The sequence below is a fragment of the Astatotilapia calliptera genome, chromosome 14, assembly GCF_900246225.1.
Source record: "Astatotilapia calliptera chromosome 14, fAstCal1.2, whole genome shotgun sequence".
NCBI classification, from domain to species: domain Eukaryota; kingdom Metazoa; phylum Chordata; class Actinopteri; order Cichliformes; family Cichlidae; genus Astatotilapia; species Astatotilapia calliptera.
In genome coordinates this window covers 37696862-37768950 of record NC_039315.1, presented here as the reverse complement: position 1 = coordinate 37768950, position 72089 = coordinate 37696862, and positions in this window count along the sequence as shown.

Here is a 72089-nt window from a genome sequence, read left to right as displayed (position 1 = left end):
CATCCACAATGCAGGTTATAGGGAACATACAAACTCACTATTTTTGCAGTCTGAAATATTGAAAATTGACGATATAGTGAAATTCCAAACAGCACAAATTCTATTCAAAGCAAAAAATAAAGAACTGCCAGGTAATATTCAGAGTATGTTTTTTTTGAAAGAAGGAAGTTATAATTTAAGGGGTTTTTGTAACTTCAAAACAATGAAGGTACATACTACAAGAAAAGGCTTTTGTGTTTCTGTTCAAGGAGTGAAACTATGGAACAAACTGAATATGGAATTAAAGCAATGTCCAAACATAAAACTGTTCAAAAAGAGTTATAAAAATATGATCTTCTCGATCTATAAAGAAAAGGAAAATATTTAAATTAAGTGAATGTCTCTATTTAAAAACAAACAAACAAAAAATTCATGATGTGATATTATAGTATATAGTATATCAGAAATCTGTTCACTATTTTTATTACAAATTATATCAGTAAGGAAGCTGACTAAATATTCACTGATAATTTATGGGACAGGGGTGGGATTAAATAAGTGTATACTTCTTCCCACTCCCTTTCAACATGTAAATTAATCAGAATGTTTTTTGTATGTAATTTGTATAGTATATTTTTTTTTCTCTCATTTCTTTTCTAAATGTACTTGTATATTGTTCACATGTTGAAATAAATTACCAATCAATCAAAAGCTTGTTCTCGATGGATTGAACATTGGCTAGCAGGATACTGGGCATGGGTGCGCGGTGTGCGCGAGCCCGTAGCCTGTTCCTGATGCCGGCTCTTTTACCTCGAGGCCGTCGTTTAGGGTCGCGTCCTTTGTTCTCTCTCAGGATCTCCTTTGGCCAGGTTGGGTCCGGAGTTAAACATGGTGAAATGTTCGTGTACTGCAGACCAATAGAAACCAAAGTGTCTCTACTGTAGCGGATTTGTGTGTTTTGCATGATGCTCATGCAAGATTATCGCAGATATAGCAAAAAGTGATGAAAAACTGCAAAAAGTGGAAAAGTTAGGGCAGAGCATCCAGCACGGCAGCCGACCTCACCGGCGGCATTTTGTAACAGCATAAGAATTAATTAGGCTGTGTTCCAGCTGAAGTTTAGAATGTTACAGTAATTTATGAGGAGATGAGATTCCTTGGACACATTCTTAGACCTGTGTCAATTTATTATTTTTTATTGATACTCTGGTGTATGCGCGGATACAGTATGTATGACTCGTAGATGGTATTACTCTGTACTGATAGAGCTAAAGCAAGATTCATTTGCAGTACCTGGGTTTTGTGGTGAGGCACACATTTTCACCATTGAGTACAAACAGGATAACAGGCAGGCACAAACTAAAACAGAAAACATTCAGAATAACATTTAACATATATAAACAAACATAAGAGTGCAGAATACATTCTTTTCCAACAACCACACTCATGCATGTCTATAAGGCTACACTAATATGTCCATGAATGTGGGACATCGTATTTAAAGCTCTTTTAATCATAGAACTGAAACATGTTCTTAGCATTTTTACTCTACATTAACTGGATTTTCCCCACAGTGCTGCTTTGATGGGCGAACCTTTATCAGAAAATGGCAAAAGCACAAAAAGTATGAACAAAATAATTTCCAGCTTCCACAGCAAGCTGAAACCACCACTTAATTGAATGCATTTTTACTACTCAAAGTGTGTGTGTGTGTGTGTGTGTGTGTGTGTGTGTGTGTGTGTGTGTGTGTGTGTGTGTGTGTGTGTGTGTGTGTGTGTGTGTGTGTGTGTGTGTGTGTGTTGACTTAATGATACTCAGTCCATTTTCATTCCTGCTGTGTCAAATACTATCTTGTCAAAGTCACTAGTGTCTGAGAAACACACCAAGATGTTAAGATGTGACCAGGACCATGTCTAAAGTCCCAACACAGAAAATTTGGGTATACTTCACTGGCTGAAAACGTTGTGATCCTGCCTCCTCCTGTGGACTTTGTTGCTCTTTAAAACTCTCTCATTGTCTAATATTTCTATAGCTGGCACATCAAAACATCAGCTCCAAGGGGCACCTTGTACAGGTGACATTGTATTATACCTTGAAAGGTGTGGTGTTTTGTTTATTGCATTCATGGTGCAGAAAAAAAAATCACCATAAATTCTGGGTTTAGAAATAAACAGTGATTTGACCTTAGTTTTAAGAACATCATCCACCAAATTCAATTTTTGTTTTTCACTTGATCTTGTGACCTTGCAACAGCTGAGTTTCTCTTATTGTTTCTTCTTAAAAATGATTCTTGATCACTCCTCCAACTCTGAGTTTGCCTGGAAACGTCGTTGTGATGAGGCCCTGAAGCTCTGGTAAAGTTTCTGACTGATAATAGGAAGCTGTCCAAATCCCTCATACTGCCCCTTTGTTTCCCTGGTGCATTTGCAAGGTTGTCCATGCAGGTTCTCTTTTTTGGATTTTAATGCCGTGTAACAGCAAAACGCACACACATATGACTGCTCTAAGAGCTGCAGTAGGAGGCGTTTGGGATCAATTGTGGAAAACTGGGTCTCCACGTGACATAATCTCACATTAGAACAGCCAGCTGTGTAGCAAGCATGCTCACTCCCTGTTTATAGATGGGAAGACTGTATTTTGGGCTTGCCCCTCTCGTACATGTATTGATACCAGTTCACTCGACTGGCTTTAATCTGAAAGTAATGAAAAAACAGTTGGTAATACTTTCTCCTCGTGTTTCTATCACTCACTGTGTGTGAGAGAGAACTGACCTACACCGCAATCTAATGTATCTCTCCTGATGATGAACATGAGGGTTATGTGTATGTGACATCACCAACTCTATCTTTGTCATTATTTTTTCCTGATTACACGGACATCATACAGTCAATCGTAACTTGCTAACACCAATTTTGTAATCAATGTCCACAGAAAATGGGATTCCTCTAGCCACTGGCAATTAATACATTTGTGTCCTTTTTTTAACACTAGAGAGCTGAGTTTGAAATTACCAATGACTGGCTCCCAGTCATTTGCATATTTATTGCAGCTGAGGACGAGGTGGTGGTGGCAGCGGCAATGGTGGTGATGGTGGAGGGGGGGTGGGGAACTGGGGCAAATGATTGATGTGGAGCTCGCCTCCTGCATTACAAACAGCCCATTATTGCGCAGCTAGAGGAAGGGAGAGAGCAAGAAAGAGAGAGAAGAGAAGAAGAAAGAGACAGTGAGCGTGACAGAAAGAGAGAGAGGGAGGATGAAGAGCGGTCTAGCATACAGTTGATTAAAGTTGAAGACACTGGGATCAGTCTGCACTGGAGGTTTTTGTCCACCTGCCGCACCTCTTTCTCTTTCCCTCCCTTTCCTTTTTTGTTTTTTCCCTGCACCTCACGTCCTCTCACTACGTATTTTGCAGTGAAGATAGCTGGGGTGGGAGCATTAAAAGGCTGTTTTAATGGATGTTGACAAGGAGTGGACAAACAAAAGCCAAAGCCTGAGGATTTGCTTGAAAAGATTCAATCAGACATGTTTTCACTACGATTAATTGGTGGACTCAGAGGGGGAGGGATGGCAGGGATGTGGGGATGAAGGGATTGGTGAGGGAGGTGTGAATGAGTGTGATTGTTCTGAATGCCACCCCCCCCCCCCCCCCACCACCCTTTCTCCTTTTCCTCTCACACCCCCATGCTTCCCTCTGTCATTTTGAGCGATAGTTTGGAAATGTCCTTTGAATTATGCTAAAGAGCAAACTCGTCCTGCCCTCCCACTACCTCCTCCTCCTCCCCGTGAATTATGAGTATTATTTCAGGGAGGTGGGATGTGGTGAGCCAGAGAACAGGACTATACCACTTTGATTGAATCGGACCTGCCTCTACTTGTGTCAGATACACACTCACGTGTACGCTGATAAGATTGCTGTTATGTGCATGTTTGGGCGATTAGTATAGACAACCATGCCATGACATGGCTCACGAGGTCAAAGACGTCTTGAAGATCTAACCACGAAGCCCATGATGCCATACACGCTTTATCTATATCACTTTGATATTTTTGGCTTTCTTGTTTCATCATAGGCCACAATGGAATCCCAGTGTTTTGAATTTCCAGTTCCCAGTAAGACTCTTTGTCTAAAAAGATATTGATTCATTAGAACTTGGATATTATTTTAAGAATTCAGTATTAAAAATATGCAATTTCTGTATTTTTAACTTCTGGTTTTATTTTATTATCTCACTATTTCAAAATTGTAACTGTTTTCTTTCAGTTCATTTAAAATTCAGTTCAGTGTTATTTATACAGCACCTCAAGTGCTAACAGTTGCCTTAAGGCATTGTTGTAAGATAAAAAAAAACAAAAAAAACAACCTATATTGATACAGAGAAAACCCCAACAATCAAACAAACCCCATGAGGAAATACTTGAAAAACATCCTTTTAGCAGGGGAAAACCTCAAGCAGAACCAGGCTTAAGGGGTGGGGTGAAGAGAGGGAGACAGGACAAAAGACACACTGTGGAAGAAAGATTATTTATGACGAATGATTAAATGTAAAGAGGTCTATAAATACACAAAATAACATAGTATTGGCTAGCACCACATATAAAACACCGGGACATAATCACAAGCCAATTAGCATGTAAAACATCACCACAAGTGGAAATGACAGCAGCAACATCGGCAACTCTCAGAAGAAGACAAAATCACGCCTAAGACTGCAAGTCTGCTTCCTGGCCGTAGCTATAGATATTAAACACCACAAAATGTGACTAAGTTTATAAATTTTGCTTCCACTGTGGTCATGAGTGTTTATAGCATTACGTTTCTCAGAATAGAGTTCCCAATAACCAGTGTTTTTGTCACGTCTGGGGCAGAAGTTGTGTGGTGTTTGGAGAGGGAGGACCCAAGTTAGCCAAGAACCAAGATAGCACCCCAGGAGATCAAAACAAAATGTCTATCACCCGCACACTGGGGCTTGTGAAACGGAGTCCCAAAACATAGCTCAGGGGCCCGCCCGGGGCCAGGATGAAACAGTTTAGAGGGTTGGCCGCGCGGAAGGCAGCGGCGGCGACACAAATCTGGAGGTCATAAATTCGAAAAGCAGCCATGCGGAAGGCAGCGGCAGAGACACAAATCTGAAAATTGGATGCGCAGAAAGCAGCGGTGGCGACACAAATCCGGAGGCCAGCCGCACGGAAGGCACCGTTCAGGGGGCCGTTCAGGAGGCTGTCCACGACAGCAATGTTGTCCAGCCAGCAGCCTGGAAAGTGAGGTGCCGGAGGTGGCCAAATGGCAGCATTGCGGCTGCAGAACTAGACGAGGCAGGTTGCAGATGAGGCAGGTTGCAGACGAGGCAGGTTGCAGACAACAGCGGTGATGCAAGTGAGCTTTATTGATATTGGGTGACAGTAACACAAAGAGGTGGTGAGAATTACAAAATAAACTGAACTGGGAAAGCTAGTAAGCTGACCTGAAAACATAACATGAAAGGGAGACACGAGGCGAGAAGCAGAGAGACACGGAGAAACACTAAATAACACAGACGAACTGACAACAAGCAGAGGAATATATACTGGCATAAATAATGTTACGAACTTGCGTGTCCATGTGTTTTGGTCTGTTTGGCAGTTTTCTTGGTGTGGGGATAGTAGGTGTGTGGGATTATGGAGTTTTCTTTGGATGATTTTGTTACTTCGCCTTCATGGGATAAAATAGTGAAGTGCAGGAAAGCGGATTTGCTTATTATTGCTAGTTGTTATGATATTCAAGTGTCCTATGGTGCCCACAAAGTGGAGGTTAAGGGCGCCTTGTGTGCAGGGCTGGTGGAGCGAGGCATCCTTCCTGCCCCGAAGGCAGCTGTAGAGCAGCCTGGCGGCGGGGGTGTGAAGGTGGCTCCGGAGGCTGAGCCGGAGCCGGATGCCAAAGGGCCTGTTGACGTGCTACCGGCTGAGGTGGAGTCTGATGCAGCTGAGGTGGAGTCTGATGCAGCTGAGGTGGACTCTGATGCTGCTGAGGCAGAGTCTTAAGCAGCTGGGTCTGGTACGGCCGGGGAACCCCTGGCGGGGCGGTCTACGGAGGATCTCCGTTTGACCCTCCGTATAAGGGAGGTGGAAACCCGTGCTAAAGAGCTTGAGGTACAAGCAATGCACCTCCGTGTCAGAGCTTGCAGAGCTTTGGAGCTGGAGCGAAAGCCCTCCACATCTGCCTCTAGTCATCCTAGTACGTCCACCGCTGTCCCAACAGGTTTTGACATCACTAAGCACGTTAAACTGGTTCCCCCGTTTCGTGAGGCCGAAGTGGACTCCTATTTTAACGCTTTTGAGCGTATAGCGGCCGCGTTAAGCTGGCCGAAGGAATTTTGGCCACTGCTGTTGCAATGCAAACTGGTTGGCAAAGCCCAGGAGGTGTGTACCAGTTTATCAATTGAAGATAGCCTGGACTATGACATCATGAAGAAGACTGTGTTGCAGGCATATGAGCTTGTCCCAGAAGCCTACCGTCAAAAATTTAGGAAGTGTGAAAAAACTGCCAATCAGACATTTGTGGAGTTTGCTCGTGAAAAGAGTCGCCTGTTTGTCAGACTGCTTTCGAGTCTGCGAAAGCATTACTGTGCAGTTCCCCTGTTCTTACGGCACCAAATTTCATGTCCCCTTTCAAGCTCGAGGTTGACGCTAGTGCGGCTGGTGCAGGAGCTGTCCTTATGCAGGAAGTATATTGGATCCAGCTCTATCCCTGTTCAAGTGTTCACTGACCACAATCCATTGGTGTTTCTGTCCCAGATGCAAAACTCAAATCAGAAACTTATGCGTTGGTCCCTTTATTTGCAAGATTTCAACCTGCAAATCAAACATAAGAAAGGGATGGAAAATGACATCGCTGCCGCCCTGTCGAGAGCAATTTCATAGTTTGGGAATTAAACAATAGGAGGGTTGTTTAATTCTTATGGAAGGGGGTGTTACGAACTTGCATGTCCATGTGTTTGTTTGTGCTTGTGTTGTGTCTTTTTATGTTAATTTAGCTGTGCCAGGGCCCTACTCCGATTGGTGCGTGGATACACTGCCCCGACGTGACTGGTTCCAGCTGGAGGACCCGCCCATTAAAAGGAGGCTGGAATGCTACAGCGGGAGAGATCCTCGCGTTTCTCCTCATGACCCAGCAGTATTCCTGTGGCAGCCGCTGGCTGCAGTGCGCTTAAAAGTTGTGGAAGTGGAGTGGGAAGGGGTGAGCTGCCGTTTCTTTTGATCACCCGTTTTCTCCTGTTTTGAGTTAGTTAAGGAGGTCAGACTCTGTCTTTATTTTTGACTTTGTTTTGGTAAGGTCAGGGGTGCGGGATTTGTGTAGATTTGTTTTGTTTATTGTTTTGGCCTTGGCTCACCCTGAAGTGTTGACACTCCCGTTTTGGTTCCTTTATTTCACATTGTAAACAAATCACCTTGTATCTAACGGATTTGTTTCTTGTGGCTGCTTGGGTCTTGGGGGGGAAGCGAGTGCCTCACTCATGTTATGGCCTGGCCCTAGACGGGTCGTAACAATAAATACACACAAAGAAATTACAAAAAATGACACACAGCTGAACCTAATAGGCATGAAGAGACACAGACCTTCAAAGTAAAACAGGAAATGCACAACTGTTTTACAACACAAACAGACACAAACAGAGCACAGGGGGAGAACACAGGTAGGAATAATAAAGCACTAAACACAAGAACCAAAACCCTAAGAACTAACAAAGACACATCAAGAAATTAAAGATTATTGATACCAAACAGAAAACACTGGGTCACCAACCCAGGACCTTGACAATTTTTCCCTCAGTAGGTGTATCGGCTCCCAGGGAAAATCAATTTGAAATGTGCAGAGGTTGTTGGTGTATCTGGGTTACTGTTTGGGGCTATGTTTCCTCCTCAAAGACACAAGGCTGGCCTTATTTCCCAATTGCTCTGGACAATCTGCTGTTGAACAGCCAATGGTGGGTAACCTAACTTCACGTGCACCAACTACAGGGGTCTGGCTAGCTATAGGATTTTCAAAGCTGGTTAGGCAAATAGGATATATTTATCATTATTACTAAAGTATATGAAGTGTCATTGTTATTAAAGAAGGCCAAGGAATAGCTAAATATTTGACACACTAAGTATAAAAGTGCACGATGGACAGATGAAGAAGCCATGTTGCCAAGCAATTCAACTAAGAGCTAAGCTAATAGCAACGCAAGCTAGCAAGTTTCTAAAGATACAATAAGTGAATAAAATTTGCAGGTGATTCAACGGAAAGTGTACTTGATTCAGATAAAGCACATAAAGGTTACACTTTGAAATATGTGATTATATAAAGTTTTGTGATTAAACAACATTCACAGTACCTGCCGTACTGTAGTAATCCAAAAGCAAGTCATCACCAGAGGAGTTTCTGTTTTAGAATTAATTTTTTCTTTCTAAGAAATAAAATTTAGAATGAAAATTTATACGGGATAAAATTATTTTATAGTTGATAATACAAAAGTTGTGTATGCTACAAATAGGAGTATTACATTAAACAAATGCAGAATAAAAAATGAGTTTTTAATTGTTTGTTTTTCAATGTATCTAAAACAAAAACATCGTTATCTGGCGGTATCCACCTGAATGTCAGTATGTGACAAGTTAGAAGTGACAGTGTTTTGACCACAGACATTGTCCCTGTGAGGATAAATTCTGACTAAATGGAATGAACTGCAATCTAAAACCTTAGCTGACAGTGATGACCATGGTGATGCTCCATGAAATATCAAATTCAAACTTTAAATCCAAAGCTGACAAAATTCAGATAATGCCCAGTAGAAACATTTTTGTATTTTTTATTAATATTTTAGCATGCATGGGTAACCTAATCACATACTAAGTTTCACTTTCTGTATATACACCTGTAGTGCACTGATTCAGTATATTATGCAAATCCAGAGGTAACGAAGACTGCAGCAACATTAGCTTTGTGATGTTAAGCTTGGGGAGGTACGGCTCCCAGGCAACATCTGTGACTGCTCATCCCTCCTTCCAGTCTGTATCTCCGCCTCTCCAAACTTCAGATGATCCTCAGAAGTGTGGTGAGAAAGTCGGCTTTGCTTGGGTGGGGTGGGGGGGATAAGAAGTGGGACAGTGAGAGTGCGTATACAGCAAATTGGGAGCGCCATCAAATTATACTGGCATTAAGGGGGTTTCACAGGGTGTAATCCACACACCAAAGCCTGCCCGCCACTCCCTCTGTACAACACTAAACTTTTGTCAATGTAAACGCAGCATTTCATGCTCTGCCATTAATCTGTCGGATTAAAGGATGCAAGCCATTTGAGTAGGGTTTGGGTGGGGGTATAGGAAATAGGGTGAAGGGTGGATAAGTAATGAATTCTCCTGATATTAGCTTAATACTTGGTGTCAGGTGGCAGAAATAGGTGGTAGAAGGAGGTACCTGGTTATAGTCATGCATCTTTGTCACTGTCCTCTTTCTACAAACCCACAACTACTTAGACTTCAGTGAAAAAAGTCTGAAATGTTGCTCTATCTCTTTCTCTGTTCCCTGTGATGGAATGGAGGGGGAAGGGTGATGTGCAGTTTATTTCAAGAGGGTACCCCACCTGGGGACAGCACTGGAGAACAAGCTTGTCACACTGAGGGAGATTTGCCCTCTCTCATCTGGACATGGAGGAGCTCACAGTGGGAGCTGAGGAGAATCCAGGCATGGTTTCCAATAGTTGGAGTGTTCTAGGAATACGTTGACACACACAGTGGTGTATCTTTCATTCTGGGCATAAGAATAAATGTTGGGGAGGCAGGTAAGAGGCCTTTGTGTTTTTAAGAATTAAGAGATGCTTTGCTTGTTATTTTGGCCACGTTCACATTAAGTTTAATTACCTGAAAATATTATATAAAACTGTTTGGACTCTAATTACTGCTGTGGAACTGACCATGCCAAAAGTGGGGGGGGTCACTAGACTGGGGCATAACACCAAATGTCATATTTTACACCAATACTAACTAGGGTTCAAAAAGTAAAAGACACTAGAAAAAACATATTAATGAAAGTAATAAAGATTTGTTTTATCTTTTATAGTGTTTTTCTGTAATGAGCTGTGGTCATTGTCACAATGCTGTAGAATCATTCAACCCTGGAAAAAGAACACTTCAAAGAAATAAGAGATGTATGTAATTTTTTTCATAATTGTAACTGTAACTTCTTGTTACAATTACTTGTAGTAACTTGTAGTTCAGAAAAAAACATACATAAAAGAAAAAATAAAATCTTTCCTCCTGATGAGCTGTTGAACTACAAAAAATGAAACTTAGAAATAAAAAACAACTGTAGAGAAGAAAATGTTAAGAGAAATAACAACATACTACACGTGTCTCATCATGTACAGTCTTATATAAAAATATTTCCCCCTTCCTAATTTCTTATTTTCTGCACATTTGCCACAAAGTATGTTGCTGAAATACCTGACTGTGTAATTGAAATAAAAATTTTAAAAGGTGCTCAGGGGATCACAAGGCAGTCCCACTTCCAAATCAACAGCAGTAAAAAGAAAAACATAATTTAGCAACTGTAAATGCAATAACCGAACGATTAGTCTCTAATCAAAGCATCATTTGCAGCCTCAGGTTTAGGAGTCAAGTCACCACTGCCTCTTGTTGGGCTCGAGCTGAGAGCCCTCTCATTCTTCAGATTCTGTAGTTACCAATCAGGTCAAGTGGAGTAACCAACCTATGACAGGTGTATAATCAGGTAAGTGGTAATTGCCATGTTTAATTTTATGAAACTCTTTTGGTCATTGTATGTAGAGATGAAAAATATTGTGTGTGTGTGTGTGTGTGTGTGTGTGTGTGTGTGTGTGTGTGTGTGTGTGTGTGTGTGTGTGTGTGTGTGTGTGTGTGTGTGTGTGTGTGTGTGTGTGTGTGTGTGTGCAGAAGGGCACTCATGCTCATACACCACCACATGCGCTGCTCTACCTTCTGGAATAAATTGAATGTCTGTCCTCACACTACACTATACATCAAGACAAATAATGATTTACCTACTGCCTTCTTCCCTCTTCCAGCCGGGTGCTGGCTCTGTGGATATGCATTGTGCTGGCTCCCCCTCTAAACATTCTGATGTCTCTATCAGCCTTTTCACTTGTCTCTGTTGTTCACTATCTGTGTTTCTGTTGGAGGCTCAGCCATCACGCTCTCCGTTGTCCTGCCAACTTGTACTGTAGAGCCTTGTGTTCAAGGAGAGGCAGTAAAGATATGTAGTCTTCTGCCAGCTCTTGTTTCTATTGCAGACATCTTAGACATTGTTTGTATACTTGCAGATAAGCAATTATCAGTTTGAACAGTTCTGACTGCCTTATTAAATGGACAAGGAAACTAGAATATCATAATAAGAAAAAAGGCAGTGTCATCACCATCTGGGGCAAAGCTTGTGTTATGACATGTGGTAGATGTTCAAAAGTGAGTATTTTAGCCAAGACCATTATCTGACACAGGTCCTAAGAGATACATCTGACCCTTCAACTGATCCAGCTTCTGTTTGCCAAAGCTTCATCAGAAAACAGAAAAACAGGGACAAAATTGGCAACATTGGCAAGAAGGAACATGTGAAGCTCATGAAATACCAAAGGCTTAGAGAGGAGCTAGAGAAAATGTGGAGAGTGAAGGCAACAGTGGTCCTCCGTGGTAATCAGAGCACTTGCTGCAGTGACCCACAAACTGGGCGATTCACAGAATGACATCCTCTGTCTAGAAGAGTGGAGTCCAAGAAACAATGAAGATACTGTACAGAATCTTTGAGCTCCCATAGAGGAGCTGAGCTTGTAGGATAAAGACAGCAGGGTGAGTGGGAGAGAGTGAGAGAGTGAGACATTTAACTTGGTAGAGACATTGTTAGACTCAGAAACAGAAATTTTGGCAATCACACAGTCTCTATATTTGCCAGCTCAGTCTAAAGAATAAGAGACATGAATTTCCTTCGTAATTACAGGCTCATCAACAGAAAACACATGCTCAATATTGTCAGGCTTAGGAATGTAAAACTCAGTCCTTTTAAAAACAGAGGTCTTAAGGTTAAAATTTGCTGGCTCAAAGAAAAAGAACAGGAGAGTAGGTCAATGTGACTCATGATAGAAGCTGGCCCATGAAGCCCACCCTTGGCAGACGCATAGTGGACAACAGCGTCCAGCTGAGGTGTGGAGCAACAATGGCAGGAGCCCAGCTTTCTTCTTGAGGGGGAGATTTCAGAGCTATTGGCTTCCAGTATACCAGCCAAGGAAGAGACTGCATCCAAAGTGGGGCTAGTTAATTCCCCTGGCAGCATTACCTCCAGTGGGCAGGACTGTGGTTGCATCAAGGCTAGAGTGCTTGGTGGTGGCCATGTCGAGGGTGGCAGGCTGAGCAGCAGTGCCTGTGAGCCCCAGAGCCCAGTCCAAAGGGGCAGATTACAGCTCCTCAGAGGTTATCTCCAGCTGGTGACCCCATGACAATAAAAACATAGGAAATAATGGTTAAAGCCTTCAACACAGTTTATAGTGGCTAGTTAGACACATTTGACAGAAATGGTGCCAAATCTCAGCAACAGTCACCTCAAGGTGCTTTATATTGCAAGGTAAAGATTCTACAATATTATAGGTACGATCTTCACAACAGTGGGAAGGAAAAACTCCCTTTTAACAGGAGAAAACTCCTGGCAGAACCAGGCTCAGGGAGGAGCAGCTGTATATGTATAAATATCGAGACAAACAAGGTGAGTGAAGAAGAAAAATTCAGTGGATCATAGGACGCCTAGCAATCTAGGCCTATTGTAGTATCACAAAGGGACAATTCAGGGTGCCCTGATCCAGCCCTGACTATAAGCTTTATCAAAAAGTAAAGTTTTATGACTAATCTTTAAAGCAGAGAGAGTGTCTGTCTCTCAAATCCAAACTGGAAGCTTGTTCCATTCCTCTCCTCTGTGGGTTTGAAAGCCAAAAACGTTGCATCCCATTCTACAGGGTGGGCCATTTATATGGATACACCGTAATAAAATGGGAATGGTTGGGATATTAAAGTCCTGTTTGTGGCACACTAGTATATGTGAGGGGGCAAACTCCTCAAGATGGGTGGCCATGAATGACCATGGTGGCCATTTAGAAGTCGGCCATCTTGGATACAACTTTTGTTTTTTCAATAGGAAGAGGGTCATGTGACACATCAAACTTATTGGTAATGTCACAAGAACAACAATGGTGTGCTTGGTTTCAATGTAACTTTATTCTTTCATGAGTTATTTACAAGTTTCTCTTTGTTCACAGCCATTGACATGTCGAAGAGGTTAACACGTGAGGAGCGGATTGAAATTGTGTTGATATCTGGTGAACGCAGTAACCGGGTCATTGCAGCAGATTTCAATGCAAGACACCCTACGAGACCACCCATCTCCCATGCTACAGTTAGCAAACTGCTTGCTAAGTTTCATGAAACTGGTTCAGTGTTGGATTTGCCAAAATGTGGACGCAAGAAAACTGTCACTAATGAAGAAACATCAGTGGCTGTCCTAGCTTCATTCAGCAAGAGCCCACAGCGTAGCACTCGCCGCACGTCACTGGAGAGTGGCATTAGTCGAACATCCCTTCGGCGGATATTAGCTACTCACAAATGGCACCCTTGCAAACTCCAGCTACTGCAGCATCTCAACGAGGATGACCCAGATCGGCGCACAGAATTTGCAGAATGGGCAAAACAAAAATTGGAACAGGACCCTCAGCTCACGCAGAATATTTTGTTCAGTGATGAGGCAAACTTTTATGTGAATGGTGAAGTTAACGAACAAAACCACCTCTATTGGTCTGACACTAACCCACACTGGATGGATCCCTCCAAGACTGTTGGACCAACAAAAGTGATGGTTTGGTGTGGTATATGGGGCACAATGATAGTGGGTCCATTCTTCATCAATGGAAACCTCAAGGCCACTGGATATTTGAAATTGCTACATGATGATGTGTTTCCCTCTTTATGCACTGAAGCTGGCACGTTCCCTGAGTTTTTCCAGCAAGATGGTGCACCACCACATTATGGGTGCCAGGTCCGAGCATTCCTAGATGAACAGTTTCCTGGAAAGTGGATTGGTCGTCGTGGGCCAGTTGAATGGCCCCCAAGGTCTCCCGATCTGACCCCCTTAGACTTTTATCTTTGGGGTCATCTGAAGGCAATTGTCTATTGTGTGAAGATACGAGATGTGCAGCACCTGAAACTACAGATACTGGATGCCTGTGCTGGCATTTCTCCTGCGGTGTTGCTATCGGTGTGTGAAGAGTGGGAGAAGAGGGTTGCATTGACAATCCAACACAATGGGCAGCACATTGAACACATTTTATAAGTGGTCAGAAACTTGTAAATAACTCATGAAAGAATAAAGTTACGTTGAAACCAAGCACACCATTGTTGTTCTTGTGACATTACCAATAAGTTTGATGTGTCACATGGCCCTCTTCCTATTGAAAAAACAAAAGTTGTATCCAAGATGGCCGACTTCTAAATGGCCCACCATGGTCATTCACCACCCATCTTGAGGAGTTTGCCCCCTCACATATACTAATGTGCCACAAACAGGACTTTAATATCACCAACCATTCCCATTTCATCACGGTGTATCCATATAAATGGCCCACCCTGTACTTTTAAATACTTTAGGAACAGCAAGTAAGCCAGCAGTCTGGGAGTGACGTGCTTTACTGCAGTGATATTGGAGTGAACTCTTTAGAAACAAATATTCAAGGATATTGAAATTTCAGTAGATGAGGTTTTGCACATAAGACAGTTCTTTGTATTTATTGAGCATAACTAAAAGTGAAGAAACTTTTGAGTATGTTTAAAAGCTTCCATTCAACAACCTTTTTTTTTTCCAAATTATCCATGCTTCATGTGTGATAACAGGTTAGCTTAGTCTGTGTGGTCAGCAAGTAACAGATTTAGTGCCTTAAGACAAGCCATGATTAAGATGTGGCCACAATTTAGGGTGCATTACTATCTTGTGACCTTGATTTCCCTCATTGCTGCCCAACTATTACAAATGAATTGCCACAGTATAATACCTTGGGAGAAGCAGTGTTGAAGTTGCATGTCTTATGAAACAAAACGTAAAAAAGAACAAATCTTAGAAGGGAAATGAGTGTATAGTTCCTATAAAAACATATCTGGTAAAAACGAAACAATCTTAAAACGCAGACCACTATTCATCAACTAATCCTTTCAGTTGTACACACAAACAAACCCATTTAAATGTATTTCCCCACACTGTGACAAGCAACCTCCACAAAATTCCCAGTGTTGGAGAGCATTGCTGCTCCTTAGGAACACCGGGGTTTCTGTCAAATTCTCCCGTGACTCAATTCCAGAGCTTCGTCACACCTCCAAACTGATCTTAACACAGAGAGGAAAGTATAGCTACGGGGTCGAAACTGCTGGTTGGAATTGCACGGAAGAAGTCTTGACTACTTAAATCCGCTTTGATCTGAGTTTCCTGGAGAGGGGATTGCCTGCTTGGTCTTGTGGTAACACTTTTGTACCACCACTGCTTTTTGCATCATCTCATCCTGTGTGAAGAAGTCATACTTTGCCTTTCTCTCCCCCCTTTCTCTGTCTCATGCAGACAACTGCACACAAATGCATGCAAACACACATCCACAAATCCACAGGCACATTTTCTGTCAAACATATTCTATTCCTGTCTTTCTCTCACCCTTACTCTTTTTTCTCTCTCTCCATTTTTTCTTTGACTTCCACAGACACTAATTCCCTTTCTTCAAGGGCAAGCATCTCACGGCACATCATCTGAATAAGACTTTGAGTCGCCGTGCCCTCCCAGGGCTTAAGTCCGCAGAGCCCTTCTTCCCGATCCCCTTTTTAATGTTCTAACACCAGCCTAGTGCCATCAATAAATATTAACATCCAGAGGGATGAGATATGCTGCGGTTAGGCCGTCTGTTCACTGCATGGGTCTCAGGGTGCCTGTCTCTCAGCTGATACTGAGGAAGAATTGTTGAGCCAGTGACCCAGACAAAAAAAAAAAAAAAAGCACTGGGACTGTGCAGCTCTTGTAGCTGCTATTCAGGAAATGTCTCAACCAATCATGCCATTAAATCATCTGTCAAAACTGTTGTTTCACCAAAGCAGGGTGGGGGATTTTTCATTTTTAATAGGTCTTCCAAGACAAAGACATTCTTTGGTCCTCATATCTGACATCCATGTGATTAGCTTTGCACAGTGTTACTCACAGTTATAGTAGACTTAAATCAAAAGTCTTGAAATGATGTGAAATGTTGCTGTCTTTATTTTTTATTTTAACAAAAATATTAATTTGCTCCCAGATATCTAGCTAGATAGATGTTCTTCCTTTTAAATGGTTATGCTCTTAGTCTGGCATTGATAGGGACAGTGAGGTCTGTGATGGGAGACAGCAAAGCCAATTTCTTTAATATTTTGGCTTTACTACAGCGAAGTTGTCACAATGTGTACATATACCCTGATTCTAAATCCCCAAGTTTCACATCCTCAATTCCTCTCCTCATTTTATTCCCCAGCCCTTGTTTCCCACCACCATTTTAAAGCGATATCAGATATGATGTTTGATGCAACTGCATTATAAATAGTTTTCTTGTCACCCAATTACAGCTGTAATTTCTGACCTCAGGTGCAACAATGACAATATACCAGCTGTCCAGCTGCGTATCCCGCCTCTTTTATACATCAAAGGTAAAGATACCTACGTAGATGTAGCTCCCTTAGTGAGCTTCAACTCTCCTTGGTCCTCTAGTGCAGCAGTCCCCAACCTTTTTTGCGCCACGGACCAGTTTATGTCTGACAATATTTTCATGGACTGGCCTTTAAGGTGTCACGGATTAATACAACAAAATAAAAACAGTACCGGTACCAAAAAAAAGAAGATTTATTCATAACACACGGGAAAAGACCAAGGGAAACCGAGTCAAAAAAATAACGATAAAAATCGATAAAAAACCCTGAAAAACATAAATTTCACACCCGAGCCTCAACTCTCACGGTCTGTGGCCCACGGGTTGGGGACCACTGCTCTGTTACAACTGTGTAAATTTTGTATGATTTGACATGCAGATCGCTCAGGGATAAGGAATGTTGTCTCATAACAACATCTAACACATGCTGGGTTAAATTTCTTGTCAGTATGTGTTAAAAAAATAGTTATTGTGTGTTTTGTTCATTAAATTTAGTAGTACAGTGGGGCAAAAAAGTATTTAGTCAGCCACCGATTGTGCAAGTTCCCCCACTTAAAATGATGACAGAGGTCAGTAATTTGCACCAGAGGTACACTTCAACTGTGAGAGACAGAATGTGAAAAAAAAATCCATGAATTCACATGGTAGGATTTGTAAAGAATTTATTCGTAAATCAGGGTGGAAAATAAGTATTTGGTCACCTCAAACGAGGAAAATCTCTGGCTCTCACAGATCTGTAACGTCTTCTGTAAGAAGCTTTTCTGTCCCCCACTCGTTACCTGTATGAATGGCACCTGTGTGAGCTCATCATCTGTATAAAAGACACCTGTCCACAGCCTCAAACAGTCAGACTCCAAACTCCGCCATGGCCAAGACCAAAGAGCTTTCGAAGGACACCAGGAAAAGTATTGTAGACCTGCACCAGACTGGGAAGAGTGAATCTACAATAGGCAAGCAGCTTGGTGTGAAAAAATCAACTGTGGGAGCAATCATCAGAAAATGGAAGACATACAAGACCACTGATAATCTCCCTCGATCTGGGGCTCCACGCAAGATCTCATCCCGTGGGGTCAAAATGATCATGAGAACGGTGAGCAAAGATCCCAGAACCACACGGGGGACCTGGTGAATGACCTGCAGAGAGCTGGGACCAAAGTAACAAAGGTCACCATCAGTAACACACTACAACGGCAGGGAATCAAATCCCGCAGTGCCAGACGTGTTCCGCTGCTGAAGCCAGTGCATGTCCAGGCCCGTCTGAAGTTTGCCAGAGAGCACATGGATGATACAGCAGAGGATTGGGAGAATGTCATGTGGTCAGATGAAACCAAAGTAGAACTTTTTGCTATAAACTCAACTCGTCGTGTTTGGAGGAAGAAGAATACTGAGTTGCATCCCAAGAACACCATACCTACTGTGAAGCATGGGGGTGGAAACATCATGCTATGGGGCTGTTTTTCTGCCAAGGGGACAGGACGACTGATCCGTGTTAAGGACAGAATGAATGGGGCCATGTATCGTGAGATTTTGAGCCAAAACCTCCTTCCATCAGTGAGAACTTTGAAGATGAAACGAGGCTGGGTCTTCCAACATGACAATGATCCAAAACACACCGCCCGGGCAACAAAGGAGTGGCTCCGTAAGAAGCATTTGAAAGTCCTGGAGTGGCCTAGCCAGTCTCCAGACCTCAACCCCATAGAAAATCTGTGGCGGGAGTTGAAAGTCCGTGTTGCTCGGCGACAACCCCAAAACATCACTGCTCTCGAGAAGATCTGCATGGAGGAATGGGCCAAAATACCAGCTACTGTGTGTGCAAACCTGGTAAAGACCTATAGTAAACGTTTGACCTCTGTTATTGCCAACAAAGGTTATGTTACAAAGTACTGAGTTGTATTTTTGTTATTGACCAAATACTTATTTTCCACCCTGATTTACGAATAAACTCTTTACAAATCCTACCATGTGGATTCATGGATTTTTTTTTCACATTCTGTCTCTCACAGTTGAAGTGTACCTCTGGTGCAAGTTACTGACCTCTGTCATCATTTTAGGTGGGGGAACTTGCACAATCGGTGGCTGACTAAATACTTTTTTGCCCCACTGTATTTCTATTTCTCACTTTTTTTTTTATCTGTGCCCAAAGAGCAATGTAAAAGATCTGTGTGGAAGTGAGATGTTGGGTTATTCCCCTGAGAACTATCACAGCTGGTTCTGGAACACCAAGCTGGAGCTGGCCGACCACTTATTTTCCTATTCCCAGTAGTTGAAAGACAGTGCCACAAGATAGCTGGCGCCAGAGAATCAGAAGGGTAACAACATCTGCTGGAACTACTGGTGAAGAAGCAGTTTGCTGGAGTGGGAGTCTCAGCGGAACAGAAGATGAGGGCTGGGAACGTAGGGCTGGTGGGCTACACAACATGTTATACAGAAACAGTATGCTTTTGCAACATCTCTGCAAAAGTGCAAAAGGTGTGACATCGGCACTGTTTTAGGTATTTCCCACATGAGAATACTGTAAGAGATTTTGACAGAATAGGACATGTCATTGATGTCATCCATAAGAGAACTGTATAAATTACTACATACTAAGTCTATCACCCCTAGACTGATGGTCTGGTGGAGCCCCTGAATAAGACTATAAAAATCTAGGGTCATAAGTTCATTAGTGATGATGAACACAATTAGGACCAGTGATTGGATCCTCTGTTGTTTGCAGTGCAGGTGGTTCCCCAGGCCTCCAAGCAATTTTCTCCCTTTGAACTGCTGTTTAGTAGGAAACCACGTGTGGTTCTTAGAGAAAACTGGAAGGCCCAGTAAAAATGAAAATCATTAGAATTCAGTAAAAATGAAATTCAGCTGATTACGGACCTGAAAGCCAAACTATACACACGTAGTAGATTATCACATGAAACTTTTCTTTAGGCCAAATAATTGCAACAACATTTGTTCAGCAGAGGAACCAGAAATAGACCATTTTCTTCAAAATAAAATTGTAAAAATTATTCATAATCATCTCACAGATATAGCATTATCTACAACTACTTTCAGTACCATTGATATTTATTTAGAGGTTTTTTTTCAACTGATCTTTCTGAGTTAACTGAGACCCCATTCCTACAAAACTGCTCAAAGAAGTCCTGCCATTAATTAATTCTTCGATCTTAAACATGATTAACCTATCTCTAATAATCAGCTATGTACCGCAGGCCCTCAAGCTGGCAGAGGTTAAACCTTTACTTAAAAAGCCATCTCTAGACCCAGCTCCCTTAGCTAATAATAGGCCAATCTCCAACCTTCCTTTCATATCAAAAATCCTTGAAAGAGTAGTTGTCAAACAGCTAACAGATCATCTGCAGAGGAATGGCTTATTTGAAGAGTTTCAGTCAGGTTTCAGAGCTCATCACAGCACAGAAACAGCTTTAGTGAAGGTTACAAATGATCTTCTTATGGCCTCTGACAGTGGACTCATCTCTGTGCTTGTCCTGCTAGACCTCAGTGCTGCGTTCGATACTGTCGACCATAATATCCTATTAGAGCGATTAGAACATGCTGTAGGTATTACAGGTACTGCACTGCAGTGGTTTGTATCATATCTATCTAATAGACTCCAATTTGTGCATGTAAATGGGGAGTCATCTTCACACACTGAGGTTAATTATGGAGTTCCACAGGGTTCAGTGCTAGGACCAATTCTGTTTACATTATACATGCTTCCCTTAGGCAGCATCATTAGAAGACACAGCATACATTTACACTGCTATGCAGATGACACCCAGCTCTATCTGTCCATGAAGCCAGGTAACACACACCAATGAGTTAAACTGCAGGAATGTCTTAAAGACATAAAGACCTGGATGGCCGCTAACTTTCTGCTTCTTAATTCAGATCAAACTGAGGTTATTGTACTCGGCCCTGAAAATCGTAGAAATATGGTATCTAACCAGATTCTTACTCTGGATGACATTACCTTGGCTTTTGCTTGTAACAATATCTCAGGCTTCCTTTCAGATTGTTTGGTCCTCCAGCTACCTTCCAGTGCCTCATGGACAGGGTGTTGTGCCCCCATGCTGCATATCCTGCTGCCTGCCTGGATGATGTTATTATCTATAGTAACACCTGCCTGGAGTATATGCAGTGGGTGGCTGTCATACTGGAGTCTATGAGAACACAAAGAAGTGTGACGTTTGAGGGAGGTATACCATCTAGGGCGGTGGTCCCCAACCTTTTTTGCGCCACAGACCGGTTTAATATCAGAAAATATTTTCACACACCGGCCTTGAAGGTGTCCCAGATAAATACAACAAAATAAAATGACAAAAACTGTGGTATTTTGTAAATACAATAATAAAAGCGCATCCACTGTGTAATTGTGTAACTTTATTAGCAGCGTCCTCCTGAAATGCGCCAACAACATTGAGAGTAACATCCTCCTCTCTGCCCCTTAATGCTCTCTAGTCGCTATGGTAACGCGTAAAATATTTATTTCAAAATAAGACACACAACTACACCACGGGAAAAGACCCAGGGAAACAGAGTTAACGATAAAAACCCTGAAAAGCATAAATTTCACACGCGAGAATTGAAGTAGTTCCAGGTGGTGTGTTAAATGGGGGAAACAGGCCCTCTGTGCTCCTCCGCACTCCTAACTTTTCTCTCCTGTTTGTCCTAGCCCTGTAGAGAAACAATGCTTAGCGATCCAATGGGCAAGTTTCTAGAGCTCCACTGCTGGGCACATTATGTTGAGCATGATTAAGCATGTGTATATATACAGAAAGTGTGTCAAACAAAGAACTGTGTACAAACCACAGGCTGACACTCATCCTTAGTGGGAGAACTTGTAGTTGCTGCAGCTACAATCTGTTTTAATGAGGTTTAGCTATTACTGTGATGCCTTATTTGATGCCAGCAGCCCTGTAAAGAGAAAGAAAACTAAAATCTCTACTATTTAGCTATTGACAATATGGTAGTTTCATCAAAGTAATTCTGAAAAATTAACTTTAGCAAGTAACTGTCACTTCACTATGGAGGGACCAAGGCTAGCTATTTCTTTCTCTTTTGCCTCAGCAATTGTCATCATCTCTGATTCCTGTTCCATAATTCCTAATTTCATTTTACAAATGTCATGGTGAATTTTAACTGAATTAGCTTTTTTACTTGAAATTCATAATCTGTTATTACTTGGTCAAAAACAATTTATAATTTATCGTCAATTTATATACCTTTAAAAAATAGAGTCAGTTCGGCTTGATTTCCTGATTAAGAATATTGAGAATATCTATGGAATATCAAGGAACTGTTAAATTTGCCCTTTTTTAATGAAAACAATTTCTGATGTGCAAAACAAAATGTGAAAACCCTCAACATTTATAAGTTTCCACACCAATATAGTGCAAGACTTGGCTTAATGACTTTAGCTCCAGCAACTACCGCTATAGGACACTGTCACACTCACTCCTCTTCTCTTGTCCCTGACTTCCAGCTCCCACCCCCGAGCCCAGATTCATTACAAGCTGTGGCCAGGGTATTAAGATACGGCTGCATTAACAAAGTTGTCTCTGTATCTTAATTGAATCTACCCCCGCCAGAGCCGAATCTGGATTATGTTTACCTGAAATATAAGCGGCTCGGCAGACAGAACACGGCCCCACTGATAAAACACTGGGTCTCCCCCCCACCCCCTTCCCCAATCCTAATCCCCAACTGTAATTTGTTCCTCAGTGGCTGTAGCTGCAGCGATGGCAACACCTGATTGGAATTCATTCCAAGAACAGGGAAAGCATCTACAGGTAAGTTCATCTATTAAACAGTGAAGGAACATCTGAGTGCACAGGAGGTTCACATGCATGAGTACAGATCTGGCTTTATCAGCCAACTTTAAACAATATTCAATCCTCTGCTTGCCTTTTGCTGTTTTAAATATCTCTGACAGGTTGATTTGGGTGGGATTTTGGATCTGGGGACCCTACTGGCTTAATGACATGGATGAGGTGGGGACATGCCTGGATGCCAAAGTGAATTTCATAATTTTCCAAAGAACAAAGATTAGGAAGAAAGCACAGGTCATGGTCAAAAGAAATCAAAGTTCAAATTTCCATGTGACCTGTAGGTCCAAGGTTACCTGATTACTGTTACAAAGCTGATGGAGGCACTTTGCTTCAGGTTCAATAATAAAACAGGCAGTTCAGTTTAATTGAATGCTTAGCAAATACAGTGTTGGGGAGTAACGGAATACATGTACCGCCGTTACGTATTTAAAATACAAAATATGAGTAACTGTATTCCGTTACAGTTACCGTTTAAAAAGGTGGTATTTAGAATACAGTTACTTTGTTGAAATAAATGGATTACACGGCGGTACTTTCCTGTTTCATATTGTCGCGGGTCAGGACTGTTTGGGTTTTGTTTGACAGCTACGGTCTTTTGTTCCAGGCGGCAGCGTTACGGTTGCCATGGTTACAGGGCGACGCTCGCTCTCTCTCTCTCTCTCTCTCTCTGCGACTGTGTGTTTCCTGGGTGAGAGAGCGCCTTTTCGTTGTTGTTGTTGTGCTAAGCTAACAGGCAGAATGCTACAAGCATAGCTCTAAAGAATGTAGCATCATGGGCAGTGTAGTCCGTGTTGCAGGGAGAATGGACTGCCATTCTCCCTGCCACACATTATGTGTCTGTGAGCACGAGGAGGGAGAAAAAGGGGAGTGGAAAACTACGAGTTGTCATCGAGCAAAAACGGGAGCTGGAAGCATGTAAATATAATAATAACCACTGCAGCCAAGAAGAGTGCCTGACGAGCCCAGTTGTAAGTAAGCTATTAAGACTCGACTGTACACCATGTCCGTGTTTTCCTCCGAAAACAATAAGTTCAGTTGGAGCAGTCTTTCAACGCCTCTCTCTGTGTCTCGCAATAAAAGTTGACCCAGACAACAAAGTAAAGCTATTTTTCGGCTACGAGCTGACACGGACCCCGCCGTATTAGTCAGAGGTCCCTTTACTACAGTTCGGAGTCGCGGACCTTCAGTAATAGTAATAAATCACAGCAATAGTACATCCACGTTGTTGTAAAAAGCATGATAATATATTAAGTAATCCAAAGTATTCAGAATACGTTACTGTCATTGAGTAACGTAACTGAATACGTTACAGAATACATTTTGGGGCATGTATTCTGTAATGGAATACATTTTAAAAGTAACCTTCCCAACACTGAGCAAATATCACTCATTATACTAACTGATATTTGAAAACTCCATAATTATTTAATGAAAATGTAAGTAAGTATATAACTCCTAATGTTTCATAGCAATAACGATGGAAAAAAGATACATTTCATCCTGTAGCTTTCCATATCATTACTATACTTGACCACCAAGTGTTAAGTTTGCATGTTTTTCCCACTGGTTCCCTCCAGGTAGTGCGTCTTCCTCACACAACCAAAAGACATGCCGGGCATTAGGTTAACTGATGTTTCTAAACTGGCCATAGGTGTGAACCTCCGTGTGAATGGTTATCTTTCTCTCTGCATTAGAGAGGGTGATGTCATGCAGTATGAAACATTTCCTGTGTTTGTCCTTGTGGCAGCAGAGGTGAATCAGTTGTCAGAGAAGGTCCTCCACTGCCTGTCCAGTGAAATGTGCAGAGGATGGTTAGGATTATCCATGATGGGTAATGGTTTGTTTAGTGACTTTCTCTTTAATGCAGCTTCAGTAGTGTCTAGTTTGCTGGAACTGTCTTCCTAATCAGTTTATTCAGCCTGTTGATGTCACTCTCACTCTTCAGGAAGACTTAGCATGGGATTAGGCTTCTAAGTGATGTTGCTATCCTCTTTACATGGCCACCTCAAACCATGGCTTCCCCGAGTGTCCAAATTAGGAAAACCTTAAATATTTATTTATTTATTTAAGTATCATCAACTATCTGTTTGTTATTTATTTAATTATGTTTAGGATAAAGTGTTACCAGGTGTTCTTCAAATGATGGAGTAATCAAATCCAGCTTTGTTTATACTGATGGCCAGCCTGTGAGATGATACAGGTATGTCAGGCATGGGAGACAAAAGAGGTTGCTTTAGGAAAATAGAACGCTTATTTAAAATGAAACCTCAGTGTTCTCAGTGTGGGTAAAGTTCACCCTCTGGCATTTTTAGGTATAAATAATATTTTCTTTTTTAAAGTTTGGATTTATCTGGGCAGTTTTTTTTAACAACACTTTTAAGGAATTCTCAAAGACGTGAAACGATGATCAAATTATTATTTTCAATTTTTACCCAATTCATATTTTATATGAAAAAAGACACTTTTGAAATTTTGGAACTCAATAATTATGTTAACAACAAAACTGAGAAATAGCATGTCGAGACCAGACAAGGGTACATTTTATTCTGGGATTGGCACTCCACACCCCAGTTCAACACACACATACATAATCTGGCTGGAGACCAAAAGGCTACAGTGACTAATTTTCTATGTGTGTCTGTGAAGGATAGACAGGCCAACACTAGGGGAGGTCCCACATGAGGGATGGGCCTAGATGGAGTTTGTAGGTAGAAGGGTTAGATCTGTTGCCTTTTTGTCCTTCACATCGCACTCTCTCCACCCGACCCTTTTACTTTTACTTTCCTTAGTTCCTCCCACCATACACTTGATCCTTTCTACCTTAGGTGAAGAGCAGGGCACTGCCAACACTCTAGCCCTCAGCAACCCATGTAACATCACAAACTATGGTAAATGGTAAATGGTGCTCTGCCAGAGTACTCAAAGTGCTCTATAGCGCAGTAGGTGACCTGAGCTACAGCCACCCCTTAACACATCAGTGGGATCGGTATGCATTTTGTTATGCTTGTTCAATACAGTATATTAGTTTTGCTGCGATTCTACTTTTGCATTTGTACTCTGCCTGTTGTCATCTGCAAATACACTTCGGCAGGGAGAAAGGCCAAGAAAATTTACTCCAACATGTGTACACACAATAGTGAGCTGTAGGGGCCACTTCGACAGATGCCTCACTCTAGACCTTCCACGGACAAGAAAACAGGCGCTGGAGGCTACACACACACACACACACAAACAGTACTTTAGCCACACTCTCTTATCTCCTGCAGAAGGGCTTAAGATGGAAAGCTTGCTGTACAGTAATTACCACCTACCCCCACCCCCTGCTTACCGCTTCCAAACTTTCCCATCTTTCCTTTTGGTGACTGTCCCCCGATGGAATATTATCATCCTCTCCCATGTTTGGGTTCATCCCTCTACCTATCTCCTCCCACCTCTTGCTGGCCAGGAAGGAGACAACTGTACTGCTATGTCATAGACTGAGAGCAAGAAGCCCCCCACCCCTCCGGGGTTTTCATGGTGAGTCGGGCTCAGTCGGCATGCACTCGACGGGATGCAGCCTCTCCTTGGGTGACAACACAACATTCTCTGTGAACCCGCCCACCCCTCCACTTTGCTGCTATGGCTCCCATTCCCCCCATCCCAAAACAGATGCTCAGGACGAAGGCGGGCGCCATTCAGGGGGGACATGGGTTAATTGGGGTAGTAGTGGGGGTTAATTTCAATTAAAACTTCAACTAATGGAGGTCAAGGAAGCGTCTGCAAACACCTGATTAAAACAAATGGTCCTGCCAGTCAAAACTTTATCTTGGTCAGCCTCCGGCAGAGTGTCCTAAAGAGAGAAAGAAAGAACAAAAAAGGGGGAGCAGGCAGAAGGAGAGAGAATGACTAATTGGGGGGCACTGCTTATGCAGACACATACACATAGACACACAGCCTCTCTGCAGATATCACGCGTTTTTCTCTATGTCTGGCTAAATGTGTTTATTACAGTTCAAATATAGGAATTTTTGAAATCTGATGATGATATTTTTCTAATAAAGTCTGCTGATATGATACCTGGTAAAACCTCTTTATGCCAATTTATTTAGTGATGAAACCTGTGATAAAAACACGGAACTGTCAACTGCTGCATTAAACAAAGGATTTACACATCTCATAATGATATTGTTAACATTTTGGTTTGTGGAAAAAGTTTACAAATAGCATAATGTCTCATGACACTTGTGGTTGAGAATTGGTAAAGGATCATATAAATCCAGTGGGCTGAGTGAACGTGGTCAAGAAATTTCATGAGTGTAAATCTGACATTCAAAGTTAAGACTAATCCAGACAGTGTCTGAAGTATTGCACATCATTTGAAATTGAAGGAGAGTGTTGATAACATTTAAAAAAAAGTTTCATTTCCATTCCTGGGAATTTTGGGGGATTCAGTATCTTCTACACTTCAACATGGCAGTAATGCTGCAGCTGCTGGAAGTCCAAATAACCAACCTCCTGGAAAGCAGAGTGTGGTCTGCTCTACCACTATAGAAACTGCCACCCTGTATATATCTTAAAAATCACGTATATATCAAGAGTAAATGAGAACTCTAGCTTAGGGAAGTAACAGAAGGAAAACCTGGGTGTCAGCAGATATGTTGAAGTTAATTTTGGCTTCATTTAATTTATAGTCTAGATTGGTCTAGTTGAACTTGGTTGAAGTTAACTCGAAACAGTTTGGACTCTTTGTGTACAACCTGTGAATGTCTTACTTTCTGGTTTTTGTCACAGTATTGTTCTTTTTTCCCCTCTAGTCTCTACATTGATGTAACAGAACGAGTGTTCGAAAATGAGCAACATTTTTGCTCAAACTGAAACAACTGGGATTCATGCAGAGTTTTCTTTGCTTCACATCTCCAGTGCACATGTGTTTCTCACAACTTCACAGCATAGGGACGACCACTGTTTCAACCAATTAATCAAACTTATTATGAGAAGCTCATATCAGAAGTGAACTATATCAATATGTAACTAAATCTAACAGCCCTATCAATGCGTCCATCCAAAATGTGGATTGTATTTCATTCTAAGAGTGAATGAACAGCAATTGGCAGTTTTCAGTGGGGCGGGTTGAGTCGTGGTCCTCACTGTAGCAAGGCTTGCTGTGCCACCCTGCTGCCAACCTGCTCTGCCAGCAGCTTTTGACATCTGGCTCTGGGCCTCAGGGAGAATGCAGGGGATGCGGCCCCCTGCTGCGGTTAAATATGGTGCAGGGTTACACCACACATCCCTTATCACTTAGCCGCTGTCTGGCAGCTAACACCACCACTTTCCCCAGATGATTCATATTAACACTTCTTCATATTTATACAGTAGCCACAAGCTTCTTTTAGTGACAAGTTAGTTTCTTTTTGTGTTATTAGTTTTAGAAATTGGAGACTGTGCTTTATAGCCAGGAAACTGTGAAAAAAAAAACACATATATATATAGATATATGTATGTATATATATGTCCTGCTGGTTGTAAGATACCAACCGGGCATAAGAGGATAATAAGACAGCCAAAGGAGGAGATAGGAGAGAGGAGCCAATGACATCAAATAAAGGAAGCTCTTTACCATGCATGGAGGGTTTTATGGATCAAGCTTAGCAATTGAAAAGCATAGCAATACCATTTTGGTTGGCAAAAGTAAATATATAAGAATGCTCATTCAATTTAAATAATGCAACCAAATTATACAACAAAGGAATTTTAGAGAATGTACAATATAAAGAAGTATCCGAGATGAAAAGATGATAAATGGGACTAACGTGTCTGCAGGGTCACAAGCGTTCTACTGACTATTACACAGCCTTCAGTACTTGTTCAATTTTTTATATCACACTGACATCAGAGCAGTGTTTTGTCACCATCTCTGCCCCTCTATGTTTGTGTTACTGCTTTCCAGTTGTGACTGGGGGTAATGATTGGTGAGCCATAGATCCGGGATCCCATCAGTTAAAACTACTCACAGTGACAGATCTCCTAAGAGAAACAGAGAGAAAGAAGAGCTGCTGTTTCCATCTTTAGCATCCCTCTAATAGTCTCATAGTTACCACACCCCCTATCCCTTTTTTCCTGCTTTCTGTCACTTGCACCTAATTCCTGTCGTTTTCCTGTATTCTGTGATTTTCTACCTTGTTTCTGTCTCCCTGCATTATCCCCAGCTCTGGAGTTTAATACTAGCAAGAGACAACTACAAGTTTATTATCAGGAAAGCACAAGCCAGCCCTCTTTGTAGCTGTGGGTATCTGACACATCACAACGCCCTGCTATTGAATCACAGTCACTTCTGGTGGTAAACACACATAAAAAAAGAACTTTCAAAATATATTTTTTTAGTTTATAAGATTTGGATAAAAAATTTTAAAAAGTCAAATAATACATAAGCTTCTCTTTTAATGTCTAATATGAACTATAGTTTAACTATAGTTTCTCTAAAGACTCAAAGGAGGGGAGCAGAAACTGTGCTGAAAGGGGAAAATAGAGGTAAGCAGACTAAGTTGATGTCTCACCATGACACTTAGAGCCATCCTCTGTCAACGACAGTGGGGAAATAATTATTTGATCTCCTGCTGAATTTGTCAGTTGAGTCACTTACAAAGAAATCAGCAGTCTCTACTTTTCATGGTAGTTACATTTTAATGGAGAGACCAAATATCAATCCAGACAATTATCTCACATAGCATCCCAACTGTTCAGATAACGCCAAACTTTGAAAAAGGAAATAGTATTTATACCTAAAACTGTCATAGCGTAAACTTTTCCCACACTGAGAACATCTGGGCTTCAGGTGCTATCATTTAAATAAACATTCTGTTTTTCTAAAGCAACCACTTTTGTCTACTCCCGTGCCTGACATGCCTATATCACCTCATAGCACTTTATCATAAACATAATTAATTAAACAGATACAATTTTGGGGGATATTACTATCAAGCAAGCATGAAATAATACATTCTAATAAGAACGTGTGTAAAGTAATAATGTGTGCTATTTTAGTTTTTGGTGTAAAATAACTGCTTTAGCATTTACATATTTTTATCATACTGTAATTGTCATGGGTCTTTGACCCATCATTTTGATTTGCGATCTTTTATTCTTAGTTAGTTATAATTGTTTGTTTGCTGTGTCTTCCTTGTCTGTTCCCTAATCATGTCTCTGTTTATTCTCCCTTTGTCTTTGTCAAGTCTGTATTTCTCAGTCTCAGTGTTAGTTTTGCTTCCCCTGCCAGTTGCCTGACTGTGTTCCATCTCCCTAAATAGGTCATGTGTGTATTTAAGTCCTCAGTTCCCTCTCTTCTTTTTCATGTTGTGATCATTGCAGCTCTCTACCTGGTCAATGCCCCATAATTCCCCCTTGTCAACATAGCCCGGCCCACCAGTCACTCAGCCGTCTGGCATTCTGGAGGCATCTGCTGCCTGAGCCTGCCAATGTGGGATTTCCAGAGTCTGCATCACCTGTGACTAGCACTGCCTCATCTCAGTTTGCTTTTTCTGCATCAGCCAGTTCAAAGACTATGACTTCTACTTGTAAGTCAGTGGAGATAGATATTAAGACTGGGAAGTTTATGTAAAGACTGACTTAAAAAAGCCTGAGAGTGGTGTTTCTGAGCTGAAGAATAAAAATGATGGATTTTCTTGTTGTGCATCAGAGTCGGCGGCTGATCGTGCTTCATATTGTGTTTCTGAGTTGTTGGGGACTGGATCTTTGTGTGGTTTTTCTGAACTGGCTGATTTGAGAGCCGTTTTTTGTGGGCCAGCTTTCCCTGAGACAGCTTGTGTTTCTCTGCCAGTTCAGTCACAAGCTATGAACTATGCTTCTGAGCTGGACACTGCAAGAACTGTTTACTTGTCACAGCCAGTGTGTTTAAAAACTACACCCATGCCTGTTCCTCGGGTATGGGTGGCTGGCATCTATAGGTCCCTGCACCTTTCCTGGCTTCCAGGTTGAGGACGGCTGAGGCCAAGTTTATCCCTGCACATGTACTTGTTCCTCGGGTGTGGATGGTGTTCGGTTGAACCCTGCGCCCATCATAGTTCTCAGAGTGAAGGCAGATAGGATCCAACCTGTCCCTGCCTGTGCCAGTTCCAAGGGTGGGGGTGGTTAGGGTCAAGCCTGTTCCTTCACCAGTTCCTGTTCCCAGGGAGAGAGTGGCCGGCGTATCAGTCATTAGTGAAGCCCTCTGTGTGCCGTGCATGGTCCGGTGCAGCTGTTTGGCCTGATCAGCCAGTCTCCAGAAAAAAAAACATTGAAAATATACCATTCATAGCTGATATTAAACCAAAACTCTGAACAAAATCTACTCCAAGCCATGTTATGTGTTCAGTGTAAGTTGCCATGATAGGCTGTATGGCAGGCAGGCAGGAATGGTGGACCCAAAATGCAGGACTCTTGGAGACGGGACTTAAAGTCAAAATGCAGCTTTTATTGCTGGAAAAACTCTTCATGAAAATAAACGCTTACAAAAACCTCAAAGGTGAAACTAACACGAGACAAACACACAGCAAGAAGAGGGTAGCAAACATTAACGACATGACAGAGAGCAAAGGCAAAGACAGGGCTGAAATACACAGTGGAGTAATCAGGGAATAGGAAACAGGAGGGAGACATAGCTGGGAGAAACTAGGGCTAATGAGACAGGGGGAAGTAAAACTAAATACACTGACATAAGACATGGACCTTCAAAGTAAAACAGGAAACAAGAAACAAATCACAGAGACGCAGACTGAAGTAAACCTACACTAAACATGAGGGCACAAAAAACAAACCTAAGAACTAAACTCATAACCAGGACCAAACTGAAACCTAGAATAATAATCAGAACAGCACAACTAAAGAATCAGAACATAAAGCAAAGTACAGAAGAATACCAAAACACAAGAAACTGAACATGTTGGGTCAAAATGACCCAGAACCGTGACAATTATAATGAATTGGAAAGCAAAAGGGAAGGTGTCTTTGTGATACTGAAAACTTTGACGTCAAGCTCAACATACCTCACTAATCCATAAAACTTCATGGTTACACCCATAGGCTTGAACCAAAACAGCATTTTGCGACAGGAAGTTATTTACACTGTTACAGTGAGATATGACACTGACACCAATGTTATCCAAAAGCATTGTAGTGATGATTATGAGTTTTTGTTTTTTTTATGTGTCATGAATTTTATTTTACTACAATTTGTCAATCCCTTTGTAAGACTCCACTGGAAATGAAACTGGCATTAATAAAATCAAGGTATTTATAATACCTAGCCATTTACAGTATCAAGAGCAACAATGTGCCCTCTAATAAGCACAGATAATATATTTTAGCTTTTAGCATTGCATGTATGTTTTGAATGTAATTCGAAGCTCATAATGAGTATTTGTCACTCTATTCTCTGTATCGGTGTTCTTTGTCTACTGCCACATTTTAATCTTTGCCTCACTCCTTGGTTTACAATCTTCAGTCTCCTCTACCCTCGCTCACCTTTACCTTTCCTCCTTGTCAAACCCAACACCCATGCAACACAGCTTAGACTCCTATTCTACACTGATTCCCACCCACGATAGTGTTGCTAATCCTGACTGGGACTGCTCCAGTACACCCACCATCGTTTCACGTCTCCAACCTGACAGAATGGAGACGATGAGCCTGAAATCTGCTCTGTGGTGGAGGTTTTATCTGGTTCTCTCTCTCTCTCTGTGTGTGTGTGTGTGTGTGTGTGTGTGTGTGTGTGTGTGTGTGTGTGTGTGTGTGTGTGTGTGTGTGTGTGTGTGTGTGTGTGTGTGGGTGGGTGGGTGGGTGGGACGGCATGTATTTATAAACCTATCTGCCCATCCAAGTTTAATCTGTTAGATGCCAGCTGATACAGTAGGACAGGGTGGGCTCACCTCCTTTCATGCCTACCTGCCCACACAGTGCCAGACTGTCCTCCCTGCAGAGATTTTGCCCTTCGATCTCTCCATGCCTGAGCACAGGTAACACTCAGTGTGCATTGACACCCCTCTCTCCCTGCATTTCTCAGAGCTCAGACTAAGTGTGGCTACGTATGTCTGAGTGTGTGTGTGTTACCGGCAACTTTGTTTCAAGGAGGAATATCTCCCATTTCTTCTCGCAAGTGGTTATGTTGTCATGTTTGTGTGCTCTGATCAGACAGTGCATCATTTAAATATTATATTAAGAACTTATTTGCCCTATGTCTCATAAGCAGGACTAAAAACAGCTTTCTTGATATCACCCACTTTTGTACATGCCAGATGTGCAGGGGCTTGTGCTTCCATGATGGCTTCTCTTCTTGCTCTTCTTGTTTGTTGGATTTCTGCTGCTTGAAGTATTCACTAAGCACATGGTCAGTTGTGTCCATCTTCCGGACAAACTCATGCATCCTTATTTTTTCATCCTTAATAGTGGTCCTGACACTCACTAGTCCTCAGCCTCCTTCCTTGGGTTTACCATATAGTCTCAGGGTGTTGGCAATTTTAACATGTTTGAATTTGAAAATGTGCACTCCCCCCACCACAGCTTCCATGTATGTATTACTTTCAACAATATGCATCTAAAATCCATTTTTTTCATGAATGATATTTATCGCTGTATTTACAAAATGGTATGAGTCATTTGAACATAAGAACTTTCAGTATTAATTATTCACTATTAATCCGCCCAAGTTGGTCAGTCAGCTATCTGGTCTTTAAGTCTGACGTCACTAGCCGTGTCTGGGCTCAAACTCCGCTGCAGGTCCGTAAATCAAACGATCACTGTGGCATCACTGAGAGTTGAAAAACTATCTAAATTCTTTCATCTGTAATAAAATGATCAGCGTTCTGCTCTACTAGGTGTAACAATTGAGTTTATCATCCAGGCATCCATGAAAACGGAATTTATGACATTTAACGGAGTTAGAAGTTAGCAGCAAGTTAGCTCGCTAGCTCCCATCTAAATACAATATAGCATGTCCTGACTGCGGGGTTTTGGAAACAAATTCAAACGTACAGCTCTGTTATCACTTCCAACATAAATGAAGACAGAAAACTAAACAGCAGTGACGTTTGTAGGGTTACTGAAGTTTGACTAGCTGGTATATAATGATGTGCTACATGACCGCTAGCGACACAGCTATGTGAACACAATATAAACACGCTAACTTTTTTCCACTTGATAAAAGTTAACATGAGGATTCTCGGTGGTCAGGAACAAATTTAATCTCATGTAAAACCAAACTTCGGCCAGGAGAACAATAATTCATCCACAAGGATGAATAGGGTTAGTCATTCATATAGTGCTGCATGGGCTGGGCTGTACCTACATCGTAAGGTTTTAAAAACTGAGCTTTAAAATATTAGTAGTAATAAAAGCAGAGGGAGGTCAACAGTGATCACTGACTGTTTTTAGGAGCTTTTTGAGATTAAATAGAAGAAAATACAAAGCATTTAACATGTTAACAACATAAAACCCATATTAAACGCAGACTACTTTAGGCCCGGAAGCAGGATTCGTCACGTCATCACTTAAAGACCGGATAGGGAAAAAAGAAAAATAAGCAATTCGTTCATATCTGCTTTTCCAGTTTGGCCAAAATGACTTCACAACTTGCAATATCCCAAATGAAAAAAGAAAAATATCCCTCATTACACTTCACTCCATAGTGCTTCAGGCTGATAAAGTTAACTGACCATGACACGTAGCTGCTAAACGATACCACTGATGCATTCACTTATTGGGGCATCTCTTTTTTTCATCATGATTCAAATTCTCTTTTGCATCCCCCTCTCCTCACCTGTTGAATGATTCTCTCCTTATTGATCATCTACTTGATATTTCATGCTCATTTCACTCCAAATTTGAAACCATGTCTCTCAGGTATCCCCCTCTCAGATGAGAAATCAGTCAGCCAGAGGGGATGGAGTTTCTATGCACTACTCATGTATGTATTTTCACTGAAGTCTCATTGCAGTATAGTTTATTACCCAAATCTGTATTTTAGTAAATAATGTTCACTTCCAGGGCATCACGGTGACATGGTGGTTAGCACTGTCGCCTCATAGCAAGAAGATCCTGAGTTTGACTCCAGGGCCTTTTTGTGTGGAGTGTACATCTTCTCCCCGTGTTTCCGTGACTTCTCTCTGGGTACTCTGGCTTCCTCCCACAGTCCAAAGACTTGTAATTAGTGGGGTTAGGTTAATTGGTGATTCTAAATTGCCCACAGGTGTGAATGTGAGTGTGAATGGTTGTCTGCCTCTGTGTTAGAGACAGATTGGCGACCTGTCCAGGGTGTACCCTGCCTCTCCTGTGGTAGCTGGGATAGACTCCAGCCCACCCACAACCATGATAAGGATAAGTGGAAGAGAATGGATGGATGGGTGTTCACTTCCTTTACATGATCTATCCATTTTGAAATGAAACTTAAGACCCATCCAAGTGTAACAGTTGAACTTGTCAGACAAGACATTTTTTCACTCTTCTATTGTCAATTGCAATTGTAACCTCAGTTTCCTGGTATGGTTTTTCTGCTGCTATAGCCCATCTGTTTCAACGTCATATGACTGTTTGATTAAAAAGATCAGCAGCAACCTAATTAAGTGGCGTTACATGATAGTAACCCAAAACATACCTCCAAAGCAGGAAAACAGTGTTTAAAGTTGATACACATTGAGGTCATGGAATGGCCTAGCCGGTCTCCACACTTCAATCCTTTAGGTTGGAGTGACCAAGTGGCAGCCAATCTAAAGGATTCAGAGGGTTTCTGTACACAGGAGAGGGTCAAAATCCCTCATGAGATGTGTGCAAACCTGATGACCAACTACAAGAGATGTCTTACCACTGTGCCTGCAAACAAGGGGTTTTCCCACCAAGTACACCACGTCATGTTTTACTTGGGGATTAAATACTTATTTCACTCACTTATCAGGATTTCAATTCAGTCAAAGTCTATTCCCCGTTTCAATCAAACCACAGCTAAGGATGGTTTCTGAAAAAAATTCATTGTTGACAGTTCCATGCCAAAACCACCATATAATTAAGTGATTGTGGCCTACTGAGTGAGCACTATCACACCTGATAACAACTGATAATTCAATAAGGGGAGATAAGGTACAGGATGAATAACTATTCCCTCTTAACATCTAGATCGAAGTGGTGCACAAATGACATAATCACAGTGATTTAAAGAACAGGGAACAGAGACTGGCTTTGAAAACATGAGGATATGTGTTACTGTGTTACCATTATAATAATAATGGATTGCATTTATATAGCACTTCTCGAGACCCTCAAAGCGCATTACAATTACACTATTCATCTCTCACATTCACACACTAGTGGAGGCAGCTACAGTTGTAGCCACAGCTGCCCTGGGGCAGACTGACAGAAGCGAGGCTGCTATATCGCGCCATCGGCCCCTCTGGCCAAGACCAGTAGGCGGTAGGTGAAGTGTCTTGCCCAAGGACACAACGACCGAGACTGTCCGAGCCAGGGCTCAAACCAGCAACCTTTCAATTACAAGACGAACTGCCAACTCTTGGGCCACGATCGTCCCCATTATGACAACAGAACTGAGCCACAGACATGGAAAATGTAGTTGACAAAAAGAAAAACACAAAAAGATTACCTCCAATACAGGACTGCTGCCAGATATTAGAACACAGACCTACTGTGTTTAATTTACAATAAACCATAATCCATCTATTGGGCCAATATAATTTAAAGCTCATGTACTACTTTTAGCTCTCAAATTAGTGCTCAGGTCTTTCAAAAGTGTTTGTGAGGTGATGATTTTAATAAAAAAATAATATAAATCTATTTTATTTAAATGTTTTTATATTTGTATATCATTCTGCATTTCAGACTATCATTCAACCACCACCTCCCCATCTCTGCCACTACCAGCTATTTTTATTTTATTTGTATTTTATTTTATTTGTATTTTATTGCTGTTTTTGCAGCTCTTATATTGGATTGCAACATGTTGAATTTGACAGACTTTTTCAAACCCAAAGGAATTTGTCTTTTCATGGGATCAAATTGAGGATCTTTTGTTTAATAGGTGAGTATGTACACCACTATCCTATTGAGTCACTAGTATAAGCCGCATGTCACTGGAGAGTGGATTTGTCGAACATCCCTTCGGCGGATATTAGCTACTCACAAATGGCACCCTTGCAAACTCCAGCTACTGCAGCATCTCAGCGAGGATGACCCAGATCGGCGCACAGAATTTGCAGAATGGGCAAATCAAAAATTGGAACAGGGCCCTCAGTTCACGCAGAAGATTTTGTTCAGTGATGAGGCAAACTTTTATGTGAATGGTGAAGTTAACAAACAAAACCACCGCTAATGGTCTGACACTAACCCACATTGGATGGATCCCTCCAAGACTGTTGGAACAACAAAAGTGATGGTTTGGTGTGGTATATGGGGGTACAACGATAGTGGGTCCATTCTTCATCAATGGAAACCTCAAGGCCACTGGATATTTGAAATTGCTAGATGATGATGTGTTTCCCTCTTTATGCACTGAAGCTGGCACGTTCCCTGAGTTTTTCCAGCAAGATGGTGCACCACCGCATTATGGGTGCCAGGTCCAAGCATTCCTAGATGAACAGTTTCCTGGAAAGTGGATTGGTCGTCGTGGGCCAGTTGAATGGCCCCCAAGGTCTCCCGATCTGACCCCCTTAGACTTTTATCTTTGGGGTCATCTGAAGGCAATTGTCTGTGGTGTGAAGATGCAAGATGTGCAGCACCTGAAACTACGGATACTGGATGCCTGTGCTGGCATTTCTCCTGTGGTGTTGCTATCAGTGTGTGAAGAGTGGGAGAAGAGGGTTGCATTGACAATCCAACACAATGGGCAGCACATTGAACACATTTTATAAGTGGTCAGAAACTTGTAAATAACTCATGAAAGAATAAAGTTACGTTGAAACCAAGCACACCATTGTTGTTCTTGTGACATTACCAATAAGTTTGATGTGTCACATGGCCCTCTTCCTATTGAAAAAACACAAGTTGTATCCAAGATGGCCGACTTCTAAATGGCCACCATGGTCACCACCTATCTTGAGAAGTTTGCCCCCTCACATATACTAATGTGCCACAAACAGGACTTTAATATCACCAACCATTCCCATGTTATTACACTGTATCCATATAAATGGCCCACCCTGTAGATAGTTACTCCACTTTGAAAAACATCAGTTCCAGTATTGGGAGTTTTTAGCTGTTGCTTTAAATGCAGAAAATGTCAGACACTTTGGAATTTCAGTCTAACTATGTTGGTGTCACCAGCTTACACGAACACAGGTATCTGCATGTGTGTGTTTTTGTGTGCAGCTCAGCTTCCTATGGAGCTTCTCTCCATTCCCACAGTGCCTTGCTCAGTGTAGTCTGTCCTGGCCATCTGCCACACAGGGCAGCAAGCTGGGTGTTGTTGCACCTATGAAACACTGCTGGTGGGATGGTACACAGAGAACAGCGGGGCTGGATATTGTGCTTCACTGAATGAAGACCACCTTGACGCTGTAGATTCTCAGGTTATTCCCTACAATGTATTTCAGTCACAAATATTTTTAAATGCTAAGCACCTCTTTATTAAGCAATAAGTGTAGATTATAGGCTAGATACTTATATAATAATTTGAATCCTCTAAAACTCTCTTAAGCATTTTAAACATAATAAATGGGTTTAAATGGTTTGTAATGTAGCTGGATGTCTTTATCTCGACATTTTGAGTGATTGTTGATGTAATTTTCAACAACTATAATTTATTATTCGAAAGTGTTAGTAGCATAACTGGCATTTAATTAATGAAAACTATGTGTGTGTGTGTGAAAAATCTAATATTTCATTAGATTCACAATCATTGGTTTAGCAAAATCATTACACAGTGTTTTAAAGCTTGAATTAAATGTGTTTAGAAGATTCAAGGGTAGCTTTAGAACATTTTATGAATGATTTGTCATGTTGGTGATTTAAAAGAACATGAACCAAATACCGAGCACAGCAGGCCATGTGGACTAAACAAAGAAACATCTCTAACCATATTTATTAGTGTGTAAATGGTTGTGGTTATATATAACTTGGCTCTCAGTGCAATATTGGATCACTTCCTGTTCCTGTTACAAGTTGTGTGTTGTGTAGCATAATCTGTGTAACTCAATTAATTACAAACTTTCAAGTATTTACTGTAAGCTACATGTGCTGAGCTGTGTCCACAAAAGGACGTGAGCTTGGTACAAAATCTGAGGTGCTCTCATTTTTAGAAATTTGGTCAAATTTATTAAACACCTCAAAATCTAGAGTTGAGGCAAGGAAGCAGAGTTGCAGTCATGTGCACCTCTCTGCAGTTTCTCTCCTCCTGTCATCTCCTTGAAACCCACTCCCCACAGAGACTGTATCTGCTCCCACACCACCAAAAGACAAACCCAAAACCAGCAAAAACATTTAGGTATAAAAATCCACAGTGAAAAAAATAACATACTCAACTGCACGAATAAGTAAATCAATAAAATGTGGACTATTAGACAAAAAAAAAAAAGCTCTCTTTGAAATGAAATTATTTAACAATTGATTAAGGTATTGATTTATTCTGCTTCACAGAAACCTGGCTACAGCACGATGAATATGTTAGTTTAAATGAATCAACATACAGAGTACCCAACTGCTTCCATCTAAATGTATATGATCCCACAGGTTTAGTCACACTCTGCTCTGACTAATGAAATAAAAACTGGACATTTAACAGTTTTCCTGAAAATCCTCTTGTCAGAACATTTTTACAATAATGGATAAGACAGTAGTACACAATAAATTTAATTAAAGTAATAGTACTATAGTTAGGTTTAGGGAAATGATTCCTCCATCGTCATTTTCTAATACGAGTCATTCCATGTCCAATAAACCAAGTTAACCGCTCCAATTTCAACTTGCATAAAAATGTCATGGCAGAATATTTGAACATTTATAATGCTTGTGAAATTTTATCTATGATAGATGAGTTTCTTAAAATGAAAAAGATCTGACAACCCACTTTCAGAATTTTTTTTTCACAAACTGAAATCTAAGGTAATCTGAGTCAGCTTTGTGGAGAGCTTTCACAAAATGTCTTCAACACTTGTGAGAGAAATAGATAAACAGATAAATCTCTAATGGGATTCAGTGTAATCTGAATACATGATTATACGATTTGCTGTACTGATGGCTGTTGGGAGTTTCTCTAGAGCTAGTAGGGGGTCTACTTGGAGAACCTGAAAAACTTCAGAAAACATTCTCAATCCATTTGAATGATGTTGGCCGATCCAGTTTCAACTCCTCTGAGAAAGCTGTCCACCAACTATCCAGAAGAATGTTAATTAATTTTTCACTGTTTTTTTCAGAAGCAAATTTGTGAGGTCAGACACTGATCCTGCACGAGAAGGCCTGTATCGCTGTCTCTGCTCTAATTCACCACAAAGATGTTCTGTTGGGTTGAGGTCAGGATTATGTGCACACCAGGTAAGTCCTTCCACATCAAACAATTCAGAGATGAGTTACTCCTCTTAACTCGGTAACCCTGGTACGCTGAATCATTAGGAGTTCCCTTCACTGGAACTAATGAAACATCTGAAACTGAACTCCTGAAAACGACCCCACACTATAATCTCCCCTCCACCAAACCCAGACTGGATTTCCAGACAGAGAAGTATAATTCATCGCTCCAGAGAACTTGTCTTCACTGCTCTAGAATCCAGTGGCAGCCTGCTTTACACTACTGCGTTCCAAAACTTTATATTGTGCTTAGTGGTGTACGCCTTGGAACCAGCTGCTCAGGCATGCAAACCCATTCCATGAAGCTCTCCATTTACTGCTGCTGAACTAATCTGGGTAATACTTACCCTAATTTGAAGCCACGTGATGTCTGAAGGTCTGTAGCTACTGACTTTGCAGAAAGTTGGTAACTTCTGTGCACCTCAGCATCCACGGATCTATAGTGGCTTGCAAAAGTATTCGTCACCCTGGAACTTTTCCACATTTTGTCACATTACAGCCACAAACATGAATCAATTTTATTGGAATTCCACATGAAAGACCAACACAAAGTGGTGTACACGTGAGAAGTGGAACGAAAATCATACATGATTCCAAACATTTTTTACAAATAAATAACTGCAAAGTGGGGTGTGCGTAATTATTCAGCCCCCTGAGTCGATACTTTGTAGAACCACTTTTTGCTGCAATTACAGCTGCCAGTCTTTTATGGTCTGTCTCTACCAGTTTTGCACATCTACAGACTGAAATCTTTGCCCATTCTTCTTTGCAAAACAGCTCCAGCTCAGTCAGATTAGATGGGCAGCGTTTGTGAACAGCAGTTTTCAGATCTTGCCACAGATTCTGGATTGGATTTAGATCTGGACTTTGACTGGCCATTCTAACACATGGATATGTTTTGTTTTAAACCGTTCCATTGTTGCCCTGGCTTTATGTTTAGGGTCGTTGTCCTGCTGGAAGGTGAAGCTCCGCCCCAGTCTCAAGTCTTTTGCAGACTCCAAGAGATTTTCTTCCAAGATTGCCCTGTATTTGGCTCCATCCATCTTCCCATCAACTCTGACCAGCTTCCCTGTCCCTGCTGAAGAGAAGCACCCCCAGAGCATGATGCTGCCACCACCATGTTTGACAGTGGGGATGGTGTGTTCAGAGTGATGTGCAGTGTTAGTTTTCCGACACACATAGCGTTTTGCATTTTGGCCAAAAAGTTCCATTTTGGTCTCATCTGACCAGAGCAGCTTCTTCCACATGTTTGCAGTGTTCCCCACATGGCTTGTGGCAAACTGCAAACGGGACTTCTTATGGTTTTCTGTTTGATAGGTTTGTAGCTTGAACCTATTCGCTGGAACGTTGAAGGCAATACAATTACACAGCAAGCAAGACACAAAGTAGGCAAAGTTCTTCATGTTTCTCGTGCACGGGAGAGAACCGGACAAACGCCGTTCCTTCACTTGACCCCAGTTGCTCTCGTCCGTTCTCCCGTAACACTGCTCTTTTATTGAGGTTACATGAATATGCATAGGTTCATTAACATATGACGTCTACATACACACAAAGAGTACCTTGCCTTTGTGTGTGTGTGTGTGTGTGTGTGTGTGTGTGTGTGTGTGTGTGTGTGTGTGTGTGTGTGTGTGTGTGTGTGTGTGTGTGTGTGGGGTCAAGATGTGACCCTGTGAAGACTCCCCAAAGGCTGGTGCCAGGAGTCTAGCAGGTCGTTCTGAACAAAAGGCTCTTATACTTAAACAGATATACGATTGTTTGCTATGCCATATATCAGCAAGAGAAGATACGACCTCTCCAAGGTGGTGTGTGATCTATGCCAGAACACTCTGTAGAGGAGTGAACGCACTCCCCTCTTCATGCTACACAGAGTTGTTACAGACCTCCTAGGATAAGACATTCTTTCAATCTACAAATGATTATATACTTCTAAGCATATATGAGTAAATATTTCTAAGCATAAATGGCAATCAACAATACAAAACCTAACACTGTTAACAATGCTTTCTTCTTGCCACTCTTCCATAAAGGCCAACTTTGTGCAGTGCACGACTAATAGTTGTCCTATGGACAGATTCCCCCACCTGAGCTGTAGATCTCTGCAGCTCGTCCAGAGTCACCACAGGCCTCTTGGCTGCATTTCTGATCAGCGCTCTCCTTGTTCGGCCTGTGAGTTTAGGTGGACGGCCTTGTCTTGGTAGGTTTACAGTTGTGCCACACTCCTTCCATTTCTGAATGATCGCTTGAACAGTGCTCCGTGGGATGTTCAAGGCTGGGGAAATATTTTTGTAGCCTAAGCCTGCTTTAAATTTCTCAGTAACTTTATCCCTGACCTGTCTGGTGTGTTCTTTGGACTTCATGGTGTTGTTGCTCCCAATGTTCTCTGAGACAACCTCTGAGGCCGTCACAGAGCAGCTGTATTTGTACTGACATTAGATTGCACACAGGTGCACTCTATTTAGTCATTAGCACTCATCAGGCAACATCTATGGGCAACTGACTGCACTCAGACCAAAGGGGGCTGAATAATTACGCACACCCCACTTTGCAGTTATTTATTTGTAAAAACTGTTTGGAATCATGTATGATTTTCGTTTCACTTCTCACGTGTGCACCACTTTGTGTTGATCTTTCATGTGGAATTCCAATAAAATGGATTCATGTTTGTGGCTGTAGTGTGACAAAATGTGGAAAAGTTCAAGGGGGCCGAATACTTTTGCAAGCCACTGTAGCTCTGAATTTTGTGTGACCTGACACCGCTGATCAGCTGCTGTCACTCCCAATTACTTCCACTTTTTCTTTATATCACTAACAGGATTCATATACAATTTAAAAAACTAAATACCATTACTTTTTTCTTAGCATAAAATTAAAGCATCTAAGAGGAAATAAAATTCCCATCTTATGAAGAATTGGAAGTAAATCATTTGGGATTAACATATGCAGCGTATCAGAAAACAAGTCAGCTCCAATCAATGTAAATTAATTTATAATAAAAGTCGACAAGAATGCCCATAATATATGTTACAAACTAAAAACATTGTTAAGAGAGGAGTAAAGACTGTTTGTGTAATTAATAGATATGACAGCTAGTTTAGCATTTTATCCCAAGAGTTAAAAATTCCTAATGTGTGGTATGAGTGAGAGTCAGAAGATTTACACCTGTGTCATCCTGGAAGATGGCAAAAGACAAATAATAAACATGAGTGATAACAGAAAGATAAGCAAGTAATTGTTAATATTAATCAACGTCATTTGCATTATTAGAAACTTAAGTATTTTTACTACATGTGCATTTCACCAGGTGGCTTCAATGTACCTCTACCCCTCTGATTTAACTGTCAACAAAACTGTACTTGGTATTGATGGTTCATCAAAAATACATTAGTCTGGCCATGCCCAGTGATGCACACTTAAGAACTGACCAGACTTAAGGCTTCAGTCAATTTTCATCTAGTACAGTAAAGCAAGTAAACCGTGACCTGCCTTCAAACAACCAGCCCTGTAAATGTCATCTATAAGGCCGACTCATTCGTTTCCTACAAAATAAATTCCCACAAAAGACTGACTGTAAGTATATTTAAAAGGCAAATTCAGCCAGAAAGAACCCTCTTATCCACTCCTCTTTTTTTTCCCAAGAGCTGGAGGTGCTCTTTTAATTTCCCTCTCTGAAAGGTCATTCACAATGTTCTCCATCTTCACCTTAATTGATTCTTTAAATGCAGCTCATCCTGCACAGGGAGAGGCAGGGAAAGAAACCAAAGGGGTGTTTACCTTTAGTTATGGTTAAAGGCTTTAAAATTGTTACCTATCTAGTCCTAATTGCATTGTTCATGTATAGCTTAAAGACTTGATATGTACACCTCTGGCATGACAAAATCTTGGACATAATAAATAAGTAAGTGGAAAGAAAATGGCCTTGTTATTCAGAAAGGCCTGGTAAGCCTGTCTTTTGACAAATGCATTGAAAGTGAACTGGACCTTGGTTGTACTAAATGCCAACATTTTTACAATAACTGTTCTCTTTCAATTGGAGGCATTAATAGTTACAAAGTTGTGGTCTGCTCTTCATCTAAGTCACAATTATAGATTAAACAACACAATCAAACCAAACTAATAAAAGACAAGCATGTCCTTAGAGGAGAAATCAAATAATCATTTAAAGTCCAAGCATGGAAACTTCTGTGCTTGTGACAAAATCTACAGTAGATGCTGCTAGGCGGAGGAGATAAGATTGGAAATGTGTGCCCTAAAGGTGCCTGACCTTTTAAATTCAGGCATTTAAAGTTTAGTTACTGACAAAGCTTGCTCCTCCCAAGGAAGACTGGTCAGTGTGAATCAAGCCTCAATCACAGCAACTTTCATAGGACCTTAGAAGAAGTATTGAGGAGATGAAAAAACTGAAAAACCACTGTGACCCTTGAGACAACTGCCACACATGTATTCACCAACTCACAGTTTCTGTGGGTCCACCACCAAAAACCATCATGTGTTTGAGCAAACCTCATGTGATCTCAATGAGCTCATGGTGCCCATGGTGTCCTCATCACTGTCCATTGCCCTGAGACTATAACGGTTCATTTGAGTGCAATAAATCTTTAAGAAAAAAATGTGTTTTAAAGTTTATTAACGTAAATCAGAACAAAAACATACAAAGCCTTCAAACTATTAAACCAATTCACAGCATCAAAATGAAAAAATACTTTCTTCCCACCAAAACCCAGTCTGTTTATCGTGGCTAAACACTAACAGAGAAAGATGAACATTTTTCACCACTTGGCAATGTGAAAAAATAATCCAACCTTTACCATGAAATAAACCAATATTTATATTAAACAATTAAACAATGAACATCGTGAGTAAAAAAAAAATGTGACCATGAAATATAGTAACAAAGTCATAAATGATCAACTAAGTAGAGAGTAAGTATTACACCTTTTATTAAAAAGCAATACACAAAACACACTAAATGTAAACTAACTTAATAAGAAAACTGTAAATTATATTATTTGGATTAGAATGAATTAAATTGTATTTACTAAACATTTGACGTGAACTGAGTCACATGCAATTCATTACTGGAAGAAACTGGCTTATATTTTCTCAACATCTTTACAACAATTATTCAGATTTGCTGAACAGATCAAACACTATCAACAAAGAAAAAATGGGGATCAATAGCTTTACATGCTTAAAAAGAATACCAGGTAAACACTGATTTATGTAACTCTTCAATTTTTATCTACAGTTTTTCAAGTTTTCAGAGTAAAAAATGGACATTTTCAAAATAATGAGTGTCTTCTCTTTCAGGGACAGTCTTCAACAGTCCGCTCCATTACAGTAGGAATTTACAAGACTTGCTACAGGTATCTGAGATCCCGCTTAAAGACTTCCACACTCTTGGAAAGTCAGCCACACAAGTCAGAAGTTTCATGGCCTTTGCCGTGGCTCCATGATTATTTATCTGTCTTGATTTTAATCATTTATGAAGTCAATTATTTGTGAAGCAAGATCATCACACATCATCCTGAAAAAGTAACAATTGCAAAAAAGTAAATAATATAAATGTTGATTTGTTCGTCATCACATTTGCAAGAAAGTTTTGATCAAAAACTATCACAACACAAATACCAAATCCAATACCAATACCAAGGCATAATCCAGTAAAACACTACTACACAAAGTGAGTAATGAGTCACAGTGTATACTGGGAGGCAATTTAATTAGGTTCTTCTATAATTCTGTAATGTTCAGTTTTTTCTTGATGCTGTCATAGGAATTCAAATGAAGTGGCACTTATACACTATATTCCATTTCTAGTCTAATTGACCTCTCAAAGGATGTTAGACTACAAGCCACATTAACTATGCATTCACTTTAAGCACTTTATCCATCTCACATAAATGACCAATTTAGAATCGCTAAAACCTTACATGCACTTGTTTGGAATGTGGGAGGAAGTCAGAGAGAGCCCAGGCAGGCCCAGGTTTGAACCATATAGTGACAGTATTTTACTTAACAAAAACACATAATTAGTGGAGGTGTTGCACTGCACTACTGCATTAGCTGCTCTAAAGGTCAGCTGGTTAGTAGGAAACAGAAAACATACAAAAAAAAATATGAGAAAAAAAATTCATCCGCTAACCTGATAGTTCTGCCCTTGAAATGGAAGAGAGCAAGAAGCCAGGAAACTATTCCCCCTGAAACTTATTCAGGTCACTGCAGTTTCAAAATGCACATTAACATTTTTATTATGTAGAAATTACTATTTTTTATCTACTAAATATTAATTGACCTCTAGCCCACTTTTTATATGATAAAGTCAACTAAACTAAACTATAACTACAAACCAGATTCCAAAAAAGTTGGGACACTAAACAAATTGTGAATAAAAACTGAATGCAACGATGTGCAACATAAATCACGGAACAAAAGTTGAGACTGAGAAAATCATTTTAAGGGAAAAATATGGTGATTCAAAATGTCATGGTGTCAACAAATCCCAAAAAAGTTGGGACAAGGCCATTTTCACCACTGTGTGGCATCGCCCCTTCTTCTTACAACACTCAACAGACATCTGGGGACCGAGGAGACCAGTTTCTCAAGTTTAGAAATAGGAATGCTCTCCCATTCTTGTCTGATACAGGCCTCTAACTGTTAAATCTTCTTGGGCCTTCTTTGTCGCACCTTCCTCTTTATGATGCGCCAAATGTTCTCTACAGGTGAAAGATCTGGACTGCAGACTGGCCATTTCAGTACCCGGATCCTTCTCCTACACAGCCATGATGTTGTGATTGATGCAGAATGTGGTCTGGCATTATCTTGTTGAAAAATGCAGGGTCTTTCCTGGAAGAGATGACGTCTGGATGGGAGCATATGTTGTTCTAGACCCTGAATATATTTTTCTGCATTGATGGTGCCTTTCCAGACATGCAAGCTGCCCATGCCACATGCACTCATGCAACCCCATACCATCAGAGATGCAGGCCTCTGAACTGAGCGTTGATAAAAACTTGGGTTGTCCTTGTCCTCTTTGGTCTGGATGACATGGCGTCCCACATTTCCAAAAAGAATTTCGAATCGTGACTCGTCTGACCACAGAACAGTCTTCCATTTTGCCACACTCCAGTTTAAATGATCCCTGGCCCAGTGAAAACGCCTGAGCTTGTGGATCTTGCTTAGAAATTGCTTCTTCTTTGCACTGTAGAGTTTCAACTGGCAACGGCGGATGGCACGGTGGATTGTGTTCACTGACAATGGTTTCTGGAAGTATTCCTGAGCCCATTCTGTGATTTCCTTTACAGTAGCATTCCTGTTTGTGGTGCAGTGTCGTTTAAGGGCCTGGAGATCACGGGCATCCAGTATGGGTTTACGCCCTTGACCCTTACGCACAGAGATTGTTCCAGATTCTCTGAATCTTCGGATGATGTTATGCACAGTTGATGATGATAACTGCAAAGTCTGGGTAACACCTTTCTGATATTGCTCCACTATCTTTCTGCGCAACATTGTGGGAATTGGTGATCCTCTACCCATCTTGGTTTCTGAGAGACACTGCCACTCTGAGAAGCTCTTTTTATACCCAATCATGTTGCCAATTAACCTAATTAGTGTTAATTGGTCTTCCAGCTCTTCGTTATGCTCAAATTTACTTTTTCCAGCCTCTTATTGCTACTTGTCCCAACTTTTTTGGGATTTGTTGATACCGTGTCATTTTGAATCAACATATTTTTCCTTTGAAATTATACATTTTCTTGGATTAAACTTTTGATCTGTCATCTACATTCTATTCTGAATAAAACATTGCCATTTGCCATCTCCACATCGTTGCATTCAGTTTTTATTCACAATTTGTTTAGTGTCCCAACTTTTTTTGCAATCCGGTTTGTAGAAACAGGGGGGTTAAACGGGTTAATACGAGCTTTCATACCTGTAAAACAGAATTGCTCTAGATGTTTCTGTAATGTGTGGTGTTTTCATAATGCAATCAAAAGTGTGATGAAACTGATTGTGCTGTTACAATTCTGGTACAGAAATAGATGTCACATAGAAATACAATACTGTATTTCTCTAGCTGGGCCCACGTCCTCATTTTAGGATTGACAGTGTTTTAGTAGGTAAAGGCGAATGCTTGGACATGAACTAAGCTGCAGTTTGGGGAAGGCCTCGAAGGGGACTGGCCACAGCTCCTGGGCCTGGCTGATCCCCATGCACTAAATAGAAGTGAAGAAGTTAAAGACTTGAGAACAAGGAGGGAGGGAGGATGGGGCACGTAAATGAGAATGAACAGTTTGCAGAACTGGAGGGAACCTATATAGATGACAACCGAAAGGAGCGTGTTTGGAGGCGTGGTCCCGCTCCTGAAATTCAGCTACATAATCTCCAATTCACTGCACTTAGATGTAAAATGTGACTTTCTGATTTGGCTTTAAAAAGACAGCTCCTTTTCAAGTGAATCTGGTTTAAAGCACAAAAATTAACAGAATAATCCTCAGGGTTAGTTTTTTTTTCTCTCTTAATCTATAGTGTCACACCGATTTACCTTCCCTATCCACTTATCACTTATGTATTGCCAATACCAAGCAGTTTAGTTCATCAAGGAAAATATTTTATCTTTGAAATGTTCAGCAGCAGCAACAGCAGCCTTCTCCATCTGTTTGCAGCCTCCCAAATGTTTGTGAATGATAATGGCTATTAATTTAGTTTTTACTGCATCACTGTGTGTGAGAAGAGCATCTGGAGCATTTAGTCACACCAATAAAATGTATGTACAGACAATGAGGCACTCCAATATGACCATAAAGCTCCATTTTCTTAGTTTTACTCTGCCATCCAGTGCAGCTACACAGGCAAGTCATCATAAAACTGGCTACGGGCTTCTGGTTTGACTTCAGTTGCTCTTTCTTCTTATCTTTTGGACAATTTATTCTAGTAAAAATCTTGTATGGCAGATTTTAGAGCCTATTTAAAAGTAGGACATAGCCAAACCAGGAACCTAGTTCCAAATTAGAGTCATAAATGTAGCTCAGTTCATATTCCCTTTTCACTGATGTTATTCTATATAGTACAAATATATTTTTCCATAGGCGGTTTAAGCATCTTTCTACATTATTTGCTGCATTCTGACTCTACATGAAATTTTCTAAATAGAATAAATGCACCTAGATAATATGGAGGACCACAAGAGCCACGTGCATCGAACTAAAGACTTCTGTGCTTAAATAACGAATTGTACAATAAATTATGCATTTGTAAATTCATTTTTTAAAGATATTTATTCAAACATTACTAAAGTAATTTATCAAGCTAAAGAATTAAAATCTCAATAAAAACCTCATTTCACAAACCATTTTGGAATTCCAAATTAAAAAGTCAATTTTCAAAATTGTTTTTAAAACACAATTTAAAAAACAGAAATAAGTAAATGGACTCAAAACTCAAAGATTTATTTCTGACATTTAAAATGGCGATTTCACTATTCATTTGAAAATCCATTTCCCTTTCCTGTTAGCTCACAAATGAGCTATCATATTAGCTATTGGATTAGCTCTGGGATTGGCTATCGTGTTAGCGATTGGATTAGCTATCTCATTTCTGAAATCCCGGAGCAATGCAAATTAACCGCGCGGGAGCTCTCTGATTGGTTGGACAGACACAGGCTGGCTACCTGGATTTTTCTACACTTCTGTTTGTGCTCATAGCTTTGCACTGCTGAAAAGAGCGTGTGCTTGTACAAAGTTAATTCAGCCTCGGGATTTAAACTCTGCCCGATACAGCTAGGTGAAGAGTGAAGGAGCTCTGCTGAACCTCCAAGTGTTCACCTGTGGACTCAGTCTGACTCAGTCCACGTGTTGAAGGTAACGTGCTAACATGCCTAACACTAGCACCACCAAATGTAGCGCTGTAATTTTAAGTCCATCTTAGCTTATGAAAATATTACCCAGCTGTACTAGCTAGCTGTTTTTTGTCATCTAATGTGCTCTTCACAAATAGAGCTTGAAGCTTTGCTTCAAAGGATTGCCTTTCATGTGTTAATGTTTCGGTTCAAATCGGTTTGATGTTTGAAGAAATAATAACTTCCCTCAAATGACTTAAACCAAAAATATTGAGCCTGTTTTGAAAATGTAAGGATTATAAGGAACAGGTATTTGTTTAAAAATGTAAAAAGTAAAAAGTAGTCAGAAAGAAAAACTACTCAAGGAAAGAAAAGATACCTGAAAATTCTACTTAAGTATAGTAACAAAGTATTTGTACTTTGTTACTTCCCACCTCAACAAGTCACTCAGTAATCATGCCACACAGACAGCACACTGTTAAATGTTTAGTCTGATTCACCACGCTGACCACGGTGGTAGAACTTAGGTGTCCTCATTCATTTTCGTCATGCTCATCAGATCCCAGTGGCTTGTTGATGATTGAGGCACCTACTGACCAATCTGTGAGCAATGATTCATGCCAACCAGCAGATTAATGATGTTCATCAGCTCCTCCCCACACACCAGCACTGACCCACGTTACAAACCTTCCTTTCGTGCTCCATCACTTTTATCAGATCACCATTTGTAATAGTGTTGTAATGCAGGCCGTTCCAGCAGGCCTGGGACAAGTTTCTGCCCAGGTACAAACTCTCACTCACCAATGTAATTACTGCCTTTCTGACACGCTAAGAATCTCTAACCTGTAAGCTAGTGTTTTATCTGTTTTTTTTCTTCTCTGTTTTAACAGAAAAATGAATTATTGTTTATAGCAATGTTTTAAAAATTAAAATATAGCTGTTTTCCCTTTTTTTTCTTTCTTTCACAAGAGGAGTTTGCATCACTGTTCAGGTATCTGTAATTTACTTGACAATTAATTATTTTCATAACTTTTTACTTTTATTCCTTATCATTTGTTTACTTTCTGGTCTCAAAATAGCTTCAGTACTTGAGGTTTAAACACGAATTCAAGCAAATTTCTTCCCACCAATGTGTACCTTCAAACATCAAACCAATTTGTGTATAAATGGAGGGAACATGTATCCATCACCTTGGCTTATCCAATCCAATGTTAATTATATACCACTTTTTAAAAAACCACACGGTTTTAGAACATTGTGACAGTGTGACTACTTGACAGAAAATGACGATGAATCCATATTTTTGCACAGATTTGGCCTTTTAAAGGTTCAAAAACTTGTTTTGCCTCCCTCCCATTTCTTCTTGTCGCTTGTTGAAGCTCTACTTGGAACCTTGTTAAGATCCAATCATGCAAAATATGATTTTGTTTGCCATTTTTCAAGTGGTCTTAAACTTTTAATTGTGACTGTAGCTTGTCATTATAACACACACACAGAAACATGAAGAGGGGCGGGTGGGAGCAGGATAGAAATACACAACAGAAAACACACAATAACAAAGTTGGGAATGTAACAGAATAAAATACAATAGAAATAAATAGATCAAAATAGAACAGAGAGTGATGGCTCTTATAAGAGCATTTGGGTTCACAGAGGATTCATACATTAGAATGTACATATAGGCATGTGTATTTGTAAGATTTGTGCATTTAGTATGCACAGGCACACACACAAACACACAGCATAGGAATAAGTTGACAATAAAGTTAGCACAGCACAGTAAAAAGGTTGGCTAGATAGCACTGATATTATTGCCACAATGCATGTGCAGTTTGTGATTTTATTGTAAATTCTCTTTGTGTGAGGGATCTTTGATATAATACATCGGAGGCTGAGACACACCTGGGAGCTGTTAGTTGACTAAGTCATCTGTGGTTCATACTGTCATCAGCAGCCTTCTAAAGGTTGAAGATTTTTCTCAGTCCTTGCCAGATTGTTGTGTCGACAGTGGTGACATGTTTGATTGCCAGAAACAGTCTCTGGTGAGTTGGCTCAAGCCCAAGCTTCCTAGCCTAATGTTCATCTTGTGTATAAACAGGTCAGTCAGACTTATTTTTCGACTATTCACAAATTGTTTTCCTGGTTAGTTCGATGAGATGTAGAGCGCTCAGGTTTGCCCAAGTGTTGCTTAGTTTCAATTAAATTACTTCCTATGTTGAGTTTATTATTAACTTTAAATGCTGCAGCTCACTGAATGTTTATTCTTCGACAGGGAAGGAAGAGTGTGGTGGATTTTCTGATACTGGCCGAGGAGACTTGCTAGGCAAAAAGACTACACAAATGAGTCTCTCATTTGTTTCTATGTGCGTTAGAATGGATGATCACATTCATGAAAGTTGTTGCCTGAGGGCCTAGAGTTGCTGGTTGGTTCAACACAGAGAGGTTCTGCTTCCAGAAAGGAAGCCACACCAAAACAATGGGAAAAGGGACATGTGATAGGAGGCACTGATTCAACCTGATGCAAATTTGAAGGGTTCACTAACACCCGAGGGAAAGAGCAGGAGAATTGCAGCAGGTGAGTGTACTGTGGGGAGATGGGACACTGCTGTCAGCGACCAAAAGACGATCCTCACTCATAAAAGTAGAAACCTGGCAGGCAAAATTTTCCAGTGCTTCCCCCCGATCTCATTTCCCCTCCATTTAACCCATACCACAATGCCTGTGGTGAAAATTATTCAATTTCCAAGCGTCACCTGACACTGAGAATACACAAAACTTTTGGACACTAAATTAGTAAAATGTCTTTGAATGGACCCTCTTCCCAAACCTCCTGACATATCTGCGCTAAATGGTCACCATCTACGCCTGAAAACCAGGCGTAGATGTACCAGGTCCACGTCATTTCTGCTCTCTGGCAATGACCAAAACTACACATTTTTGAATCACCACATGACTTGTCTCCCAATACTGTATTTTTTGGTCATAAATGTTTTTTGCAGTAGGCAATCTTTGCTAAACAGAATCATACTTTCTGTTGACCCACAGTTACTACAACAGATGAGAACATTCAAATTTACATAGTTCTTCAGAATTTGTCAGAGAAGTATGTTGTTCACACGCCCTTTCATGCACAATGGCAGGGCCTCCAACTCTGCTTTCGGTTGCTTTTACCAGAAAATTTGTTGCCAGATCAAATGGGATCACTGAGATGGTGTAACCATGATTCTCTCCAGCCTGTACCACTCTGATGTGTGAACCCGGGAAAACTCTCAAACAGAAGTTGCTGTAAAAATTCCAAATGATGTCTTTTACCATGACTGGTACAGGGTGCCTCTCCGAAGTTTCTACCACTGGATTTTGAGGCATTGCACCATAGGGACCAGCCAGATTTAACCACAGCACAATGCTCCTCAATTTATCCAGAACCACGAGGAGTCTTTTTCCACTGCCTCTGTGCTGTTAATGATGGCCCTTCTTTCTTTCACCTGTGATCCAGAGTGGAGAAAAGGCCATGCAGAGACTCACCTGCAAAGTTTCTAGACTCTCGCCACAGGCAAGCACCTCACACCCCGGCCATGTCTGTGGTAGTCACTGACTACTGTAGGTCTTGGTACCTCTCTTTCTCTTCCCACAGCATGGCGAGCTTAAGCGTGCCTCTGACACAAGGATGATGTCAGGTGTCGTCTTGAAAATGTGTTGGAAAACTTGAGTTGTCTGCCAAAGACCGGTGACAGCTGCCAGTCTTGTGTTGTGTTAAAAAGACTTGAAGAGGCCTCAGTATAATGTTATTAGGGGCTTCTCTCCTGCTCTAAGCACACTAATGACTTTCTTTGTGTGGTTTGGCTTTTGGCAGATGGTGATGGGCACTACAGATGCTCTCGGCAATGGTCGTGCCGCCAGGGGTAGTGACCTTCTGATCAAAGGTCCCTTTCCTCTGGCACGTTCCATTTTTAGAGGATATTAAGGTGCATAACCTTAATACACATTACTTCGTTTCCCTAAATTATTGCTCCTGATGAACTAAACATTATTAAGTCCAAATCCTTAAGCAACATCAGTAAAATAATATTTTTGATGATGGTTAATTTTGCATGCACAAAATAAAGACCATTAAATATCAAATGATAAGGCTCTGGTGTTTGTACTTCCTCAATCTCCTAAACCACAAAAATTCAGCGAATCTGAGGAACAAGAAAAAGACAGGAAGTAAAATCACCAAGAATACTAAAGGGATCAGGTACTTTCAAAACATTTTTTCTTGGCCATCCTGAGTGGATAATTTGTGTGTTGGAAAACAAAACAATTTGTTGTTCTTAAAATCACATCTAACCTTTATTTGCACGAGTTCATAGACAAAAGAGAACTGAAAAAAGCTCATCTCTCTCCTCTCTCATATTTACCAGTTTGCACCACAATCTCACCTCTCAATCACCTTGTTATGTAGTATGTGCCCTTAGCTGAAATTTTGCCTAACTGTTTCCTGGCTCCACAGGGGTGAATGTGCCCAACAAATGTGATCTATGGCATACAAATGAGCCCTGTAATTTATTCATAAATCATCATGGCTGCTTTTGCTGGCAGGGCCCTTTTTAATTGTCTTTGATTAACAGTGGCATGTGCTGGAGATAGACCGTTGGCTGTGTCCAGGTCCCCCTTTGTTCTCAGGTAACATCGCAGGTTTCCCAGGGAAATCATGTGTCAGAATGGAAGGAAACCAGCGTTTCAGCTTCATATCAGTACTTTAGTTCTGTGTGTGTGCATAGAGCCACATATAGTATAAATGTAAAGACTGAAACTGAAGCAGCATGCATATACACACATAAGCTGCGTACAGTTTTGTAGATGTTGCCAAAACAGGCATATGTGCATGCAAGTAAAAAACATATATAATTTTTGATTTTTTTTAAACTATTATTATTGATATATGGTGATTGGCAATTCCATAAGCTACTTGTAAGTTATAGTTACAGCATAAAATCAACACATTTTTTAAATGAAGCACCTTCAAGGCTCCTATCTCTGTTAAATAGACTATTAAAATTTGATTTTATTAGTTTATATTTGATTTAACCTCTCTATAATGGTTGTCTGTGACTTAGTGTTTAATTGCAAAATAATTAAGGTTTGTTAATGTAATAAATACAAAAGAATCACATCCACTTATGAACAGCATAGGGAATAGTGTCATCGCAACAAAAGCCACTACGCAAAACTGCATTTGCTCTCTTAAGCACACTTCTGACCCTCAAGCACAGTATTCTTTCAGCTCTATTCAATAGGCAGCTTACAATGCCACTCCATCATGTCAAAGCCAATAAACAAGTGTGCTGAAATTGAGTAGCCAGATAGAATGCGCACTATTGATTGTGTTTTTGTTTGCTGTGTGGAAATGCTCATTATCAGTGGGAAAGTCATACTGGATGCAGCTTCAGCCTAGGCACTGACAAGGTGTGTTTCCTTCAGCTGATAGAAGGCTTCAAAACAAATATTGATCTAATGGGCAAATATTCATAGATAATGTGCAACAGCATTTTATATGCAAAATCATGTGTTTTGCCCATTTCTGTCTTTTAGTGGCAGTGCACTCGGTGCAAGGAAAGCACATTAAACAACATGTGTTACAATATTTATTGTTTTTAGAACTTCTTAAAGGATTATATGTCTAACACGAGGACATAAGGAAAGCATGAGTCTATATGTTCTTCACATGTACACACATTTTTTAAATTTAAATTTAGCTGAGCTTGAGCTTTAAAAAAAAGCTATGTTTTAAAGTGCAGATTTTCAGCTTTTATTCAAGTGATTAATAAAACTATAGCATTCACTGTTACAGAATTAACACTATTTTTATACACTGTCCCATTTAAAAACAAAATTGTACAAATTAAGCTCATTTTAAATGTTAGGATTGTGTTCAGTACATTTCAAGAGCAAGGCTTTTTGAAGAGCAAGGATGATGTGCAGAGCTGCAGTAACTGTAAAGGTATAAAGCTGATTAGCCATACCATCAATATGGGCAAGAGCTACTGTAAAGAAGAAAAGTGTCAGACAGCGGCAAAATGTCTTTATATTGAGAAAGAATAATATAGATGTAAAAAATGTGTGTTTGCTTCTTGATTGTTGATGGCTAAGTATAGGTAGCATCAGAAGAAGTTGCACAGTGTCTTTGTGGAGCTAGAAAACACTGCTCAAAAAATTAAAGGAGCACTTGCAATCAGAGTATAGCATCATGATTATTAAACTTCTGGGATATTGATCCGATCGGTTAAGTAGCAGAGAGGTTTGTTCGTCAGTTTCAGCTGCTTTGATGTTAATGAAACTAATAACAGACAGAAATGATTTTGCAGGTCGAGATCACTGACATTGTTTCCCTCCTCATCATTTCTGATTGTTTTTTCACTAGTTTTGCACTTTTTTTTTGTTTTTCACTCTAATCAGTGTCACTACTGGTACCATGAGGCAATACCTGGACTCTAAAGAGGTAGAGTCCAGGTAGTCGAAGTCCTCCAAGATGGCACATTGCCAGAAGGAGCACATATGCTCTCAAGACCCTAGAGGGGACTACAGAAGAGACGCAGTTACTCCGGAGAGTTGGACAGAGCAGTAGAAGGTCCTTAACAATCAGCAGGATCAGTATTTGCTCCGTCCTGCAAGGAGGAACAGGTTGAGCACAGAAAGAGCTCTACAAAATGACTTCCTGCAGACCACTGGGGTGAATTCCTCTGACCAAAGAATCTAAAACAGACTTCATAAGAGTGGACGACACCCAACATCTTCTAGCGACCCCTGTGCATACTGCCCATCACCATGGAGCCTGACTGGCATTTGCTATAGAATATCAGAATTAGCAGGTTCATCCATGGCACCCTGTAGTTTTTACAGATGAGAGTAGGTTCACCCTAAGAATATGTCACTGATGTAAAAGGGTCTGTAGAAACCTTGGAGAATGTTATGCTGCTTGTGAGCGTTTAGTATGGGCAGTCACCAACTTGTACAGCTAGGCAACGGCATCCTGACTGCCATTACGTACTGAGATTAAATCCTTGGACCCATTGTCAGACCCAACACGGGTGCAGTGGGTCCTGGGTTTGTCCTGGTGCACAATAATGCCTGGCCTTATGTAGCAAAAGTTCCTGGAAGGAATTAATACCACTGACTGGCCTCTACACTCACCTGACCTAAATCCAGTAGAACACCTCTGGAACATTATGTTTCAGTTCATCTGATGTCACCAGGCTGTACATCCGAGTGTCCAGGAGCTCAGCGCTGTGCGTAACCAGAAGGGACATGGTAGGATAGAGAGCAGAGACTATCTAACCATTTGGAGACAAAACTAGAGAGTAAAGCTTGTGGTAGTTTGAAATGTGCAGAGGAGGGATAATGGATACATTAGACAAAGGATATTGAATATGTAGCTGCCAAGCAGGGGGAAAAGTCTTCATGGATGTAGTGGATATAGTGAAGGAGGATATACAGGAAGTTGGTGTGACAGAAGAAGAGTCTAGCAGTAGATGAGATGAGCACACATGATCAGCTATGGTGACCCCATAACCAGGCAAAACAAGAAGACTGAAGAAGATCTGAAGTCTAGAACAGATGGACATCAACAAATGCTGAGTTTCCTCCCGTGAGATGCTCTGCAAGCTGCTTTCAGCAGCTGCAAACAGGGCTTACAGTGGTTGACAGATGAGGTCAGATGACAGATGAGGTTTGTAGAGCTCTCTAAGCATAGTCTCTTCGGAAGTCTAAATCTTGAGTGTAGCCAGTTGTTTGCATTTTGTTGTAAGCCCTATGCATTTACATTCAATAAGGCATTGTAGACTTTGATATGCCTAACCACTCAATACTGTTTTTGACTTGACTAGATATTGTGAGGTGAGCTTTTTTAAGAAAATAATTACTTGATCGTCCACCTTTGTCAGGGGTTAAAGTTTTCTTTGACAGGTGAGGAACCCTAAGGTTAAGTAGCGATGTAGTGTGGGTGAAAGGAATCACTTAGAAATAAGTCAAAATCATTTGTATTATGAGCTCCAAATTCAAGGGAACATGCCTCACCTGACTATGAAGTGTCTTGTTAGTCAATTGACTAATAAAGCAAACAGGGAACTGAAAATATCTCTCTCTCGCCCTATGACAGCTGGGATATGCTCCAGCGCCCCCCGCGACCCTGAAAAGGATAAGCGGAAGCGAATGGATGGATGGAACTGAAAATAGGGGACTAAAGTAAAAAAAAAAACAACTTGCCCAGTTTTTTTATTTTGATGATTTAATTTAAATATTAAAAAATAGTGCTTCCCATGTGATGATTATATAAGCTGTTCGGTATATTTATAGAAAATGCACTATATTGAGATACATTGTTATCAGGATAAAAAAAATGACTTATGTCAGGATACAAGAATTTGGCAGAGTTGGCAAAAGTCCAGAGATTCTGTTTTCAAGTAGGAGTACAAACACTATTGTTAAAAGCTGAAGTACTGATTCAACTTCTTTACTCAAGTAAAAGTAAAAAAGTACAGGCTCTGAACTCAGGAAAAAACAGTAAGAAATATCTCTTTGGAGGAGGTTTCTATTTTTGTGCAAAGTTAACTGAACCTTGTGTTATATTAGCAAAATGATAATATCAGCAGATGGGAATACAAACTTTAGTCTAGCTTTGTTTCCTAATTATACTCAGCTTGAATCAGAAGAAAAAGAAGGAAAATAATGTTCCCTTTATCGTAGAGGATGACTTTGCCTCTAAACAGGAAAATTTGTACAGTCGGGGGTTAAAGTGGGAGATTTAGCAGGCGGGGGAACCCTAAAATTGGTTGTAATGGTTCAGTGTGGGGAAAATAACCCAAACTCACAATAATTTCTGTTGAGAGCGCCAGTAAATTTTCTCACAGCTGCCTTTTTTGCTCTTTGTGGATTTACACCACTTAATTCACCCAGATGTCAGCAGATGTTTCATGTTTCATGTCCTGGCTGATTTCCTTTACACTCAAAATATGTAATATAATTAATCCAAAGTAACTATTTTGTTTTGAAAATGTAAGAAGTAGGAAGTACAGATATTTGTTTAAAAATGTAGGGAGTAAAAGTAGTCCTGAAAATTGTACTTAAGTACAGTAACAAAGAATACTTTGTTACTTTGTTACCTCCCACCTCTGGATTTTGGTCATATTGTGCAGCCCTAATTAGCACCAAACACAGAATCCAAATGTAGCACAAGAGAATATTTCTCAGCTCCTTGGTCAAACTCGTGTACTAGAGCCTGCTAAAGCTGGAGATACTCTTTTTCTAAAAGATAAGAATGCTTATTTTTTTCACCACTTGATTTCTTTGTGTGTCCACTCTCTTTTCTGCTCTTTCAGTTTGTCATAAAAGGACAAAGAAGGCTCTTTCAAGTGCCAACCGCCTGACTATCTTTGCAACACTAACCTGTACAAGGTTATGTTGCTGAGAGGGGGTTGAGGGTTATTCAGAGCAGATTGGCTAAGGCTACAAATGAGGAGGGAGCATTAGTAAAGGTGGAAAAGGTTGCCATCTTAGAGTGAGCATGATTGATGTGAGCACAGCAGCACTCATGCTAGGCCCTTGCTGACTGTCGCTGCAGCAACAGGCAGGAAGAGGAAGTGGGTTGACCTGGGGGTCATTGTGACAAAATGCTTAACAACAGTAGCAAAGCACTTTGGGTTGTGGGTCAGGGTCATATGCATGAACATAGACACAGGTTGCTGCTGTATCTTTTGGATTCAGGGCCTGGAAGTATAAAACACTTCCACGTCGTAATGACTTTAAAGTGCTTCAGAAACACAATAAAACCTTGCAGAGTTGGTAAGTGTACTGGATCACATAACTCATATTTTCATTTCTTTGCTGTAATCATAATGTAGTGTCTGGTATGAATGTGTTTCCCCCCCAAAATGGAATCATGGTCATTTTTAGGTTAAAAATTCCAAGAATGCAGAATTCTTGTTGTTCTTGCCTAAAGGCTAAACGTTGGAAATATTTAAAGCTTTTAAATCTCAGCACAAAAACATGTATAAAATGTATTTGAGCATCTTCAGTTCAGTATATGAGCATAGAAACTCCACAGAATTGCAGTCTACTTGAGTACTTGTAGCTACAGTGTATGTGCATTCTATTTCATGTGTATGTGTATTCATGCCTCTTTTATATATGTACCTGTGTGTCCTTCAGCCAAGCTCAGCATGCTGAGCAATAGGTAGCAGTTAGCTGGATTTTATATTCTGAAGCAGAGGCAGAGGAGGCAGACCCTGACCTCAGCTTCAGTCACCCAGAACCACAACTCCAGGTCTCATCTCCATAGGAATCAATAGACTACAGTAATAATGGTGATCTATGGGGCCAACATCAAAGAAGGCACTGACCTTTCCAGGCTGGAGGTTGGGGGATGACCACCAAGCTCCACATGCATGCATGTGTGTGCAGAATAAATGTTTTGTCAAAGAACAAAGCTCACTGATGTGTATGCAAGGTACACACTTGTATGTATACACATCCAGTAGCCCAGGTGAATATATAGAAAAAAGTGTGCATATTCGAAGGCTACCACAGACAGATTTTTATTTGCACATGAAAAAGAAACGTTTATTAAGTATCATAGTTTGCTTGATTTGCTGTTTAAAATGATTTATTTCATGAATTTGGTTTCATGTCTTGCATGTTCCCAATGTTAATATTGTGAATATTGTTTTTAATGGGAGTCCCCCAATATTGCAGTGGGTTCTAATGATAAGCATATTGAAATGCTTCAGTTTCTCTGTTAGACATTTTTGGCACAATTGTTTCATAATAGTTACAATTCTTGAATTATAGGTGTCATATGTTTGTTGAGGCTTTTCTCAGTTTTCCTTGTATTAAATTGAATATGCATGTCTATATTCCCATCTTTGACTTTTGACCAAAACTCTCTTACACAGTTTGCCCTTAAGTCCAAGTAAATGGACAAAACACACATACATACACAGACCTGTTCTATTTTATAACAATTCAATAATACGTTAAAAAAAGAAAAGAGAGACCAAACTATATATACAATATAACAAATATATAAACTACATATACAGTGGTGTGAAAAAGTCTTTGCCTCCTTCCTGACTGTTTTCTATTTTTGTTACCTGTGTCACAATTAGGCACAGTAAGCCCAGTAGCACATGCCCAGTTGGAACCTGTCACCCAGGAGGTGCACCGGCCTCAGCTGGCTCCTTTCAATGTCGAGGAGCGGCGGCTGTACGCTGAGCCCCTCCCAAATTGCTGAACTCCTCACCTTACTGCTAAGGAAAACCACATGCACATTTCGAAGAAAGCTCATTTCCAAAACTTGTATCTGAACTCAAATTTTTTTCCATGGTGTTAACAAAAAGTTAAAGCCTGCATTAACGGATTCATGATGTTTCTCACCAGCGATGCTCTATCTGGTTCTAAATGGCTGCATAAAATTAGGACACAACTATTTGCAGGCATTGAGTATCAGTTGAAATTATTGATACTATTGGATTAAAACTATTTTCCAGGTTAAATGATGATCTTCTAAATTAGTTAGATGCCATTTCCTCTCCAGCTTATCAGTTATCTAGTTGATGAGTTATACTTTGAGAGTTAGGGTGTCAAGTACTTCTGATTTGAGGGTTTGTATTTTAAAGGAGCTATAGTAGGCAGAGTTGTGCACAATGAAGATGTAAATTTATTAACAAGATAACTTTCCTCTGTGGGAGTAGTGTTCAATTAGCTGCTCTGCACTGTGTTGGTACGAGGCACTGAAGATGACAACAGTGGAGGAAATATAGCCTTAACCTTAGTTGCAACACTTTAAGTGTCATGGTCCTGGGTCTTTTGACCCAGCGTTTTAAGTTTGAGTTTATTTTGTTCATTAGGTTATCTAAGTTCATTTGGTTATTAGACTCCTTGTGTTTTCTTCTCCTGTATTTAAGCTTCCCCTCACCCTTCGTGTTTCATGCTGCATGTCTTATGTTATCAAGTTTGTATTATCATGCCTAAGTGTTTCTAGTTCTTATTATTTCCCCCTCGTGTTTCCAACCATGTTAAATCTCCCCTGCTCTTCATGCGTTTCATGTCTGTGTCTTACGTTGTCAAGTTCTGGTTGTCATGTCTAAGTCTGCATGTTTCCTGTTTTATTTTGAAAAGGGGTCTTGTGTTCTGTGCTCATGCGGTTAGTTTTACTCTTGCCTGTGCATCATTATGTTTATCCTAGTCAGCTGTTTCCTCATGTGTCTCCACTTCCCCTAATCACCTCCTGTGTATTTAAGTCCTCTGTTTTCAGTGTGTGATTGTCAGGTCGTCTGTTGTCCACGCCATGTTTCCGATGCCATGCCATGCCATGCTATGCTTCCAAGTTTCTTGTCTAGGTTTTTCTTATTGTTTGTTTAGATTCCCCAGTTTAGGTTTGTGTTAATTTTGCTTCAGTTTGCCTTGCCCTTTGTTTGTACCTTTTCTACCAGCCATATTAAACGGCTCACCTTTTGTTAACATTCAAGTTTTGTTCCCTGTTCCTTGGAGTCTGCGTTTTGGGTCCTTTTCTCAATTCATACAGTCTGCCCTCGCCAGATTGTGACATTAAGAAAGACATCTACTGTGATGAAATCTACTCACCACTGCTGTGTAATCAATTATTGTAAATTAAAATGTTATCAGGCAGAGGTGTGGACTCGAGTCACATGACTTGGACTCAAGTCAGACTCGAGTCATTAATTTTATGACTTTAGACTTGACTTGAAAAAATGTTCTAAGACTTGTGACTTGACTTGGACTTTTACACCAATGACCTGGGACTTGAATTGGACTTGAACCGGTTTACTTGAAAAGACTTGATATTTCATCCCAAATATAAAATTTAACATGCATATTATATAGAGATTGAAAATGTGACGTCATTCAGGGGTAAACCGCAAAGGATTCTGGGAACTCGTGGCAAGAGGTACTAGCGCACGCAGGCTTTCAATTGAAATCAGTCACACAGCGATAAAAAGAAACACAAAAATGTCAAGAAGCTGTTGTATTATTAACTGCAATAGCCGGTCGCATGACAGCCACGGGAAGCCGACGGGTAAAGAGATCGGTTGTTATCGGATTACGTCGTTGAAGAGAAATTGTTCGAACCATGTTTCCGAAGTAACAAAGACGGCCTGGATTGCAGCCATTCAAAGACCAAATATAACGTCCCAGAACTCTCCAGCTCACAGGTTAGTCTGCTCCAAGCATTTACACAAAGGTCAGTCTGCTGTTGTAGTTAATGCGTCATTTTCATAACATAATTGGTGATATAGGTTACAAGCAAGTCTGGCGCTGAACAGAAATTGTCGCGCTATGCTCCTTTGTTTATTGTGCATAAATAGTGAATTGTCCTGACACAATATTGCGTTTCGCCTCTGTTATTATGGTACATTGACAAAAACATATACTTTTATTCACAGGATAAAACAGTTTTTTGTATCACTAATTGCCCAGTACGATTACAGCATACAGTATTATTGTCACTGCTACATTTCTGTAATGCTACCAGAAATTATTTCCCCTACTAATTAATTACCATTGAGCTCAAAGGTCCTATTAATAAACGGTTAATGAATGTGTATTTATGAAGACAATTTGTGAGACTGGTAAACTTATGATACGTACGATGGTCTTTCGTTCTACACGGTGCATTTCAAGGTCCTGCACCCATCCGTTGGTAAACTGTACCTGGGCTTGTTGCAGTGACCTGAAGTTACTAAACTTCATGAGTGTGTGCACTCACTCCAAGAACCATATAATTATAAATATGCATATAAATGTGCTACAATGAGATAGCTGACTTCATCTAACTAGCAAATGTTGTCCAGGCTACGTTGGTGATACAGTTTTTTTAATATGTATGATATTTTTGTCATGCGATTTTAAAGCCGGTCCTACAACCGCATCCAAGAATAACATGCAGCTTATCTCAGAACTGTCGGTGAAAATTATTCTTGGAGCTAGGTTTAATTGAGCTGCATTTTAAAGAGGTGCAATTTCACAATTTGTGTATATTTTCTAAGTTCACTATTTTGTCATGTGTTGAGAAAAACACAGCTTTTAAAATTACATGGTCTAATATTTACATTTAGCATAACTGCAACATGCTTTTTTCTTCTTTTTTTTTTAAAGACTCGAAAGGACTTGAAATTCAAAGTTTCAGACTTGTGACTTGACTCGGACTTTTACACCAGTGACTTGAGACTCGACTCTGACTTGCCTGACATTACTTGAGACTTGACTTGAGACTTGAGGATAAAGACTTGAGACTTACTTGAGACTTGCAAAACAATGACTTGGTCCCACCTCTGTTATCAGGAAATGATCAGCAAAGAGGGTTTTCAGGAAACACTATGCCATTTGTTAAAACAAGATCTAGAGCGTGATTGAAGTGGTGGGTTCTTTTACATTTTGAGAGAATTCACAAAGCAGGAACTCCAGCAACACTTGAAGGAAGATGAACAACTTTAATAATAGACCAATGCGTTTCGGCTTGTGGCCTTCATCAGGGTCATCTTCCTTCAAGTCTTGCTGGAGTTCCTGCTTTGTGAATTCTTTTATCCTCTCCATGCACCTTGGAAGCAGGTGAAGTTGTGCCAGAAAATGTTTTTTGCTACATTTTGAGAGAAGACAGTTCAGTCTAATAAGCCTTGTTGAGGCAGTGACTTTTAGTAAAATCACCCACAATGATTATTTTATACAAGCTGAACACTAAATCAGACAAAAGCTCTGAGTAACGCCCGGGTAGACGACAGATAACAACAAATATAACTGGTCTTTGAGTTTTCCAGCTACAGTGAAGGCGTAGTAGGTTGGAAAATGCTACAATCAACCCCCTAAATTTTGAATTTTTCTTAACAAAGTCAGTATCACAGCAGTATGTCTTTTCCAGAGGATTGGTATATTAAGTACTTTTACAAGTGTGAGTTAATGAGACAAGCAATTGACAATTTTAGAAAATGTGTATTAGTTTGATAGTATTAAGATCTTAAGAGAAAAGCCTGTTCTTATAAGCATGGTGTTAGCAGTACTCTGTCGCCATGTTGTACTTTAATAACATCATGTTTAAGAGTAACGGTGTATTGTGCACAAATGCTGTGGAAATGTTGTGTGGAGGTTGTGTGAATATTGCGTTATTTATCCTTATGCATGTGTTTTGTGTTTTATCTAAGTCAGGAGTGTGTGAATCATTTTGAAATTAATTATTATTTATAACTTCATTTAGATTTGTTTGCAAAATATATGGGTTTAACTGTGGAATGGTTTGATTCAATATGATTTCTATTGTGTGTTAAGTTATAGGTTAATGAGTGAATTCCATTGCATTGAATATCATTTTCACATTTTGTGTGATGGTGGATATCAGTAATAGCTCAAGCTCATTTAGTTTTGTTGAATACTTGGTCAAGGTCATACCAAATTTGAAAATCAGTAAAATTTCACATTACCTACAATGTTTTATAGATCATAAAAAGTTCAGAACAATATACTAGGCCTCCCGGGGGATGTGTTTACAGCTTATAGAAGACAAAGATTTAAGTCAGTTCTGCTAAAGTCAGATAAATATAATGAAATACATCTTTTCAGTATGTAATGCTTCAAGGTCATAGGTCAAAGGCCAGGGTCACAGGAATTAAGAAATAGTGTTTTTCCATCGGATCATCTACAAAAATTAAGGTGTTTTTTTACTTACTGTTATTACTTTCATCAGCATAAAACACCAATGTTTTGGTAAAGCTCTTGTCCTTCGGGGGGAGGTGGTCTCTCTGAGTGCTCTTGCTTACACGCTGCTGGGTGGGTCTGCATAACTTTCTTCCCTCAATAAATGAAATCATCAAATTAAAAGTTGCATTTTTACTCAGGTCATCTTTATGTAATATAAAAACATTTGTTTGAAGATCTGAAACCTTTAAATATGACGAATATGCAAAAGCAAAAACATCAACAGCGAGATAAATACTCCTTCACAGCACCGTATATATTGATAGTTTTGATGCTCCTCATTGCACTTAGACATCAGAACACTGCAATAGAAACAATTGTTTGTTTAACTTCAATTCAGTCACCGACATGAAATCATGTGACACAATTTGCTTATTTTCATTTTCTTTATGTAGTTTTAGTGGCTTAAAGGACATTTGAAATTCAACCCCGCTTAAGACGTAGAGTCTTCCTCAAACACTGTAAAAATCTTCCCAACACAGCTGACATTGACTTTTAAGTACATAAAACATAACTGACATTATTTTCATATTTCATGCTGACCATCTGCATCAGGATAGAAATGTTTAATCATAGGATAATGGTGATTGCTACAAATACCTTCATATTGATTTGCAGTGAGCCTCTAAAGGGATAAATAGATCCAGACTATATCAGCAAAGTGCCACCATAAACTACTCGTGCATAAATGTAAACATATTTCTAATGTGTAATTATGTTTACACATGTTACACTTTCAAGGAAATTTAGGACTTGTGCACTTTTTCTAAGGATTATAATTTCCACTTTTTTACCTGACTTCATTACATATATTAAAATATATATTTTACATAAAATAACGCAAAATACTTACACCATTTCTCTAAGCTACCTAAAAATACAAAACTCACTACATAATAATATTTTTTTCAGATATTTGAAAAGAACCTTTAAAACCCCATGATAAGGGTTTTAACTGCATTAATGTAACTGACAGTCATACTTCCATCATTGCATATGAGGAAGCTAGCTGATAGTAGATTATTAATAAGAGATTAATAACTATCATTATAATGTCTGACCATAATGTCTACGAAGCTTATGTTTCAAGTTAGTCGGATCTGTCGTCCATTTTCCGTGATGCTTTGGAACTTGCTTAACACTAAAGAAACCATTTCCCTGACAGTAACATGTTAACAGCTTCCAGTTTTGTTGATGAAGTGGATTTATTAGCTCACAAAATTCCTTTAGCAATACCTTCTTTTGTAATAAATGCATAAACACACACAAACCGCATCAGACGGCTCGATATAGCAGTTCCTTTCCTCCCACCTCCAGGCCTCCATCAACACCCAAACCCCCAGGCACCTTCTTGGCCCTCCCCCAGCCCAGGACCCTCTCTCTGGGGTCATTATGGGCTCTGACATGCCCCGCTGGCTCCATGAATGTTAATGCCCAGTGGAGAGAGCTAGGGGTCCAAACACACACACACACACGCGCGCGCTCACACACACACATGCACACACAGGCTCATGCAATTACATGCACACACCTCTGTGTTTTTATAGAGTATGTTCACAATCTGAGAAAATGGCATACACAAATACAAACACACTCACTTACCCATTCACTAACACACACACATACAATAGGTTCCACACTTGCAGAGGGCCACACACAGTCATGCACAGGTTGACAGACCCACACACACACACACACACCCTCTTGCTATCTGATCAGAGATCACACAGATGGTGGATACGTTGTCCGTGTCATGCAGCCAGCCCGGGGCTCAGCAAAGGCCCACGTTAGCGTAGAGATGGAGAGATGGATGACTCGTCCGCTTTCCTCCTCAGTCCTCTTCAGGGCTCTGTCTTTTTTGCGTCTTTTCCTTTTTATTTATTCACGTCTCTTCTTGTCATCTCTGGGCGTTTCTTTCCTGCTTCTCCTTTTTAGTAACCAAGCTTTTCTGTTTTTACCCCCATCATACCTGACACATCTTCATTTCACCTGATATCAATATATATATTTGTTTATATATTTGTTTTGTTTTATTTCTACATTTACAGTTTTAGTAATTCTTGTAATATGTTTGGGTAATAATGCACGAAATGGCTCCTCCTGTCTGCATCAAGCATTCATTCAGTCTGTTGGCATTTGCTTTTCATCGATTTCAATTTTTGGTTTTAGAATGAAGCTAAAAAAATAATAAATCCTCCACAACACAGCAAAGACAGCAACATGACTTGATGACAGTCTGACTAAATAGAAACCCGTCTTTGTGTGACTCACCATTGATTTACTCTGAATTAAAGTAGATGTTTATGAAACTGCATTTTGAATTACAAACACTCTGACATGACACTGCACACACAAATGTACGATTAAAAAACAAAAAGACACATATTTGCACAACAATACATGCATGTATATGTAGGTGAACAATACATCCAGAAAATACTGACTGGTCATTAAATGAGCCGACACTATTTTTGTTGGTTTGTTACTTTGCTAAAAATCATGCAATGTTGACTTCAGTACATAATTAGTCATTGTGTTCATTAGTGGTGCTTTCATTATTTTCTGTTCGTTTTGCCTGAGCCGTCTGTATCTGAAGTGTAGGTTTGTTTAGCATTTGTTAATGCTAATGCAGTCCTCCTTATTTGGAGTGTGTAATTTCTACATTCATTGAAGTTTTTTTCTTCATTTTGCTTTAATTTAAGCTGATCTGATTATAATTTTGGTTGCGGCAATTTTGCAGTGCTAAATAGCTCGAGCCTTTTCTCCAGTGTAAATGCATACAACCAGCTGTAGGCAGCACAACACATTGGGCTAATAGAGGATCACATTTGGAAGCCATGTGAACATACCTCCCACCGGCGCCTCATACGTGAACACTTTGCTAAGCATCTGTTTTACTTTTAGAATTTTGGTTTTCCAGCGAAACACAAATTTTTTTTCTCCCTTGTTTTGCTTTCTATGCTGTTTACTCTCAACGCTCTTATGTTTTCTCTACTCCCTCTATTCCCCCATCCTGTCCTCATCCTCACATTTCCTTATCCTCCTTCCCTTTTTCCTTCTTGAGTATTCTGGAGTCGAGACAATCAGGCGCTCCAGTGGAATAAGAATTCCTGCATTATTTGATCATCAGTGTTTATTGTAATCCTCGACCCTGGCCCTGCATTTCAAACACAGATTGTGGATTATGGTGCTTAGGTAGCCTCTCTCTCTCTCTCTCTCTCTCTCTCTCTCTCTCTCTCTCTCTCTCTCTCTCTCTCTCTCTCTCTGTGTGTGTGTGTCTGTGTGTGTAGAGGTGCAGTCACAGTTGAAAATAGCTCAGAAATGATATAATGGAACAAGCAACCTGTGTATTTTTGCTTGTGATTGGAGATATATAATACAATTTATCTTAAGGAAGAAATGTGAGAGGTCTGTAGTGTTAACATTTTTTATCTAAATGTCCCCTAAACACAGAGATAGACAACACATGAATGTATGTAAAATTTACAATGCACTGAGTTGGGTCGTGCAGGGTGTGCGCATGTGAGATTGCCATCATCTTCTTGACCCTGCTATTGATGAAGGTGATAAACTACTAGTAATGGCAAGAGAGAACAGAAAAGCACATATGCTGTCCTCAGTTATGATTCTTACTTACAATGTTTGACATATTCTAACACTTTTTTTCTTTTGGTGTAAAGTGTTGTGGCCACACTTGTCACAAACTTTATCTTATAAGATGAAACTGCAGATATTAACTATATATTAGTCAATGCACAGGCCTAAACCATCCAAAAACCATGGTATTTATCCCACCATCCAACCAGTTGTACTACTTCCTTCCTAAAGCTTTTTAATACATAACACAAGACTAATCTCTAAACATATATGGCTCCTACTAAACCTTTCATTCTTTCCATAATGAAACTAACTAGTGCAACGAGCTGGCAAAATGAACTGATTAATCAATTGACAGAATTTTTCTCTTATGACCGTACATCAGGCCTTTCTGAAAAAAGATGCTGATAAAAAGCTGGGAGAGAGCGTGTGCAGGAACACACAGACTAAAGGCCCAGGCCTGTGCGTTAGCCCATATGGGCTGCCTGAACGAACCAGTACGCTAAACCACAACCTCTCAATTCGTTTTTTTAATAAGTACAGAAATAACAAGCAAAAGCAGAAAATGACACACTGAAGTTAATCTTCACATTTCAGCGAAATCTGTGTCATTAGAAGCTTACTGATGTACTGTAGTGCATATTAGCCACCGAGATCATGCAGCCACTAATTATCACAATACCGCTCCCAGCAAGCTTGCTCACATGACAGAACTGGAAAGCCTATGAATGGCCCACATTCACCAAATCGACTGAAAAAAAGGAGGTGGATAAACTCTGCCCTTCCAAGAGACTGCGCTGCGATTGCTAATTTATTGTTGTTTTAGGTTTCTTTTAAGTGCTTTGTTGACTGTAAGAAAAATATTGACAAACACCGGCTTTCTCCTTAAATTCAGAGATTTACACACTGTGTAAAATGACAAATTAAAGGTGAAAAAGTGAAAACAGCAGGTAAATCTATCCCTGCATTCTGACTTCTCCAGTCCTCATAAAACACATTAAATGAGCTCAGTGAAAAGAAAAACCCAGCTCCATTTACGCACACACATCCACGCACACACACACACACACACACACACCTTATTGACATGTCTGACAACGAATAGCAGGACATTTTTATCAGCTTGTACACCACTCTTATTTTCCCAATAACTCTGACAGCTTTCCACTGAAGTGTGCAAGACAGAGAGTAGGAGAATGAAACAAAAGGGAGTAGGATTTGCTTTAAAAGAACACACACTCAGATCCAGGCCAAATAGTGCAATGGTAAGCCAATTGAGTGAAAGAAAAATCACTCCTACATGCATAGTGGCAGGCAACGGAAATTTCCTTGCAACCCCAATGACTGGCTATTAATAAATGGAGTAAGAGTCTAATGAGAACAGAATCCTCTAGAGGCAACTCTTCTTTTCTCTTTGCTGCCCTCTCTCTCATCATTCGCTCTTTCACAATCATAGGTGTTAATAAAGTGAACTCCATTTAGATGTCATATCAGCACCAGCTCAGAGTGGCTGCAATAGTATTCAGTCGTACAGTATCTGACAAATGGTGTTATGTATGTTTAGTAGGAAAAGTAACTTTTAATGAGAATGACTTACTTCAATAAACTGCAGCAATGAGATGATAATTGATTATGCGCAATACCCCTTTGTAAGACTGCTTTATGACAACAACGTTTGTTATTCCTAATTTTGCTACATTATTGGCCAAAAAATTGAAATAAAAATCAAAGTAAATATTGATGATATAACTCGGTGTATTTTGCAGGGGCACTGACTTGAGTGTTAATGCTCTAGCTGGTCAGGTGGAGCTGCTTTTGCAGTCTCCAAAAATAAAATGGTTTTAATCTCCAAAGTAACTATTGTTTCTAAGCTGTTAGATAAATATAGAGTGGTGCAAAATATAGCAACTGTATGTAATGTTACAATACTGAGGTAGAAGCATACAACTATGATGAAAGGGACAGCCAGTTAGTTGTTGTTCTAATAAACTCTGCTACAGTAATCTAGATTTTTAAACATTTATTATTTCTTTTAACATTTATATATACATATCATATTAAACTATTGTTGTGCCCAGATTTGTTTTTTTTTGTTTTGTTTTGTTTGTATCTTTGCATTGCAGATGGATTCTATCGATCGCAGTGCCTCAGAAAGATTTACTCACTTTTGCTCCCTTGAGACAAATGCCCGGTCTTGTTAAAATACTACTACTCTGCATTATTAGCTTTCTTTTCTTTTCTTTTTTTTTGCTGGGATATATATTATAAAAACTAACATTTCTGAACTTGGTCCATAATTCCTTGTAGTGAACAGCACAAAGAATGAAACTGTTTTTAAGGGCGGCTTAAAAACACACATCTTGATTTTTGATTTGCTGGCCTGAGAACAGCCAAATGAGCACATCGTAAGTTACAATTTCGGCATCACCTGAGGTTTCAATGTCACTGAGCATTGCAAAAATCTTCTAAACATAACAAATTACTAATTAAAGAACAGTGCAGTAGTCAAATTGTGTTAATTGCACAAATCTGAGCAGGATGGATTTCAAATATATATTTGCTACATTTTTTATCTGATTTGTTACCTCCAGATTCAGAAAAGTATGACATTTACGACAATGTCCCGATGTTTTAAGGTGAACAGTTCAACACAAAATTATGATTTGAAGAGACTGAAATTTGAATATTCACTATTACCCCATGAAGCCCCCAGTGCATCCTTCAGAGTATGAATGTCAGATTAACACGAAGCTTAGTCGTAGATAAAAGCATCGCATGAATGTGTGTGTGATTGGTTGAATTAGACTTGTAGCAAGAAAATTCTGTGAGTGCTCAAATGTCCTAAATATGTATCAT